The sequence below is a fragment of the Heteronotia binoei genome, chromosome 21 (assembly GCF_032191835.1).
Source record: "Heteronotia binoei isolate CCM8104 ecotype False Entrance Well chromosome 21, APGP_CSIRO_Hbin_v1, whole genome shotgun sequence".
NCBI classification, from domain to species: domain Eukaryota; kingdom Metazoa; phylum Chordata; class Lepidosauria; order Squamata; family Gekkonidae; genus Heteronotia; species Heteronotia binoei.
This window is the reverse complement of record NC_083243.1, coordinates 2,365,082-2,436,236: the sequence shown is the minus strand read 5'-3', so window position 1 is coordinate 2,436,236 and position 71,155 is coordinate 2,365,082. Positions and strand designations below refer to the sequence as shown.

The following is a 71,155-nucleotide window of genomic DNA, read 5'->3' as shown; positions in this document are numbered from 1 at the left end:
GGGCACCTTTAATACCAACAGCCTTTAATTCTGGGTATAAGCTTTGCAAGCACACGAAATGTTGGGGAAGGACAATGGCTCAGTGGTGGAGCATCTGCTTAGTAAGCAGAAGGTCCCAGGTTCAATCCCCGGCATCTCCAACTAAAAAAAGGTCTAGGCAAATAGGCATGAAAAACCTCAGCTTGAGACCCTGGAGAGCCGCTCCCAGTCAGGTGAGGGACGGTGGCTCAGTGGCAGAGCATCTGCTTGGTAAGCAGAAGGTCCCAGGTTCGATCCCCAGCATCTCCAACTAAAGAGGGTCCAGGCAAGTAGGCGTGAAAAACCTCAGCTTGAAACCCTGGAGAGCCACTCCCAGTCAGAAAGCTGGTTTTATTGATAGACAGATACAGTAGCAGGACAAATCTGTGTCAGAACTGGTTCACTTTCGGGGTGACCAATCATTTATACCTTATCTGGATTGGGTCCAGAGGAGGGCAACGAAGATGGTGAGGGGTCTGGAGACCAAGTCCTATGAGGAAAGGTTGAAGGAGCTTGGAGAGGAGGCGGCTGAGAGGTGATAGGATCACCATCTTCAAGTACTTGAAGGGCTGTCATCTCTAGGAGGGTGTGGAATTGTTTTCTGTGGCTCTGGAAGGTAGGACCAGACCCAGTGGGTTGAAATTAAATCAAAAGAGTTTCCGGCTCAACATAGGAAGAACTTCCTGACCTCTAGAGCGGTTCCTCAGTGGAACAGGCTTCCTCCTGTGAATTTAGGGGGAAGTGTGAGTTTCCTGCATTGTGCAGGGAGTTGGACTAGATGACCCTGGAAGTCCCTTCCAACTCTAGGATTCTAGTATTCTATGACTGTTAGAACGGTTCCTCAGTGGAACAGGCTTCCTCCTTGGGAGGTGGTGGGCTCTCCTTCCTTGGAGCTTTTTAAACAGAGGCTAGATGGCCATCTGTCAGCAATGAAGATCCTGTGAATTTAGGGGGAGGTGTTTGTGAGTTTCCTGCATTGTGCAGAGGGTTGGACTAGATGACCCTGGAGGTCCCTTCCAACTCAAGGATTCTATGACTGTTAGAGCGGTTCCTCAGTGGAACAGGCTTCCTCCTTGGGAGGTGGTGGGCTCTCCTTCCTTGGTACTTTTTAAAGAGAGGCTAGATGGCCATCTGACAGCAATGAGGATCCTGTGAATTTAGGGGGAAGTGTGAGTTTCCTGCATTGTGCAGGGCGCTGGACTAGATGACCCTGGGGGTCCCTTTCAACTCTCGGATTCTATGATTCTATGACTGTTAGAGCGGTTCCTCAGTGGAACAGGCTTCCTCTTTGGGAGGTGGTGGGCTCTCTTTCCTTGGAGGTTTTTCAGCAGAGGCTAGATGGCCATCTGACAGCGATGAAGATCCTGTGAATTTAGGGGGAGGTGTTTGTGAGTTTCCTGCATTGTGCAGGGGGTTGGACTAGATGACCCTAGAGGTCCCTTCCAACTCTAGGATTCTGTGAGGACTGCTCTGCTGATTGTTGTCCGCTCTGGAACTACCCTCAGTTAAAGGTGGCTCCTGGTGTAGTCAGGAAGCTGGTTTTATTTGTATAAACAATTTTATTAGTAACATATGGTAGTAGAACTATTTCTACAGCTTATAAAAAACCTTAAGATGAAAGCATCATTCTACCCCACATCTTACTTTCCTCCCACCCCACCCCCCAATAATTGACCCCCGCCAGTGTTATTTTTTATAAAACAGATATTAAAGGTACCTTTAACTATCAAGAAAAAACAACAATTGATTAAGAAAGAAAGAAAAAAACCCTTCAAAAGTTGTATTCTTGTCTTAAAGGTCTTAATCTTCAAAAATTGTCCAGTGTCCTTTTATTTTCCACTCTTTTTCTACATATCTTCTGAATTTCTTCCACTCCCGATTAAAGAGTTCTAAATCGCAGTCTCTTAATTTTCTTGTTAGCTTATCCATTTCACTCCATGACATAACTTTTAAAGTCCAGTCCCATTTTTCTGGTATTTTTTCTTGCTTCCACAACTGCGCATACAATGTCCTACCAGCTGAGAGCAAGTACCATATTAAAGTTCTATCTTCTTTTGGAAAATTCTCCATTTGTAATCCCAGCAGAAATGTCTCTGCTTCTTTTTTAAATTCATATCCTAGGATCTTAGATATCTCTTGTTGAATCATCTGCCAAAACATTTTAGCTCTTTCACAAGTCCACCACATATGGTAGAAAGAGCCTTCATGCTTTTTACATTTCCAACACCTATCTGGCATCTTATTGTTCATCTTTGCTAATTTTTTTGGAGTCATGTACCATCTATACATCATCTTAAAACAGTTCTCTTTAATACTATGACATGTTGCGAGTTTCATAGTTTTTCCACAAATGTTCCCAAGATTCCATCTTTATTTCTTTATTTACATTAATTGCCCATTTTATCATTTGAGATTTCACTACTTCATCTTCTGTAGTCCATTGTAAAAGTAATTTGTACACTTTTGAAATTAATTTCTCATTATCTCCAAGCAGAACTCTTTCCATTTCTGTTTGCTCTTTCCTTATTCCTTCCGCTTTTACATCATTCTCCATCAAACTTTTTATTTGTTGCATTTGAAACTGTGGAGAAACGCCATCTGAGAGTGTTGGGGCTTCATCCAAAAAGGCAGGGATCAGTAAATCCATTCAGCCGGCTTTGTAGCCTTCCCCTCACTCCCCCCCTCCCTTCCAGAGCCAAACCAACAACGCTAGGGGGAAAGTCTCCTAGAGAGGCAGGAAGGGCTGTTGTTCTTGCCATGTGTTAGGCAGGAAGAGAGGGGAGATTTGAGCCAGCGCTCGAGCAAGCATGTGGTGAGCAATGGAGGCTCCTGCCTGGGGGCCCCCAGGCAGGCAGACAAAGTAAGTCATTCTCTTAGGCAGATCAAGTATAGACCAGGGACAATACGATGCGTTTAAAAACCACCTTTATTTTGTTATGCTGTTTGCTGTGCTTTGCTGTGCGGTGCTGTGCTGTGCTAACTTTTTAAAGGCAACGGTTTTTGTTTTGGTGTTTTTCTTTTCCTATATTTTTCTCTTTTAAATAAATGTTTTTTCTGTTTTAAATGCTGGCAGTTCATCTCTGTGCCACATAGATCCCCGACCGCTTAGACCACGCTGTTTTTATAAAGGGGGCCCCGGGGAAGGGGGAAGGCATGCAGGTGGATAAGGTGCCAATCCTCCAGGGGTGCCCCAAAGAAGTGCTGAGGTCTCTGTGAAACCCAAGTGCAGGGTGGCAGAGGACCTGGAGGCCTGGCCTCACAGCTGGAGAGGGGGATTGGGAGTCCTGTTCCTCTCAATCTGAACCCCGGGACTGAGCAGGTGGTGGCAGCGAGCCCAAGGGGCAGGAGGAGAAATAGCTCCCTCCAGGAGTTGGCGACTCCATAGGAGGCTGACGGGACCAGGCCTGAAGGTAGAATCGGGCCGGTTCCGCCACAGAAACCAATCATATTTATAATTCAATTCTTCTGCAGTTTTCATTTCTATTTTCCCACTTTGTATTTTTAGTAGTTGGTTGTATGATAGTTGTTTTTCCTTAAGTGTTTTGGCCGTTAATTTTATCACTTCCGCCGGCACTATCCACAAAGGTCTTCTCTCATCGCCATATTTCTTGTACTTTATCCACACATTTAGTAAGCTACTCCTTATATAATGGTGAGAGAAAAGACCGTCCATCTTCTTTTTCCCATAATACAAGTAGGCATGCCAGCCGAATTTTTTCCCATAGCCTTCTAGCGCTAAAAGTTTTTTATTTAATAACGTTATCCATTCTTTCAACCATACTAAACAAATTGCTTCATGATACAGTTTCAAATCTGGTAATTGAAATCCACCTCTCTCTTTTGCATCTATCAGGACTTTCATTCTAATTCTGGGTTTCTTTCCGGCCCACACAAATTCCGAGATTTTTCTTCTCCATTTATCAAATTGCTTAGCATCTTTCACAATGGGGATGGTTTGGAACAAATACATAACCCTTGGTAAGATATTCATTTTTACTGCAGCTATTCTGCCCAACAATGACAAATTGAGCTTGTTCCACTTTAGCATATCTTCTTCTATTTTGCGCCAGAGTTTTTCATAGTTGTTCCTAAACAGATCAATATTTTTCATTGTTATCTCTACCCCTAGGTATTTTACCTTAGAGGTAACTTCACAACCCGTTAATCTTTGTAGTTCTTGCTGTCTATTTTTCTGCATATTCTTACATAAAATTTTTGATTTTTCTTTATTTATGTAAAGTCCCGCCAACTCCCCAAACTCTTGTATTCTCATTAACAACAACGGTGTAGCTTGTAAGGGATTTTCATTTATAAACATTATATCATCCGCAAATGCTCTATATTTATAGGTATATCCTTTTATTTGTAATCCTTCTAGAACTTTTTCTTCTTGGATCTGCATCAGTAAAATTTCAAGAGTCATTATAAATAACAATGGTGAAAGCGGGCAGCCTTGCCTAGTACCTTTACTGATTTTCATTTCATCTGTAAGATCTGCGTTGATGCACAACCTTGCCCTTTGTTCAGAATATATTGCTCTTATCATCCTTATGAAGCTCTCTCCAAGCTCCATTTTTTTCATCACTGCAGGAAGCTGGTTTTATTGATAGACAGATACAGTAGCAGGAGAAGTCTGTGTCAGAACTGGTTCACTTTTGGGGTGACCCATCGTTTATACCTTATCCAGGACTGTTATGCAGCCCGCCGAAAGTACATTGCAGAAAGCCCGTGTAAAGCAGTACAGATTAGTTCCCGCCAGCGTTCCCCCTCTAAGCTGAATGTGAGTGAGCGCATAATTTTTTTAACCTCTGGCTTGCACATTTTTGTCTTGGCTCAGGAAGGGACGGCCCAAGAGCACACTTAACTGATGCAGCGGCCAAATCGTTCACTCGCCACTTTCATGCCAGTGGCTCGCAAGATAGAATTTTTGCTCACGAGACTCCACAGCTTAGAGGGAGCGCTGCTAACAAGAGACAGCCCTGTTTAGCTTCTGGGATCTGACAAGACCCAGCTAGGCTGGGCTAATCAGGTCTGGGAAAAGAATCAGGTGCTGCCGTACAGCCAGCTTAGGACAACCCCCCTGGTTTGTCACCTGGTTCTGTGTAGCAACCCTGGCCTTTGTTGCTGGTTCCCCCATCCGAGCACTGGGCCATCCCTGCTTAGCAGCCAAGATCTGATGAGGTCAAGCCAGTCTGCGCCACACAGGTCAGGAGACGGTTACGTAGATGCCTCCAACGCCATGCTGGGAATTATAAGGAAGGGAATTGAAAACAAATCAGTCAGTATCATAATGCCCCTGTATGAATCGATGGTGCGGTCTCATTTGGAGTACTGTGTGCAGTTCTGGTTGCCGCACCTCAAAAAGGATATTATAGCATTGGAGAAAGTCCAGAAAAGGGCAGCTAGAATGATTAAAGGGCTGGAGCACTTTCCCTATGAAGAAAGGTTGAAACGCTTGGGGCTCTTTAGCTTGGAGAAACGTCGACTGCGGGGTGACACGATAAGAGGTTTACAAGATAATGCATGGGATGGAGAAAGTAGAGAAAGAAGTACTTTTCTCCCTTTTTCACAATACAAGAACTCGTGGGCATTCGATGAAATTGCTGAGCAGCCAGGTTAAAACGGATAAAAGGAAGTACTTCTTCATCCAAAGGGTGATTAACATGTGGAATTCACTGCCACAGGAGGTGGCGGCCACAAGCATAGCCACCATCAAGAGGGGTTTAGATAAAAATATGGAGCACAGGTCCATCAGTGGCTATTAGCCACAGTGTGTGTGTATATATAAAATTTTTTGCCACTGTGTGACACAGAGTGTTGGACTGGATGAGCCGTTGGCCTGATCCAACATGGCTTCTCTTATGTTCTCCATAGCCATAATCCTGAGTCCTGAGTACATGTCCTGGGATCTGTTTTGTTCAACATCTTTACCAACGATTTGGATGAAGGAATAGAGGGACTGCTTATTAAATTTGCAGAGGATACGAAAGTGGGAGGGGTTGCAAGCACAGAAGGAGACAGAAACAGGATGGCCTTGACAGGCTGGGAAACTGGGCTAAAACCAATAAAATGAATTTTAACAGGGATAAATGTAAAGTTCTGCGTTTAGGTAGGAAAAATCCAATGCATGGGTATAGGATGGGGGAGACTTGTCTTGGCAGTAATACAGGGGTGGCCAACGGTAGCTCTCCAGATGTTTTTTGCCCACAACTCCCATCAGCCCCAGCCAGAATCTCCTCCCACAGGCATGGTTATAGGATGGAGAAGACTTGTCTTAGCAGTAGTATGTGCCAACTCGGGGTCTTAGTGGACCATACGCTGAACATGAGTCAACAGTGTGATGCGTTGGCTAAAAAGGCAAATGCAATTTTGGGCTGTATCAACAGAAGTATAGTGTCCAGATCACGCGATGTGATGGTATCGCTTTACTCTGCTCTGGTAAGACCTCACCTGGAGTATTGTGCTCAGTTTTGGGCACCACATTTTAAGAAGGGTATAGACAAGCTGGAACAGGTCCAGAGGAGGGTGATGAAGATGGTGAGGGGTCTGGAGACCAAGTCCTATGAAGAAAGGTTGGAGGAGCTGGGGATGTTTAGCCTGGAGAGGAGGCGGCTGGGAGGTGATATGATCACCAAGTACTTGAAGGGCTGTCCTATAGAGGATGGTGTGGAATTGTTTTCTGTGGCCCCAGAAGGTAGGATCAGAACCAGTGGGTTGAAATTAAATCAAAAGAGTTTCAGACTCAACATCAGGAAGAACTTCCTGACCATTAGAGCAGTTCCTCAGTGGAACAGGCTTCCTCAGGAGGTGGTGGGCTTTCCTTCTTTGGAGATTTTTCGACAGAGGCTGGATGGCCCTTTGACAGCAATGCAGATCCTGTGAATTTAGGGGGAGGTGTTTATGAGTTTCCTGCATTGTGCAGGGGGTTGGACTAGATGACCCTGGAGGTCCCTTCCAACTCTAGGATTCTATGACTGTTAGAGCGGAACAGTGGAACAGGCTTCCTCCTTGGGAGGTGGTGGGCTCTCCTTCCTTGGGGTTTTTTAAACAGAGGCTAGATGGCCATCTGACAGCAATGAGGATCCTGTGAATTTAGGGGGAGGCGTTTGTGAGTTTCCCGCATTGTGCAGGGGGTTGGACTAGATGACCCTGGAGGTCCCTTCTATGATTCCAAATTTTGAATGTGATGGGGCTCGCCCTCCGTTGCGTGTGCCTCGCTGCGGGATTAAAAGTCTCATCCTTTGTGTACACGTTTTAAAAATCTTTTCCCTTCAACTCCTCTTTTGAAACGACAGCTCTTGTGTCTTCTCCTCCTCCCCAGGAGTCGGCGCTGCCGTCATCGACACCGACCTGTACGTGGTGGGCGGCCACTCGGGCTCCTCCTACCTGAATACCGTTCAGAAGTACGACCCCGTCTCTGACGCCTGGCTGGACACGGCTGGCATGATGCACTGCAGGTGCAACTTCGGCTTGACCGCGCTTTGAAGAGGCTTCGCCGGTAGACGCAACGGGCAGGAAGACGCCGGCCACGCGGAGACCAGGAGCCGCCTTTCTGGGAGTTGGGAGGAAGGGTGGGAAGGCTTCCTTCAAATGCAGAGCGTTGGCATCCCCTCCCCCAAACGCTGGCAACCGTTCTGGTGGTTATTGATTACAAAAAGCATGGTGGGGGGGAGAGGGAATAAGAAAGAGAAAATGGAACGGTGTTTCCAGGAAGGGGGGGGGGGAATCAGGTCACATGTGGTCGTGGATACGAGAAGCCGTGGCGTTGCCTGGCCGAGCTATAGCCACTCCCTCTCTCGGAGAATCGGGGCCTCTGCTTCCTCCTAGGGGACTGTCTTAGCTAACCTTGCTGGAGATGAGGGGGGTCTTTTGAGCCCCTCCCCCAAAGCAGACTGTCTTTCTGATAGGGGTCTGGCCGCGTCTTTGCCTCAAGGGACCCTCCTTGCTTCACGGTTCTTTTTTTTCTTTTTTTTACAAACACCTAACTAAAGGGCTGCCTTTTTCTTCTTCTTCTTCAACTCAAGGTTTGTAAATGATCGACGCCGTCGTCCCGTTTGCCTGCGCTTCCTTTCTGCCTCCCTCCCACCCGTCGTCTTTCCATCTGATAACTTTGCTCAGTGGGTAGGAGGACGGTTTATAATAAAGAGCGGCTGGCGGGGTTTGTTTCCTTCAGGGGAAAAAAACCCCAATTCAGCGTGGCAAGCTCTTCCTTGCCTTTTTGCCCCGTGTTCTTTGGACCCGCCCCGAGGTCCGCCGTAACTGTTCTCACTCGTTTCTCTAGGAAGGCAGCTCAGCTTACAAACCTGGCCCAGAGATCGAGCTTTGTAGAGACGATTCCGCTGTGTCCCTTGGCGCTTTTTAAAAAATTATATACAAGCTTCCCAGCAGGCGTCTGCGGACATCGTCTCAGGACTGCGGTCCTGCCTCTCTGCTCCGCTATAGCAGCAACATCTTCCTCCGGTCTTTCTGGAGAGGCCTGAAGTCTCACCTGTTGAAGGAAACCTGCTTGTGCCGGGGGAAGGCACTGCTGTTAGCTGAGCAGGGTGGGTGGAGGTTGCCCACAAACGCCCTCCCCCCCCCCCAGCTCTGTGCCTGTAGACCCACAAAGAGCTGTAAAGAAAGGGGAAGTGATTTTTGAGGTTTAACATGGTGCTAAAACGGGAGGTTTCTAGAAAGGGCATTAATAATCTGCGGGCGGCCTGATCTGACGGAGGCTGTGGCACCTGTGTGACAGCCCCGGCTTGGCAGCAGGCAGCCTTCTTCGTGTGCCCTGCCAGCCTGAGGGGCGGCTGGCACGATCCTTCCAAGCGGTTGGTTTTCCATCCCTGTGACTCGATAGGTGCCTGTGGGAAGCATCCCATCTTTAAAGCGCTGGGCATTTGTTTCCTGCAAACGAGAGATTCAAGCAGATTTGGATTCGAGCAGATTTTATTTTAAAGGTTGAGGGGCAGGAAGAGCTTCTTTCAAGGGATTCCTGCCTTCTTTAAAAGAGAACAGCCGCCTACAAGCCGTCGCTGCTCATCGCTGGCTGCGTTGCCTCGGGAGCAGAGCCTGCCGAAACAGTGCCGCTTGGCCCCTCTTTGTATCGGTGGGGCTTCCCTGTGCTTGAACGGCCAGCCAGCGTGCCGAGGGAGCCTTCAGGCGTACCATGTCAGCCTAGCAGAGGTTCGTCAGGAGCGAAGGCAGGCCCTGCTGGTTTCTTCTTGTGTGTCCTTGATTTTTGAAGCCATCCCTTCAGCTTCGCGGTGTGTGTTTGCCGACATAAATTTGTTTTGTACTTCTGCAGTGCGCACTTCCCCTTTTATTTATTTATTTTTTAAACTTACGAACATGCAATAATAACAGGAGGGGCTCGAAAGGCTTCTTTCTTCAGAGCGTATAAAGATGAACTTCTTGCGAGCGGACTTCACTTGCTCAGAGTCCCAGTCGCGCGATCAGGAGCCGGAAAAGCTGCCCTTCGTGAACTTGTTCTCTTTGGGCCTCGCTGACGCTCAGGCCGAAGGTGGGAGACGGACGCACGCTGTCTCCTGAGACCCCTGTGTGGGGAGGGGGCAGTTTTTTGCGTCTGCAAACTTTAATACGTGCAGCAAATTCCTGAAACCACACTCCAGACATTCGCGGAAGTGAGCAGTGAACAAGTGAAGGAGGTTCCGCTCAGCAGCTTCTGAATGGCTTGTTGAGTCTTGTCGTGCGGCAATAATAGCAGGGACCTTTATGGAAAGTGCACGGTGGTAAGCGGGAGGGAATCGATTTGCTTCTTTGGGGCTTTGGATGAAGGAGCACTCGTAAGCTGTTGCAGGGAGCGACCGGCATTATCCTGGCCTGCTGTGTAAAGAGAAAACGGCTCTTCTGAGATGGGATGGTTTGGATTTGACTCCTAGCTCATGGGTTGATCATTGCAGTATATCCTGCTGTGCGTCAGGCAGTCCTCTGTTCTGCTGAAGACACTATCCTCGTTTCTCTGTTTGGGAGCCTCAAGCCCCCGTTCACCCAAGTGCTCAGGTGCAGGCAAATCGGACAGCTGGTTTTAATACCTGCAGGCGGCAATAAGCTAACCATTGTCCCAGCAGTCTTACCTTGCAGAGAATGCCTTTTTACATTGAAGATGTCACACTCCTAAAGTTATCATCCAGTTCTAGGAAATCATTTCAAGCAGCTTTTAGGTTTTTTTAAGGGAAAGCACTTTAAAATGTTTTAGCTTCCAGTTGTAAGGCCATTCTCATGCCTGGAAAAATGATTGCACAGATGTCTAAACGGGGCGGGGATAACCGTCATCCGTGTGGGCAAAAAACCGGCACTCTTGGAGCCGGAGGGTTTGATGTGGGAGCTGAAGCAGTGAAACGGGAAGAGGTAAACTTGTTTGAAAGCGTTGCCTCCTAACCCTGGGAGCGTTTTGCAGAAGCGCTCTTTTCTTCCTTCCTTTTGGAATACAAGAGCAAGGCGGACCTGCCAAGTCTCCGGCAGAGGGGCGAGGGAACACAAAATTGGCTTTTGAGCCGCTCATCCTAGCGGTTCAGTTTTTTCCTGGCATTTTTTTTTCTTTTCATCCCACCCACCAGAAGTAGTGTTGTTGGGTGGTTGTGTTTTGGGGGGTTTTTGCATCACCCAATATTGTGCAAAACAGCAAGAACACTCCCATGTTTGCCTTACATTTTTGTTTTTAATTTCATTCAAGAACTGGGTGACAGTTCCTCTCTGCCTTACATGCTGTGCTGTAACCTCTATGGTCTGAGGCAAATAGTTTTCTACAGGATCCTGACCCTTCGCACACTCCCATGGTGCTCCGCCGTGCATGGGAAGGGCGGGGATCTTTGAATTCATCAGACAGCTAGTGCAATTGTTGTGGGTTTGAGGGTTTTTTTTTTTTTTTGGTGTTTGCAATCTCCCTTCCCTGCATTCCTTTGTTTTGGTTTACAAATGCGGCATTTTGAGTCGACTGGGGAACCGCTCAAAAAAGGATTTTTGTTTGTTTGTTTCTTCACCGAATGTGATAACGCTCCGTTTCCATTGTGACAGTATTTCATTTGACTGTGTGATGTTTACTAAATAAAGCTGTGAAAGTGTGAGCTTTTTCCTCTTTGTCTCTGAAAGCTTGGGGCAGCTTTCTCTTTTGGACTCGTCTCCATTCTCCCCCTTTCTTGCTGTGCACTGCTTGTGGAGGGTGTTTCTTTGCCAAGCTTATCGTTTAGCTTCTGGGAACACCGAAGATCCTCACGGCCTTATTATTATTATTTATTACATTTAATGAATCGCCCTATCCTGGCTAGTGCCAGGCTCAGGCCGATGTACGACAGTAAAAAAAAAAAAATATAAAATCCTAGAATCCTAGAGTTGGAAGGACCCTCCAGGGTCATCTAGTCCAACCCCCTGCACAATGCAGGAAACTCACAAACACCCCCCCTAAATTCACAGGCTCCTCATTGCTGTCAGGTGGCCATTTAGCCTCTGTTGAAAAACCTCCAAGGAAGGAGCCCACCACCTCCCAAGGAGGAAGCCTGTTCCACTGAGGAACCGCTCTGGACCCTTTTTTGGAGATGCCAGGGATTGAACCTGGGACCTTCTGCTTCCCAAGCTGATGCTCTACCACTGAGCCACCGTCCCTCCCCCAACAGGATCTTCATTGCTGTCAGATGGCCATCTAGCCTCTGTTGAAAAACCTTCAAGGAAGGAGAGACTACCACCTCCCAAGGAAGCCTGTTTTACTGAGAAATCTAACAGTCATAGAATCATTGAGTTGGAAGGGACCTCCGGGGTCATCTAGTCCAACCCCCTGCACAATGCAGGAAGCTCACAAACACCTCCCTCTAAATTCACAGGATCTTCATTGCTGTCAGATGGCCATCTAGCCTCTGTTGAAAAACGCTTAGGGCTCTTTAGCTTGGAGAAACGTCGACTGAGGGGTGACATGATAGACGTTTACAAGTAGATGGAGAAAGTAGAGAAAGAAGTACTTTTCTCCCTTTCTCACAATACAAGAACTTGTGGGCATTCGATGAAATTGCTGAGAACAGGTTAAAACAGATAAAAGGAAGTACTTCTTCAACCAAAGGGTGATTAACATGTGGAATTCACTGCCACAGGAGGTGGTGGCGGCCACAAGCATGGCCACCTTCAAGAGGGGGTTAGATAAAAATATGGAGCAGAGGTCCATCAGTGGCTATTAGCCACAGTGTGTGTTTGTGTGTGTGTGTGTGTGTGTGTATATATATATATATATATGTATGTATATTTGGCCGCTGTGTGACACAGAACGTTGGACTGGATGGGCCATTGGCCTGATCTAACATGGCTTCTCTTATGTTCTCCAAGTAAAGAGAGCCCACCACCTCCCAAGGAGGAAGCCTGTTCCGCTGAACCTCTCTAACAGTCATAGAATCCTAGAGTTGGAAGGGACCTCCAGGGTCATCTAGTCCAGTTCTCTGCACAATGCAGGAAACTCACAAACACCTCCCCCTAAATTCACAGGATGAACATATGAAGCTGTCTTATACACCTCCCAAGGAAGCCTGTTTTACTGAGAAATCTAACAGTCATAGAATCATTGAGTTGGAAGGGACCTCCAGGGTCATCTAGTCCAACCCCCTGTACAATGCAGGAAACTCACAAACACCCCCCCTAAATTCACAGGCTCCTCATTGCTGTCAGGTGGCCATTTAGCCTCTGTTGAAAAACCTCCAAGGAAGGAGCCCACCACCTCCCAAGGAGGAAGCCTGTTCCACTGAGGAACCGCTCTAACAGTCATAGAATCCTAGAGTTGGAAGGGACCTCCAGGGTCATCTAGTCCAACCACCTGCTCAATGCAGGAAACTCACAAACACCTCCCCCTAAATTCACAGGATCCTCATTGCTGTCAGATGGCCATCTAGCCTCTGTTGAAAAACCTCCAAGGAAGTAGAGCCCACCACCTCCCAAGGAGGAAGCCTTTTCTGCTGAGGAACCGCTCTAACAGTCATAGAATCCTAGAGTTGGAAGGGACCTCCAGGGTCATCTGGCCCAACCCCCTGCACAATGCACGAAACTCACAAACACCCCCTAAATTCACAGGATCTTCATTGCTTTCAGATGGCCACCTAGCCTCTGCTTAAAAACCTCCAAGGAAGGAGAGCCCACCACCTCCCAAGGAGGAAGCCTGTTCCACTGAGAAACCGCTCTAACAGTCATAGAATCCTAGAGTTGGAAGGGACCTCCAGGGTCATCTAGTCCAACCCCCTGCTCAATGCAGGAAACTCACAAACCCCTCCCCCTAAATTCACAGGATCTTCATTGCTTTCAGATGGCCACCTAACCTCTGCTTAAAAACCTCCAAGGAAGGAGAGCCCACCACCTCCCAAGGAGGAAGCCTGTTCCACTGAGGAATCGCTCTAACAGTCATAGAATCCTAGAGTTGGAAGGGACCTCCAGGGTCATCTAGTCCAACCCCCTGCACAATGCAGGAAGCTCACAAACACCTCCCCCTAAATTCACAGGATCTTCATTGCTGTCAGATGGCCATCTAGCCTCTGTTGAAAAACCTCCAAGGAAGGAGAGCCCACCACCTCCCAAGGAGGAAGCCTGTTCCACTGAGGAATTACTCTAACTCATAGAATCCTAGAGTTGGAAGGGATCTCCAGGGTCATCTAGTCCAACCCCCTGCACAATGTAGGAAGCTCACAGACACCTCCCCCTAAATTCACAGGATCTTCATTGCTATCAGATGGCCACCTAGCCTCTGCTTAAAAACCTCCAAGGAAGTAGAGCCCACCACCTCCCAAGGAGGAAGCCTTTTCCACTGAGGAACTGCTCTAACAGTCATAGAATCCTAGAGTTGGAAGGGACCTCCAGGGTCATCTAGTCCAACCCCCTGCACAATGCAGGAAGCTCACAAACACCTCCCCCTAAATTCACAGGATCTTCATTGCTGTCAGATGGCCATCTAGCCTCTGTTGAAAAACGCTTAGGGCTCTTTAGCTTGGAGAAACGTCGACTGAGGGGTGACATGATAGAGGTTTACAAGTAGATGGAGAAAGTAGAGAAAGAAGTACTTTTCTCCCTTTCTCACAATACAAGAACTTGTGGGCATTCGATGAAATTGCTGAGCAGACAGGTTAAAACGGATAAAAGGAAGTACTTCTTCACCCAAAGGGTGATTAACATGTGGAATTCACTGCCACAGGAGGTGGTGGCGGCCACAAGCATGGCCACCTTCAAGAGGGGGTTAGATAAAAATATGGAGCAGAGGTCCATCAGTGGCTATTAGCCACAGTGTGTGTGTGTGTATATATATATATTTGGCCGCTGTGTGACACAGAATGTTGGACTGGATGGGCCATTGGCCTGATCTAACATGGCTTCTCTTATGTTCTCCAAGTAAGGAGAGCCCACCACCTCCCAAGGAGGAAGCCTGTTCCGCTGAACCTCTCTAACAGTCATAGAATCCTAGAGTTGGAAGGGACCTCCAAGGTCATCTAGTCCAGTTCTCTGCACAATGCAGGAAACTCACAAACACCTCCCCCTAAATTCACAGGATGAACATATGAAGCTGTCTTATACTGAATCAGACCCTTGGTCCATCAAAGTCAGTCTTGTCTACTCAGACTGGCAGCGGCTCTCCAGGGTCTCTACTGAGGTTTTTCACACCTATTTGCCTGGACCCTATTTTGGAGATGCCAGGGATTGAACCTGGGACCTTCTGCTTCCCAAGCTGATGCTCTACCACTGAGCCACCGTCCCTCCCCCAACAGGATCTTCATTGCTGTCAGATGGCCATCTAGCCTCTGTTGAAAAACCTCCAAGGAAGGAGTGACTACCACCTCCCAAGGAAGCCTGTTTTACTGAGAAATCTAACAGTCATAGAATCATAGAGTTGGAAGGGACCTCCAGGATCATCTAGTCCAACCCCCTGCACAATGCAGGAAGCTCACAAACACCTCCCTCTAAATTCACAGGATCTTCATTGCTGTCAGATGGCCATCTAGCCTCTGTTGAAAAACGCTTAGGGCTCTTTAGCTTGGAGAAACGTCGACTGAGGGGTGACATGATAGAGGTTTACAAGTAGATGGAGAAAGTAGAGAAAGAAGTACTTTTCTCCCTTTCTCACAATACAAGAACTTGTGGGCATTCGATGAAATTGCTGAGCAGACAGGTTAAAACGGATAAAAGGAAGTACTTCTTCACCCAAAGGGTGATTAACATGTGGAATTCACTGCCACAGGAGGTGGTGGCGGCCACAAGCATGGCCACCTTCAAGAGGGGGTTAGATAAAAATATGGAGCAGAGGTCCATCAGTGGCTATTAGCCACAGTGTGTGTGTGTGTGTGTATATATATATATATTTGGCCGCTGTGTGACACAGAATGTTGGACTGGATGGGCCATTGGCCTGATCTAACATGGCTTCTCTTATGTTCTCCAAGTAAGGAGAGCCCACCACCTCCCAAGGAGGAAACCTGTTCCGCTGAACCTCTCTAACAGTCATAGAATCCTAGAGTTGGAAGGGACCTCCAGGGTCATCTAGTCCAGTTCTCTGCACATGTGGAATTCACTGCCACAGGAGGTGGTGGCGGCCACAAGCATGGCCACCTTCAAGAGGGGGTTAGATAAAAATTGGAGCAGAGGTCCATCAGTGGCTATTAGTCACAGTGTGTGTTTGTGTGTGTGTATATGTATATATATATATATATATATATATATATATATATATATATATATATATATATGTATGTATATTTGGCCGCTGTGAGACACAGAACGTTGGACTGGATGGGCCATTGGCCTGATCTAACATGGCTTCTCTTATGTTCTCCAAGTAAGGAGAGCCCACCACCTCCCAAGGAGGAAGCCTGTTCCGCTGAACCTCTCTAACAGTCATAGAATCCTAGAGTTGGAAGGGACCTCCAGGGTCATCTAGTCCAGTTCTCTGCACAATGCAGGAAACTCACAAACACCTCCCCCTAAATTCACAGGATGAACACATGAAGCTGTCTTATACACCTCCCAAGGAAGCCTGTTTTACTGAGAAATCTAACAGTCATAGAATCATTGAGTTGGAAGGGACCTCAAGGGTCATCTAGTCCAACCCCCTGCACAATGCAGGAAACTCACAAACACCCCCCCCCCCCTAAATTCACAGGCTCCTCATTGCTGTCAGGTGGCCATTTAGCCTCTGTTGAAAAACCTCCAAGGAAGGAGCCCACCACCTCCCAAGGAGGAAGCCTGTTCCACTGAGGAACCGCTCTAACAGTCATAGAATCCTAGAGTTGGAAGGGACCTCCAGGGTCATCTAGTCCAACCACCTGCTCAATGCAGGAAACTCACAAACACCTCCCCCTAAATTCACAGGATCCTCATTGCTGTCAGAGGGCCATCTAGCCTCTGTTGAAAAACCTCCAAGGAAGTAGAGCCCACCACCTCCCAAGGAGGAAGCCTTTTCTGCTGAGGAACCGCTCTAACAGTCATAGAATCCTAGAGTTGGAAGGGACCTCCAGGGTCATCTAGTCCAACCCCCTGCTCAATGCAGGAAACTCACAAACCCCTCCCCCTAAATTCACAGGATCTTCATTGCTTTCAGATGGCCACCTAACCTCTGCTTAAAAACCTCCAAGGAAGGAGAGCCCACCACCTCCCAAGGAGGAAGCCTTTTCTGCTGAGGAACCGCTCTAACAGTCATAGAATCCTAGAGTTGGAAGGGACCTCCAGGGTCATCTAGTCCAACCCCCTGCACAATGCAGGAAGCTCACAAACACCTCCCCCTAAATTCACAGGATCTTCATTGCTGTCAGATGGCCATCTAGCCTCTGTTGAAAAACCTCCAAGGAAGGAGAGCCCACCACCTCCCAAGGAGGAAGCCTGTTCCACTGAGGAATTACTCTAACTCATAGAATCCTAGAGTTGGAAGGGATCTCCAGGGTCATCTAGTCCAACCCCCTGCACAATGTAGGAAGCTCACAGACACCTCCCCCTAAATTCACAGGATCTTCATTGCTTTCAGATGGCCACCTAGCCTCTGCTTAAAAACCTCCAAGGAAGGAGAGCCCACCACCTCCCAAGGAGGAAGCCTGTTCCACTGAGGAACCGCTCTAACAGTCATAGAATCCTAGAGTTGGAAGGGACCTCCAGGGTCATCTAGTCCAACCACCTGCTCAATGCAGGAAACTCACAAACACCTCCCCCTAAATTCACAGGATCCTCATTGCTGTCAGATGGCCATCTAGCCTCTGTTGAAAAACCTCCAAGGAAGTAGAGCCCACCACCTCCCAAGGAGGAAGCCTTTTCTGCTGAGGAACCGCTCTAACAGTCATAGAATCCTAGAGTTGGAAGGGACCTCCAGGGTCATCTGGCCCAACCCCCTGCACAATGCACGAAACTCACAAACACCCCCTAAATTCACAGGATCTTCATTGCTTTCAGATGGCCACCTAGCCTCTGCTTAAAAACCTCCAAGGAAGGAGAGCCCACCACCTCCCAAGGAGGAAGCCTGTTCCACTGAGAAACCGCTCTAACAGTCATAGAATCCTAGAGTTGGAAGGGATCTCCAGGGTCATCTAGTCCAACCCCCTGCTCAATGCAGGAAACTCACAAACCCCTCCCCCTAAATTCACAGGATCTTCATTGCTTTCAGATGGCCACCTAACCTCTGCTTAAAAACCTCCAAGGAAGGAGAGCCCACCACCTCCCAAGGAGGAAGCCTTTTCTGCTGAGGAACCGCTCTAACAGTCATAGAATCCTAGAGTTGGAAGGGACCTCCAGGGTCATCTGGCCCAACCCCCTGCACAATGCACGAAACTCACAAACACCCCCTAAATTCACAGGATCTTCATTGCTTTCAGATGGCCACCTAACCTCTGCTTAAAAACCTCCAAGGAAGGAGAGCCCACCACCTCCCAAGGAGGAAGCCTGTTCCACTGAGGAATCGCTCTAACAGTCATAGAATCCTAGAGTTGGAAGGGACCTCCAGGGTCATCTAGTCCAACCCCCTGCACAATGCAGGAAGCTCACAAACACCTCCCCCTAAATTCACAGGATCTTCATTGCTGTCAGATGGCCATCTAGCCTCTGTTGAAAAACCTCCAAGGAAGGAGAGCCCACCACCTCCCAAGGAGGAAGCCTGTTCCACTGAGGAATTACTCTAACTCATAGAATCCTAGAGTTGGAAGGGATCTCCAGGGTCATCTAGTCCAACCCCCTGCACAATGTAGGAAGCTCACAGACACCTCCCCCTAAATTCACAGGATCTTCATTGCTTTCAGATGGCCACCTAGCCTCTGCTTAAAAACCTCCAAGGAAGGAGAGCCCACCACCTCCCAAGGAGGAAGCCTGTTCCACTGAGGAACCGCTCTAACAGTCATAGAATCCTAGAGTTGGAAGGGACCTCCAGGGTCATCTAGTCCAACCACCTGCTCAATGCAGGAAGCTCACAAACACCTCCCCCTAAATTCACAGGATCTTCATTGCTGTCAGATGGCCATCTAGCCTCTGTTGAAAAACCTCCAAGGAAGGAGAGCCCACCACCTCCCAAGGAGGAAGCCTGTTCCACTGAGGAATTACTCTAACTCATAGAATCCTAGAGTTGGAAGGGATCTCCAGGGTCATCTAGTCCAACCCCCTGCACAATGTAGGAAGCTCACAGACACCTCCCCCTAAATTCACAGGATCTTCATTGCTATCAGATGGCCACCTAGCCTCTGCTTAAAAACCTCCAAGGAAGTAGAGCCCACCACCTCCCAAGGAGGAAGCCTTTTCCACTGAGGAACTGCTCTAACAGTCATAGAATCCTAGAGTTGGAAGGGACCTCCAGGGTCATCTAGTCCAACCCCCTGCACAATGCAGGAAGCTCACAAACACCTCCCCCTAAATTCACAGGATCTTCATTGCTGTCAGATGGCCATCTAGCCTCTGTTGAAAAACGCTTAGGGCTCTTTAGCTTGGAGAAACGTCGACTGAGGGGTGACATGATAGAGGTTTACAAGTAGATGGAGAAAGTAGAGAAAGAAGTACTTTTCTCCCTTTCTCACAATACAAGAACTTGTGGGCATTCGATGAAATTGCTGAGCAGACAGGTTAAAACGGATAAAAGGAAGTACTTCTTCACCCAAAGGGTGATTAACATGTGGAATTCACTGCCACAGGAGGTGGTGGCGGCCACAAGCATGGCCACCTTCAAGAGGGGGTTAGATAAAAATATGGAGCAGAGGTCCATCAGTGGCTATTAGCCACAGTGTGTGTGTGTGTATATATATATATTTGGCCGCTGTGTGACACAGAATGTTGGACTGGATGGGCCATTGGCCTGATCTAACATGGCTTCTCTTATGTTCTCCAAGTAAGGAGAGCCCACCACCTCCCAAGGAGGAAGCCTGTTCCGCTGAACCTCTCTAACAGTCATAGAATCCTAGAGTTGGAAGGGACCTCCAAGGTCATCTAGTCCAGTTCTCTGCACAATGCAGGAAACTCACAAACACCTCCCCCTAAATTCACAGGATGAACATATGAAGCTGTCTTATACTGAATCAGACCCTTGGTCCATCAAAGTCAGTCTTGTCTACTCAGACTGGCAGCGGCTCTCCAGGGTCTCAAGCTGAGGTTTTTCACACCTATTTGCCTGGACCCTATTTTGGAGATGCCAGGGATTGAACCTGGGACCTTCTGCTTCCCAAGCTGATGCTCTACCACTGAGCCACCGTCCCTCCCCCAACAGGATCTTCATTGCTGTCAGATGGCCATCTAGCCTCTGTTGAAAAACCTCCAAGGAAGGAGTGACTACCACCTCCCAAGGAAGCCTGTTTTACTGAGAAATCTAACAGTCATAGAATCATAGAGTTGGAAGGGACCTCCAGGATCATCTAGTCCAACCCCCTGCACAATGCAGGAAGCTCACAAACACCTCCCTCTAAATTCACAGGATCTTCATTGCTGTCAGATGGCCATCTAGCCTCTGTTGAAAAACGCTTAGGGCTCTTTAGCTTGGAGAAACGTCGACTGAGGGGTGACATGATAGAGGTTTACAAGTAGATGGAGAAAGTAGAGAAAGAAGTACTTTTCTCCCTTTCTCACAATACAAGAACTTGTGGGCATTCGATGAAATTGCTGAGCAGACAGGTTAAAACGGATAAAAGGAAGTACTTCTTCACCCAAAGGGTGATTAACATGTGGAATTCACTGCCACAGGAGGTGGTGGCGGCCACAAGCATGGCCACCTTCAAGAGGGGGTTAGATAAAAATATGGAGCAGAGGTCCATCAGTGGCTATTAGCCACAGTGTGTGTGTGTGTGTGTATATATATATATATTTGGCCGCTGTGTGACACAGAATGTTGGACTGGATGGGCCATTGGCCTGATCTAACATGGCTTCTCTTATGTTCTCCAAGTAAGGAGAGCCCACCACCTCCCAAGGAGGAAACCTGTTCCGCTGAACCTCTCTAAGAGTCATAGAATCCTAGAGTTGGAAGGGACCTCCAGGGTCATCTAGTCCAGTTCTCTGCACATGTGGAATTCACTGCCACAGGAGGTGGTGGCGGCCACAAGCATGGCCACCTTCAAGAGGGGGTTAGATAAAAATTGGAGCAGAGGTCCATCAGTGGCTATTAGTCACAGTGTGTGTTTGTGTGTGTGTATATGTATATATATATATATATATATATATATATATATATATATATATATATATATATATATATATATATGTATGTATATTTGGCCGCTGTGAGACACAGAACGTTGGACTGGATGGGCCATTGGCCTGATCTAACATGGCTTCTCTTATGTTCTCCAAGTAAGGAGAGCCCACCACCTCCCAAGGAGGAAGCCTGTTCCGCTGAACCTCTCTAACAGTCATAGAATCCTAGAGTTGGAAGGGACCTCCAGGGTCATCTAGTCCAGTTCTCTGCACAATGCAGGAAACTCACAAACACCTCCCCCTAAATTCACAGGATGAACACATGAAGCTGTCTTATACACCTCCCAAGGAAGCCTGTTTTACTGAGAAATCTAACAGTCATAGAATCATTGAGTTGGAAGGGACCTCAAGGGTCATCTAGTCCAACCCCCTGCACAATGCAGGAAACTCACAAACACCCCCCCCCCCCCTAAATTCACAGGCTCCTCATTGCTGTCAGGTGGCCATTTAGCCTCTGTTGAAAAACCTCCAAGGAAGGAGCCCACCACCTCCCAAGGAGGAAGCCTGTTCCACTGAGGAACCGCTCTAACAGTCATAGAATCCTAGAGTTGGAAGGGACCTCCAGGGTCATCTAGTCCAACCACCTGCTCAATGCAGGAAACTCACAAACCCCTCCCCCTAAATTCACAGGATCTTCATTGCTTTCAGATGGCCACCTAACCTCTGCTTAAAAACCTCCAAGGAAGGAGAGCCCACCACCTCCCAAGGAGGAAGCCTGTTCCACTGAGGAATCGCTCTAACAGTCATAGAATCCTAGAGTTGGAAGGGACCTCCAGGGTCATCTAGTCCAACCCCCTGCACAATGCAGGAAGCTCACAAACACCTCCCCCTAAATTCACAGGATCTTCATTGCTGTCAGATGGCCATCTAGCCTCTGTTGAAAAACCTCCAAGGAAGGAGAGCCCACCACCTCCCAAGGAGGAAGCCTGTTCCACTGAGGAATTACTCTAACTCATAGAATCCTAGAGTTGGAAGGGATCTCCAGGGTCATCTAGTCCAACCCCCTGCACAATGTAGGAAGCTCACAGACACCTCCCCCTAAATTCACAGGATCTTCATTGCTTTCAGATGGCCACCTAGCCTCTGCTTAAAAACCTCCAAGGAAGGAGAGCCCACCACCTCCCAAGGAGGAAGCCTGTTCCACTGAGGAACCGCTCTAACAGTCATAGAATCCTAGAGTTGGAAGGGACCTCCAGGGTCATCTAGTCCAACCACCTGCTCAATGCAGGAAACTCACAAACACCTCCCCCTAAATTCACAGGATCCTCATTGCTGTCAGATGGCCATCTAGCCTCTGTTGAAAAACCTCCAAGGAAGTAGAGCCCACCACCTCCCAAGGAGGAAGCCTTTTCTGCTGAGGAACCGCTCTAACAGTCATAGAATCCTAGAGTTGGAAGGGACCTCCAGGGTCATCTGGCCCAACCCCCTGCACAATGCACGAAACTCACAAACACCCCCTAAATTCACAGGATCTTCATTGCTTTCAGATGGCCACCTAGCCTCTGCTTAAAAACCTCCAAGGAAGGAGAGCCCACCACCTCCCAAGGAGGAAGCCTGTTCCACTGAGAAACCGCTCTAACAGTCATAGAATCCTAGAGTTGGAAGGGATCTCCAGGGTCATCTAGTCCAACCCCCTGCTCAATGCAGGAAACTCACAAACCCCTCCCCCTAAATTCACAGGATCTTCATTGCTTTCAGATGGCCACCTAACCTCTGCTTAAAAACCTCCAAGGAAGGAGAGCCCACCACCTCCCAAGGAGGAAGCCTGTTCCACTGAGGAATCGCTCTAACAGTCATAGAATCCTAGAGTTGGAAGGGACCTCCAGGGTCATCTAGTCCAACCCCCTGCACAATGCAGGAAGCTCACAAACACCTCCCCCTAAATTCACAGGATCTTCATTGCTGTCAGATGGCCATCTAGCCTCTGTTGAAAAACCTCCAAGGAAGGAGAGCCCACCACCTCCCAAGGAGGAAGCCTGTTCCACTGAGGAATTACTCTAACTCATAGAATCCTAGAGTTGGAAGGGATCTCCAGGGTCATCTAGTCCAACCCCCTGCACAATGTAGGAAGCTCACAGACACCTCCCCCTAAATTCACAGGATCTTCATTGCTTTCAGATGGCCACCTAGCCTCTGCTTAAAAACCTCCAAGGAAGGAGAGCCCACCACCTCCCAAGGAGGAAGCCTGTTCCACTGAGGAACCGCTCTAACAGTCATAGAATCCTAGAGTTGGAAGGGACCTCCAGGGTCATCTAGTCCAACCACCTGCTCAATGCAGGAAACTCACAAACACCTCCCCCTAAATTCACAGGATCCTCATTGCTGTCAGATGGCCATCTAGCCTCTGTTGAAAAACCTCCAAGGAAGTAGAGCCCACCACCTCCCAAGGAGGAAGCCTTTTCTGCTGAGGAACCGCTCTAACAGTCATAGAATCCTAGAGTTGGAAGGGACCTACAGGGTCATCTAGTCCAACCCCCTGCACAATGCAGGAAGCTCACAAACACCTCCCCCTAAATTCACAGGATCTTCATTGCTGTCAGATGGCCATCTAGCCTCTGTTGAAAAACGCTTAGGGTTCTTTAGCTTGGAGAAACGTCGACTGAGGGGTGACATGATAGAGGTTTACAAGTAGATGGAGAAAGTAGAGAAAGAAGTACTTTTCTCCCTTTCTCACAATACAAGAACTTGTGGGCATTCGATGAAATTGCTGAGAACAGGTTAAAACGGATAAAAGGAAGTACTTCTTCACCCAAAGGGTGATTAACATGTGGAATTCACTGCCACAGGAGGTGGCGGCGGCCACAAGCATGGCCACCTTCAAGAGGGGGTTAGATAAAAATATGGAGCAGAGGTCCATCAGTGGCTATTAGCCACAGTGTGTGTGTGTGTATATATATATATTTGGCCGCTGTGTGACACAGAATGTTGGACTGGATGGGCCATTGGCCTGATCTAACATGGCTTCTCTTATGTTCTTATGTTCTCCAAGTAAGGAGAGCCCACCACCTCCCAAGGAGGAAACCTGTTCTGCTGAACCTCTCTAACGGTCATAGAATCCTAGAGTTGGAAGGGACCTCCAGGGTCATCTAGTCCAGTTCTCTGCACAATGCAGGAAACTCACAAACACCTCCCCCTAAATTCACAGGATGAACATATGAAGCTGTCTTATACTGAATCAGACCCTTGGTCCATCAAAGTCAGTCTTGTCTACTCAAACTGGCAGCGGCTCTCCAGGGTCTCAAGCTGAGGTTTTTCACACCTATTTGCCTGGACCCTTTTTTGGAGATGCCAGGGATTGAACCTGGGACCTTCTGCTTCCCAAGCTGATGCTCTACCACTGAGCCACCGTCCCTCCCCCAACAGGATCTTCATTGCTGTCAGATGGCCATCTAGCCTCTGTTGAAAAACCTTCAAGGAAGGAGAGACTACCACCTCCCAAGGAAGCCTGTTTTACTGAGAAATCTAATAGTCATAGAATCATTGAGTTGGAAGGGACCTCCGGGGTCATCTAGTCCAACCCCCTGCACAATGCAGAAAGCTCACAAACACCTCCCTCTAAATTCACAGGATCTTCATTGCTGTCAGATGGCCATCTAGCCTCTGTTGAAAAACGCTTAGGGCTCTTTAGCTTGGAGAAACGTCGACTGAGGGGTGACATGATAGAGGTTTACAAGTAGATGGAGAAAGTAGAGAAAGAAATACTTTTCTCCCTTTCTCACAATACAAGAACTTGTGGGCATTCGATGAAATTGCTGAGAACAGGTTAAAACGGATAAAAGGAAGTACTTCTTCAACCAAAGGGTGATTAACATGTGGAATTCACTGCCACAGGAGGTGGTGGCGGCCACAAGCATGGCCACCTTCAAGAGGGGGTTAGATAAAAATATGGAGCAGAGGTCCATCAGTGGCTATTAGCCACAGTGTGTGTTTGTGTGTGTGTGTGTGTGTATATATATATATATATATATATGTATGTATATTTGGCCGCTGTGTGACACAGAACGTTGGACTGGATGGGCCATTGGCCTGATCTAACATGGCTTCTCTTATGTTCTCCAAGTAAGGAGAGCCCACCACCTCCCAAGGAGGAAGCCTGTTCCGCTGAACCTCTCTAACAGTCATAGAATCCTAGAGTTGGAAGGGACCTCCAGGGTCATCTAGTCCAACCCCCTGCACAATGCAGGAAACTCACAAACACCCCCCCCCCCTAAATTCACAGGCTCCTCATTGCTGTCAGGTGGCCATATAGCCTCTGTTGAAAAACCTCCAAGGAAGGAGCCCACCACCTCCCAAGGAGGAAGCCTGTTCCACTGAGGAACCGCTCTAACAGTCATAGAATCTTAGAGTTGGAAGGGACCTCCAGCGTCATCTAGTCCAACCCCCTGCACAATGCAGGAAACTCACAAACACCTCCCCCTAAATTCACAGGATCTTCATTGCTGTCAGATGGCCATCTAGCCTCTGTTTAAAAACCTCCAAGGAAGGACAGCCCACCACCTCCCAAGGAGGAAGCCTGTTCCACTGAGGAACCGCTCTAACAGTCATAGAATACTAGAGTTGGAAGGGACCTCCAGGGTCATCTGGCCCAACCCCCTGCACAATGCACGAAACTCACAAACACCCCCTAAATTCACAGGATCTTCATTGCTTTCAGATGGCCACCTAGCCTCTGCTTAAAAACCTCCAAGGAAGGAGAGCCCACCACCTCCCAAGGAGGAAGCCTGTTCCACTGAGAAACCGCTCTAACAGTCATAGAATCCTAGAGTTGGAAGGGACCTCCAGGGTCATCTAGTCCAACCCCCTGCTCAATGCAGGAAACTCACAAACCCCTCCCCCTAAATGCAGAGGATCTTCATTGCTTTCAGATGGCCACCTAACCTCTGCTTAAAAACCTCCAAGGAAGGAGAGCCCACCACCTCCCAAGGAGGAAGCCTTTTCTGCTGAGGAACCGCTCTAACAGTCATAGAATCCTAGAGTTGGAAGGGACCTACAGGGTCATCTAGTCCAACCCCCTGCACAATGCAGGAAGCTCACAAACACCTCCCCCTAAATTCACAGGATCTTCATTGCTGTCAGATGGCCATCTAGCCTCTGTTGAAAAACGCTTAGGGTTCTTTAGCTTGGAGAAACGTCGACTGAGGGGTGACATGATAGAGGTTTACAAGTAGATGGAGAAAGTAGAGAAAGAAGTACTTTTCTCCCTTTCTCACAATACAAGAACTTGTGGGCATTCGATGAAATTGCTGAGAACAGGTTAAAACGGATAAAAGGAAGTACTTCTTCACCCAAAGGGTGATTAACATGTGGAATTCACTGCCACAGGAGGTGGCGGCGGCCACAAGCATGGCCACCTTCAAGAGGGGGTTAGATAAAAATATGGAGCAGAGGTCCATCAGTGGCTATTAGCCACAGTGTGTGTGTGTGTATATATATATATTTGGCCGCTGTGTGACACAGAATGTTGGACTGGATGGGCCATTGGCCTGATCTAACATGGCTTCTCTTATGTTCTTATGTTCTCCAAGTAAGGAGAGCCCACCACCTCCCAAGGAGGAAACCTGTTCTGCTGAACCTCTCTAACGGTCATAGAATCCTAGAGTTGGAAGGGACCTCCAGGGTCATCTAGTCCAGTTCTCTGCACAATGCAGGAAACTCACAAACACCTCCCCCTAAATTCACAGGATGAACATATGAAGCTGTCTTATACTGAATCAGACCCTTGGTCCATCAAAGTCAGTCTTGTCTACTCAAACTGGCAGCGGCTCTCCAGGGTCTCAAGCTGAGGTTTTTCACACCTATTTGCCTGGACCCTTTTTTGGAGATGCCAGGGATTGAACCTGGGACCTTCTGCTTCCCAAGCTGATGCTCTACCACTGAGCCACCGTCCCTCCCCCAACAGGATCTTCATTGCTGTCAGATGGCCATCTAGCCTCTGTTGAAAAACCTTCAAGGAAGGAGAGACTACCACCTCCCAAGGAAGCCTGTTTTACTGAGAAATCTAACAGTCATAGAATCATTGAGTTGGAAGGGACCTCCGGGGTCATCTAGTCCAACCCCCTGCACAATGCAGAAAGCTCACAAACACCTCCCTCTAAATTCACAGGATCTTCATTGCTGTCAGATGGCCATCTAGCCTCTGTTGAAAAACGCTTAGGGCTCTTTAGCTTGGAGAAACGTCGACTGAGGGGTGACATGATAGAGGTTTACAAGTAGATGGAGAAAGTAGAGAAAGAAATACTTTTCTCCCTTTCTCACAATACAAGAACTTGTGGGCATTCGATGAAATTGCTGAGAACAGGTTAAAACGGATAAAAGGAAGTACTTCTTCAACCAAAGGGTGATTAACATGTGGAATTCACTGCCACAGGAGGTGGTGGCGGCCACAAGCATGGCCACCTTCAAGAGGGGGTTAGATAAAAATATGGAGCAGAGGTCCATCAGTGGCTATTAGCCACAGTGTGTGTTTGTGTGTGTGTGTGTGTATATATATATATATATATATGTATGTATATTTGGCCGCTGTGTGACACAGAACGTTGGACTGGATGGGCCATTGGCCTGATCTAACATGGCTTCTCTTATGTTCTCCAAGTAAGGAGAGCCCACCACCTCCCAAGGAGGAAGCCTGTTCCGCTGAACCTCTCTAACAGTCATAGAATCCTAGAGTTGGAAGGGACCTCCAGGGTCATCTAGTCCAGTTCTCTGCACAATGCAGGAAACTCACAAACACCTCCCCCTAAATTCACAGAATGAACATATGAAGCTGTCTTATACACCTCCCAAGGAAGCCTGTTTTACTGAGAAATCTAACAGTCATAGAATCATTGAGTTGGAAGGGACCTCCAGGGTCATCTAGTCCAACCCCCTGCACAATGCAGGAAACTCACAAACACCCCCCCCCCTAAATTCACAGGCTCCTCATTGCTGTCAGGTGGCCATATAGCCTCTGTTGAAAAACCTCCAAGGAAGGAGCCCACCACCTCCCAAGGAGGAAGCCTGTTCCACTGAGGAACCGCTCTAACAGTCATAGAATCTTAGAGTTGGAAGGGACCTCCAGCGTCATCTAGTCCAACCCCCTGCACAATGCAGGAAACTCACAAACACCTCCCCCTAAATTCACAGGATCTTCATTGCTGTCAGATGGCCATCTAGCCTCTGTTTAAAAACCTCCAAGGAAGGACAGCCCACCACCTCCCAAGGAGGAAGCCTGTTCCACTGAGGAACCGCTCTAACAGTCATAGAATACTAGAGTTGGAAGGGACCTCCAGGGTCATCTGGCCCAACCCCCTGCACAATGCACGAAACTCACAAACACCCCCTAAATTCACAGGATCTTCATTGCTTTCAGATGGCCACCTAGCCTCTGCTTAAAAACCTCCAAGGAAGGAGAGCCCACCACCTCCCAAGGAGGAAGCCTGTTCCACTGAGAAACCGCTCTAACAGTCATAGAATCCTAGAGTTGGAAGGGACCTCCAGGGTCATCTAGTCCAACCCCCTGCTCAATGCAGGAAACTCACAAACCCCTCCCCCTAAATTCACAGGATCTTCATTGCTTTCAGATGGCCACCTAACCTCTGCTTAAAAACCTCCAAGGAAGGAGAGCCCACCACCTCCCAAGGAGGAAGCCTGTTCCACTGAGGAATCGCTCTAACAGTCATAGAATTCTAGAGTTGGAAGGGACCTCCAGGGTCATCTAGTCCAACCCCCTGCACAATGCAGGAATCTCACAAACCCCTCCCCCTAAATTCACAGGATCCCCATTGCTGTCAGGTGGCCATCTAGCCTCTGTTTCAAAACCTCCAAGGAAGGAGAGCCCACCACGTCCCAAGGAGGAAGCCTGTTCCACTGAGGAATCGCTCTAACAGACATAGAATTCTAGAGTTGGAAGGGACCTCCAGGGTCATCTAGTCCAACCCCCTGCACAATGCAGGAAGCTCACAAACACCTCCCCCTAAATTCACAGGATCTTCATTGCTGTCAGATGGCCATCTAGCCTCTGTTGAAAAACCTCCAAGGAAGGAGAGCCCACCACCTCCCAAGGAGGAAGCCTGTTCCACTGAGGAATTACTCTAACTCATAGAATCCTAGAGTTGGAAGGGATCTCCAGGGTCATCTAGTCCAACCCACTGCACAATGTAGGAAGCTCACAGACACCTCCCCCTAAATTCACAGGATCTTCATTGCTATCAGATGGCCACCTAGCCTCTGCTTAAAAACCTCCAAGGAAGTAGAGCCCACCACCTCCCAAGGAGGAAGCCTTTTCCACTGAGGAACTGCTCTAACAGTCATAGAATCCTAGAGTTGGAAGGGACCTCCAGGGTCATCTAGTCCAACCCCCTGCACAATGCAGGAAGCTCACAAACACCTCCCTCTAAATTCACAGGATCTTCATTGCTGTCAGATGGCCATCTAGCCTCTGTTGAAAAACGCTTAGGGCTCTTTAGCTTGGAGAAACGTCAACTGAGGGGTGACATGATAGAGGTTTACAAGTAGATGGAGAAAGTAGAGAAAGAAGTACTTTTCTCCCTTTCTCACAATACAAGAACTTGTGGGCATTCGATGAAATTGCTGAGCAGACAGGTTAAAACGGATAAAAGGAAGTACTTCTTCACCCAAAGGGTGATTAACATGTGGAATTCACTGCCACAGGAGGTGGTGGCGGCCACAAGCATGGCCACCTTCAAGAGGGGGTTAGATAAAAATATGGAGCAGAGGTCCATCAGTGGCTATTAGCCACAGTGTGTGTGTGTGTGTATATATATATATATATTTGGCCGCTGTGTGACACAGAATGTTGGACTGGATGGGCCATTGGCCTGATCTAACATGGCTTCTCTTATGTTCTCCAAGTAAGGAGAGCCCACCACCTCCCAAGGAGGAAACCTGTTCCGCTGAACCTCTCTAACAGTCATAGAATCCTAGAGTTGGAAGGGACCTCCAGGGTCATCTAGTCCAGTTCTCTGCACAATGCAGGAAACTCACACACACCTCCCCCTAAATTCACAGGATGAACATATGAAGCTGTCTTATACTGAATCAGACCCTTGGTCCATCAAAGTCAGTCTTGTCTACTCAAACTGGCAGCGGCTCTCCAGGGTCTCAAGCTGAGGTTTTTCACACCTATTTGCCTGGACCCTTTTTTGGAGATGCCAGGGATTGAACCTGGGACCTTCTGCTTCCCAAGCTGATGCTCTACCACTGAGCCACCGTCCCTCCCCCAACAGGATCTTCATTGCTGTCAGATGGCCATCTAGCCTCTGTTGAAAAACCTTCAAGGAAGGAGAGACTACCACCTCCCAAGGAAGCCTGTTTTACTGAGAAATCTAACAGTCATAGAATCATTGAGTTGGAAGGGACCTCCGGGGTCATCTAGTCCAACCCCCTGCACAATGCAGGAAGCTCACAAACACCTCCCTCTAAATTCACAGGATCTTCATTGCTGTCAGATGGCCATCTAGCCTCTGTTGAAAAACGCTTAGGGCTCTTTAGCTTGGAGAAACGTCGACTGAGGGGTGACATGATAGAGGTTTACAAGTAGATGGAGAAAGTAGAGAAAGAAGTACTTTTCTCCCTTTCTCACAATACAAGAACTTGTGGGCATTCGATGAAATTGCTGAGAACAGGTTAAAACGGATAAAAGGAAGTACTTCTTCAACCAAAGGGTGATTAACATGTGGAATTCACTGCCACAGGAGGTGGTGGCGGCCACAAGCATGGCCACCTTCAAGAGGGGGTTAGATAAAAATATGGAGCAGAGGTCCATCAGTGGCTATTAGCCACAGTGTGTGTTTGTGTGTGTGTTTGTGTGTGTGTGTGTATATATATATATATATATATATATATATATATATATATATGTATGTATATTTGGCCGCTGTGTGACACAGAACGTTGGACTGGATGGGCCATTGGCCTGATCTAACATGGCTTCTCTTATGTTCTCCAAGTAAGGAGAGCCCACCACCTCCCAAGGAGGAAGCCTGTTCCGCTGAACCTCTCTAACAGTCATAGAATCCTAGAGTTGGAAGGGACCTCCAGGGTCATCTAGTCCAGTTCTCTGCACAATGCAGGAAACTCACAAACACCTCCCCCTAAATTCACAGGATGAACATATGAAGCTGTCTTATACACCTCCCAAGGAAGCCTGTTTTACTGAGAAATCTAGCAGTCATAGAATCCTAGAGTTGGAAGGGACCTCCAGGGTCATCTAGTCCAACCCCCTGCACAATGCAGGAAACTCACAAGTACCTCCCCCTAAATTCACAGGATCTCCATCACTGTCAGATGGCCATCTGGCCTCTGTTTAAAAACCTCCAAGGAAGGAGAGCCCACCACCTCCCAAGGAAGCCTGTTCCAGTGAGAAATCGCTCTAACGGTCAGGAAGTTCTTTTCAATTACTCGCTCGGATCTAGCCACAGTAATCCATGCAACGGTCACCTCCAAACTAGACTACTGTAACTCGCTCTATGCTGGCCTACTCTTGAGTCTGATCTGGAAGCTCCTACGGGTTCAGAATGCAGCAGCATGAGTCCTGACAAGAACGCCATGGATGGCACATATTCTACCTGCGCTGTGCCAGCTACACTGGTTGTCAGTTGAGTACCAGGTCAGATTCAAGGTTTTGGTTATGACCTTCAAGGCCTTGAGTGGTCTGGGACCGATGTATCTACGCGACCGCCTCCTCCACTATATCCCTGGAAGGGCATTGCGCTCCAGTAGTCGAAATCTGCTGGTGGTCTCTGGCCCGAAAGAGGTCTAGCTGTCCTCAACAACAGGGCTTTTTCAGTCCTGGCCCCAACTTGATGGAACGCTCTGCCAGAAGACATCAGGGCCCTGCGTGATCTTTTACAGATCTTTTACAGAGATGTCCCGCCAAGCCTTTGCATGAGGACAGCGACGGTTGCCGTGCTGGCACCTTTTCCTCTCCACCCCCTCTTGGGGGGCATCCCCCACCACTGAAGAAGAAGAAGAAGATATTGCATTTATATCCCGCCCTCCACTCCGAAGAGTCTCAGAGCGGCTCACAATCTCCTTTCCCTTCCTCCCCCACAACAGACACCCTGTGAGGTGGGTGGAGCTGAGAGGGCTCCCACAGCAGCTGCCCTTTCAAGGACAACCTCTGCCAGAGCTATGGCTGACCCAAGGCCATGCCAGCAGGTGCAAGTGGAGGAGTGGGGGAATCAAACCCGGTTCTCCCAGATAAGAGTCCGCACACTTAACCACTACACCAAACTGGCTCTCTGAATAAGAGCACTTTAAAGACGCCATCAGGGTTTGTAATTGTTTACTGTAATTGATTTTAGATATATATCCCCCCCAAGAGGGGTGGAGAGGAAAAGGTGCCAGCATGGCAGCCGTTGCCGTCCTCATGCAAACATCTCTGCCTTACAGGCCCTGCGAACCTGTGAAAGATCCCACAGGGCCCTGGTGTCTTCTGGCATCACCTTGGGGTGGGGAACCACTTCCCACAGAGCGATGCTTGCGGATTGGGATCCCCCTTAACCAGCATCCCATTACCGCTAGGCAGGGGGATGTTTCTAGGAAACTTGGGCGGCAAGGGAAGTTCTGCCACTTCAGAGCTATGGCCAGTAAGGGGGCGGAGGGGCATGGGCTGGTGTCCCCTATAGCATCTGCAGCACCCCTACCAAATATTCCCTTTCAGTGAGGTTGCTGTATATCAGGAATGTCAAACATGTGGCCCAGGGGCCAAATCAGGCCCCTGAGCAAACTGGCTAATATCTGCTTCCTTCTCTCTTTCTCTTGCTTCCTTCTGCATCACAGCTTGCTTTGCAAGGCTTCCTCAATCACACAGGAGCTACAGAGCAAAGTCTCTGTTTTCTCCATTGGCTGAGTCTCCTACCTTGGGGAGGAAGGAGGGGAGGGAGAGCTTGCTTCGCCAGGCTCTCTCAATCACACAGCAGAGCTATTGAGCCTGTGGCGGAACCGGCCCGATTCTGCCTTCAGGCCCGGTCCCGTCAGCTCCCTACGGAGTCGCCAACTCCTGGAGGGAGCTATGTCTCCTCCTGCCCCTTGGGCTCGCTGCCACCACCTGCTCAGTCCCGGGGTTCAGATTGAGAGGAACAGGACTCCCAATCCCCCTTTCCTGCCGTGAGGCTAGGCCTCCAGGTCCTCTGCCACCCTGCACTTGGGTTTCACAGAGACCTCAGCACTTCTTTGGGGCACCCCTGGAGGATTGGCACCTTATCCAACTGCATGCCTTCCCCCTTCCCCGGGGCCCCCTTTATAAAAACAGCGTGGTCTAAAGCGGTCTGGGGATCTAGGTGGTACAGAGATTGATTGCCAGCATTTAAAAACAGAAAAAAAAACATTTATTTAAAAAGAGAAAAAGATAGGAAAAGAAAAACAAACCAAAAACAGTTGCCTTTAAAAAGTTAGCACCGCACAGCAAAGCACAGCAAACAGCATAACAAAATAAAGGTGGTTTTTAAACGCATCGTATTGTCCCTGGTCTATACTTGATCTGCCTAAGAAAATGACTTACTTTGTCTGCCTGCCTGGGGGCCCCCAGGCAGGAGCCTCCATTGCTCACCACATGCTTGCTCGAGCGCTCGCTCAAATCTCGCCTCTCTTCCTGCCTAACACATGGCAAGAACAACAGCCCTTCCTGCCTCTCTAGGAGACTTTCCCCCTAGCGTTGTTGATTTGGCTCTGGAAGGGAGGGGGGAGTGAGGGGAAGGCTACACAGCCTGCTGAATGGATTTACTGATCCCTGCCTTTTTGGATGAAGCACCAACACTCTCAGATGGCGTTTCTCCACAGAGCCACTTCGGTGGGAAGGGCGGGATATAAGTCGAAATATAAATAAATAAATAAATAAATAATGTTTCTTCCTACTGTTTGCAGAGGCTCCTCCCCCTCCTGGTCCCCTGGGGAAGGAAGGAACAAGCCAGAGCTTCCTTTGCCCATTTCTCTGGATTGCACAGGAGAGATACAAAGAAAGCACCTTTAAGATCAACGAGTTCTAATGTCTTAAGTTTTTTTTTTAAAAAAAGTCTTGAATTGCATTTGCCTGTGTCCTTTATAAAGTTTATATCTCTGCTACCTAATCTTAAATAGGTACACACATGGCCCAGCCCAACAAGGTCTCATTTATGTCGGATCCATCCAGTGGTGGGATTCAGCCGGTTTGCACCGGTTCTATAGAACCGGTTGTTGGCCGGGCGCCGGCTGTTAATTCTTATTACTTCAGTCCGGCCGGGCCAAGAAGGCCTCACTCCTCATCCTCTCAGGGTGTTCTTCTCTCATCCGGCCGGCCTCTTCGCTCGTTGGCTGTCGGCCTCCCCCAGGCTGGGCGGCGAACCGCGGCCTTCCTGGGTCCCTTCCCCGCCCCCCTCTGGATGGACCCGCGCGAGGTTCTGTGAGAGGAAAAAGAGGGGGGAAAGAAGGAAAAAACGAGGCGGGCGGGCGTGCTGCGTGGCTCGCCCCGGATAAGACAAAAGAGACCCGGGCGGGCGACCAATCCTCGCCAGGAGAGGGGAAGAGAAAGGGAGGGAGTGAAGAGAGAGAGGAGCAGGGAATGGGAATGCACCTGTGCGCGCACTCGGCCCAACGGCGCGCGCCCGCCTGCCCACCTGAGAAACACAGAAGGGAGAGTTAAGAGTTTGTGTGTGTGTGAGAGAGAGAGAGCGCTTCCCTTCCCACCAACGGCAAGCGCCGCCTGGTTTGAGAGGCAGCCAAAGGGAAGGGAGGGGGGAAGCAGCCCTCGATCCCGCCTCTGCCTCACGCTACCTACACGCGCCCCGCCTCTGGAATCTGCGCATGCGCCATGGCCACTCAGTTTGGCGTGAGGGGAGAGGGAGAAAGAAATTGGCGGGCTTCTCTGCCTCGGTTTTTGGTTCAGCGACAGCGAGGGCTGGCCGGGGGAGGTGTTAGCAACGTTAATATTTTTGTCTTTTTCCTTCCTGTAGTTTTTGTGTGTGTGCACAGACACACGCATTCCCATAGTATATCATTTCCATAATTCCGAGTTACCACTTTTGTTAAAAAAAAAGGATCTCTAGAGGACAAAAGTTTTTAAATTAAAAAAAAAAAAAATCTGCCCAGGCAGGCATACTCTCTAACTCTTTCTTATCTCTTTCATCTGTCTATCTTCTCTACCTACCAGCTATCTCTATCCACAAAGATGCATTTATTTACTTCACCTTTTCAAGCGAATGATCTTCAAGGTGGCTTTCAAGGCTTCCTCCACCCCCCCTTTTTTTAGCAAAAGGAATGGGGATTTTTAAAATGTTATTTCTAGTCCATCTTTCTCACTAGGGCTCTAGGATAGCCGTTCAAGAATAATGAGCCAAAAAAAAAAATGCTTCTTTTCCTAGACCCAAGCCCTGTCCTGGGCTTGGGGACACACAGTAGGAAATGAAGCAGTGCAATCTCAGGCATATGTTCCAGATCAGCTGTGTTGGTCCAACAGGGAGGGGGAAAGCATGTTTAAAAGCCACATGATATAATTTTATTATGTGCAACCAGCATGGCACAAAACTGTGCACACTTATGCTCTCAAGAGCTCTTCGTCAGACTGGCATGTTGTTACCAAAACGGGAGATGGGAGGGAAAAAGTTAACTTCAGGCTGTGATCTTAATGTTATTAACCTGCTCCTATTGGAACAGTCATTTCACTTTAGGAAGTGCTGGGAAACAGATGGCATCAGGTGGCTTTGATCTTGTATAAAGAAGCCCCTAAGAATAACAGCAGCTTCCATTGTAAAGAGATAGGGAAACTTAATCAAATACCACTCTGAGGCTGAGATCACAGGACACTAAATAACACACTTTCAATGCCCTTTGAAGCTGGGATATGACTGTGTGAACTGGAAACATCCAGTTGGAAAGTGCATTGAGAGTGAATTGAAAGTGCATTATTTAGTGTGTGTGATTGCAGCCTGACATGAAACAGAACAGTTAATAAGGCTGGAGTGGCTCTCCATAGAAGTGCAGTGTTCACAGCATCCCTTCTGGAACTGAAAATCCTGCTATCAAGCAGCAAAGGGCTGGGGCCAGTGTTCCCTCTAAGCTGAGTTAGCTCACAAATTTTTAGCCTCCCGCTCACACATTTTTGTCTTAGCTCAGGAAGGATGGCCCCACAGCAAACTAATTTGTGCAGTAGCTCACAGTTTTAATGCCAGTATCTCAAAGTAGAATTTTTGCTCACAACTTTTATTTGATGTATATCAATTTGTACATGCACATAATGAGCTAGACAGATGAGCTCAGTGTCTTAATACCAGGCAGCTTCCTATACTCCAGTGCTCAACTTTCCTCAGTGAGAAATAGAAAAAAAATCACGCTGGGGTAGCTTGGTTGTCTTCATAGACTGTCAAGAAGCATAACTGTCTTGTTGTTAAAGTTAAACATTTTTTTAAAAAAAATAAAAGCACAACTATCATCCCCAGAAAGGTGCACCCTTGGATACTGCCCAGTGGTGGGATTCAAATAAATTAACAACAGCTTAGTTGTCTTTACCTCTTTTACTGTTCTTATTGCAGTATTTAATGCGTGAATTATTAAACTACCTTTCAGTATATCTTTTGGTATAGTTAAAATGGTCATTAGGACATAGAACCTGTTGTTAATTTATTTGAATCCCACCACTGGATCCATCCCTCATAACAAATGGGTTCAACACTGTCGGAGTCCAGCCCCAACAATATAATGGTGTGAAGAAGAAAGGTAGACAGGAGACAGATTTAAAGATTGCAAAGCATGCTCGAGTACAGCTGCACAGGGAATGAATGATCCCTCAGCCTCTCCCTTAACCAATAAGGCGTCGAGTACAATCTGCTCGACAACAAGGAGCACATGCATTCTGTACTTCCAGTTACATAGTATCCATTATACCAACTGCCAAACCTTTCACACAACTTCCCACACAACACCCGATAATAGTCTATGGACAATCACTGTCCTTCAATCCAGCGTGGTCTCCGTTATTCCCTATGGGCAATCATGCCTTCTCTACTGGCAATGATGAGCAATCGCTGTCCTTACGGCAAGCTTTCTCTCCATTATTCCCTATGGGTAAGTGTGGTCTCCATTCCCTATGGGCATGCATTCATTCTCTATTGGCAATCGTATTTTTCTACGGGCAATCGCTGTGCTTACGTAAGCATGGACATCATTATTCCCTATGAGCAAGCATGGTGTCTATTGTTCCCTACGGGAACGATTGCATTCACTATTAGCAATCATGTATAGTCTATGAGGAATCGCTGTCCCTAGTTTTGGTATGTCCCGCGTATTATAATGGTGGTTTTATTTCGTTTCCAGGGAGCAGGCTTGTGGACTAGGTGAGCCGCTGGGTTGCTTCAGCAGCGGCAGGCTCTGACGTTGTCTTGGGCCTCGGTTGGGGTCTTCTGTGGACGAAGATGGGAGCGGGCGGCTGCTACTGGCTGGCTTGCAACTGTGCTGGGGTTGCCAATCCCCAGGTGGGGGCAAGGGATCCCCCAGTTTGGAGGCCCTCAGCCCGCTTCAGGGTCATCAGAAAGCGGGGGGGGGGGGGATGTCTGCACTCCATTATTCCCTATGGAGACCAATTTCCGTAGGGTATAATGGAGAATTGATCTGCGGGTATCTGGGGAGGTTGTTTTTTGAGGTAGAGGCACCAGATTTGCAACATATCCAGTGCCTCTCCCCACAATACCCTCCAAGTTTCAAAAAGATTGGACGAGGGGATCCAATTCTATGAGCCCCCAAAGAAGGTTCCCCTATCCTTCATTTTCTCCAGTGGAGGGAAGGCATTGAAAAGGTGTGCAGTCCCTTTAAATGTGATGGTAGGAACCCCCTTTGGAGTTCAATGATGCTTGTTACACTCTTGCTCCTGGCTCCACTCCCAAAGTCCCCAGATATTTCTTGAATTGGAGTTGGCAGCCCTGAACTGGCCTGCAGCGGAGCGCCCCAATTGCAGCCTCCTCTCCGTTCACAATTAATGCTTGATCCCGCTGCTCCTGACGAATTTCTGCCTGCTGCGCCCCTCCCTCCGCAGAAGCCCCAGCAACACTCCAACCCGCGCGCTTCAGCGCAAGCGCAAGGCTCCCCGCTCGCGCGGACAGAGGCGAAGGCGCAATTGGCTGCCGCCTATGAGCCGTCCTCCAATCCCTGGCCGAGCCGTTTCTCCCGGCATGCGCAGCGCCGCTGTCCCTCCGGGCATGCGCAGAGGCGGCGGGGAAGGCGGAAGTGGGCAAAGATGGCGGCCGCCGGGGTGCGCGGGGCGGCGGCGGCGCTGGGGCTGCTGCTCGTGGTTGCGACGGTGGCCGGGCGGAGCCAAGTGCGGGTGCTGAGCGACGGGACGTGGCGGGAGCTGCTGGAGGGAGAATGGATGGTGGAGTTGTGAGTCGCCCTCTGCGCATGCTCAGGGGCACGGGGGGGGGCTCTGCCTCGGGGCCGCTCCCGGCCGAGGAGACCAAGCTGGCTCGTGGGGGTGCCAACCTCCAGGGGGGGCCTGGGGATCTCCCGGAATCAAACCTGATTCTGAGCTGCCTAGATCAGCATGTCTCCCTTTTGCAAGCAGCCGCTGTGCCATGCACTCTGGCGCCGTGTTGTGCTGAGCTCCATGAATTGTGCACGCAGGAGGGGGTGGAATTGTTTTCTGTGGCCCAGAATGGTCAGACCAGAGCCAGTGGGTTGAAATTAAATCAGAAGAGTTTCCAGCTCAACATTATAAAGAACTTCCTGACCCTTAGAGCGATTCCTCAGTGGAACAGGCTTTCTCAGGAGGTGGTGGGCTCTCCTTCCTTGGAGGTTTTGAAACAGAGGCTAGATGGCCATCTGAGAGCAATGAAGATCCTGTGAATTTAAGGGGAGGCGTTTGCGAGTTTCCTGCATTGTGTGGGGGTTGGACTAGATGACCTTGGAGGTCCCTTCCAACTCTAGGATTCCTGACACTTAGAGCAGTTCCTCAGTGGAACAGGCTTCCTCAGGAGGTGGTGGGCTCTCCTTCCTTGGAGGTTTTTAAACAGAGGCTGGATGGCCATCTGACAGCAATGAGGATCCTGTGAATTTAGGGGGAGGCGTTTGCGAGTTTCCTGCATTCCATACATTATAGATTGTATGCTGTTGGACTGATGCACTGTTTTAATGTTTTAACTTTCTAATTATGTATATTCTTATTATATTTAAAATTTGAATTTTATGTTAGAATCCTTGTGTTGTAAGCCGCCCTGAGCCCGCTTCGGTGGGGTAGGGCGGGATATAAATAAAATAAAATAAAAATAAATAAAAATTGTGCAGGGGGTTGGACTAGAGGACCCTGGAGGTCCCTTCCAACTCTAGGATTCTATCATTCTAAGAGCGGTTCCTCCAGGCTTCCTCCTGGGGAGGTGGTGGGCTCTCCTTCCTTGGAGCTTTTTTAACAGAGGCTAGATGGCCAACTGACAGCAATGAGGATCCTGTGAATTAGGGGGAGGTGTTTGTGAGTTTCCTGCATTGTGCAGGGGGTTGGACTACAGGACCCTGGAGGTCCCTTCCAACCCTATGATTCTACTCAGACTTGGCAGTGGCTTTCCAGGCTCCCAGGTTGAGGTCTGTTACATGATGTAATGCTTGGTCCTTCCTGACCATATTGGGGATTGAAGTAGGGATCTTCTGCTAACAAAGCAGAGGCTGATTTCTTGCCCCTAGTTGCCCTCAAGGCAAGAGACAGCCTGGCATTTGTTGTAGCCTGCAGGAAGGTGCTCTGTCCTGTGGCTGCCCTTTCTGGCCTGGCAGGTGGTGCCTGCTTTCCAGGCAGGGAAAGGCTGCTTGTAACACCAGTTGCCTCAAACATGTGGAACTTTACAGAAGCAAAGCAACAACTCAGCCACCGCTGCTCCCCCACTGACACCCTTCCAAAGCTGAAACCTGAAGTCTTGATGTTTGTAAGGAAGAGGGCATAGAAAGAACATTGTGCTTTCTCCAGGTGAGGCAGCTTGTTTAGGACTGTTCACAACAGGGCCTGAAACATCTTGCTTGGAGGCTTTAAAAAATGCAGTCAAAGTTAGCGTGGCTTTAGGGAGAGGGACGGAGGCTCGGTGGTACAGCATCTGCTTCGTAAGCAGAAGGTCCCAGATTCAATCCCAGCATCTCCAACTAAAAAGGGTCCAGGCAAATAGGTGTGAGAAATCTCACCTTGAGACCCTGGGGAGCCGGTTCCAGTCTGAGTAGTCAATACTGACTTTGATGGACCCGGAGGGGCCTGATTCAGTAGAGGGCAGCTTCATATGTTCAATTTGTTTCTCTTTAGGGGAGGGACAGTGGCTCAGTGGTAGAGCATCTGTTGGGTAAGCAGAAGGTTCAATCCCCGGCATCTCCAACTAAAAAGGGTCCAGGCAAGTAGGCGTGAAAAACCTCAGCTTAAGACCCTGGAGAGCTGCTGCCAGTCTGAGTAGACAATACTGACTTGGATGGAGCCAGAGTCTGATTCAGTATAAGGCAGCTTCATATGTTCAAGGTTCATACGTTGAAGCGTTTTTGTGAAGGGAGAAAACCGTATCGTGAGTATCCTGTGTTGTTTTCTTGGGGTTCTGTTTGGGTTAAAACCAAGTTCTGCTTTCCATGTGGCCGTCGCTGATGTCAGCTTCTTTCTCTAGCTATGCTCCTTGGTGTCCTGCTTGCCAGAATTTACAGCCCGAATGGGAAAGCTTCGCTGAATGGGGAGAGGACCTTGAAGTTAACGTCGCAAAAGTGGATGTGACGGAGCAGCCAGGTAGATCGTTCAATGGCAAAAAGCGTGGACAGCTTTTAACATGTTGTGCAAGAGTTGGGGAATCTCTGTCCTGTGGCCTGCAGCTCTGACATTTGCCCTGGGCAAGAAGGCACACAATTCCAGACTTGGCCGGCTGCTCTGGGAATATTTCAGGGTGTCGTCAGTGAAAAAATTGGCAGTGGACTGTGACTGTCTCTGGCAGAGAACTGATTTGCCGTTGTTGTCCTTTCAAGCCACAGGGCACAGATTAGGTATGTTCTTGGTTTACAGTGGCCACCGTGAGAGGCAGGGGCTTCACCGGCAGTGTGCGTGGGTGAGGTACATGATGCACAATCCTCTGCAGTGTGCAGAAGTTCCATAAACAGAAAGTCAGTGCGGGAAGGGGGGGGCTGTGTGTAAGCTGCCACAGGAGGTGGCGGCGGCTACAAGCATAGCCAGCTTTAAGAGGGGATTGGATAAAAATATGGAGCAGAAGTCCATCAGTGGCTGTTAGCCACAGTGTGTGTGTGTATATTTGTATGTATGTGTATATACACACACATATATTGGCCACTGTGTGACACAGAGTGTTGGACTGGATGGACCATTGGCCTGATCCAACATGGCTTCTCTTATGTTCTTATGTCTGGGGCAGTGATGTTCTGTATTCTTGGTGCTTGCGGGGGCACAGTGGGAGGGCTTCTAGTGTCCTGGCCCCACTGATGGACCTCCTGATGGCACCTGGGTTTTTTGGCCGCTGTGTGACACAGAGTGTTGGACTGGAGGGGCCACTGGCCTGATCCAACAGGGATTCACTTATGTTCTTATGTGACACAGAGTGTTGGACTGGATGGGCCATTGGCCTGATCCAACAGGGCTTCTCTTATGTTCTTACGTGACACAGAGTGTTGGACTGGAGGGGCCATTGGCCTGATCCAACATGGCTTCTCTTATGTTCTTATGCGACACAGAGTGTTGGACTGGAGGGGCCATTGGCCTGATCCAACAGGGCTTCTCTTATGTTCTTATGTGACACAGAGTGTTGGACTGGATGGGCCATTGGCCTGATCCAACAGGGCTTCTCTTATGTTCATACGTGACACAGAGTGTTGGACTGGAGGGGCCATTGGCCTGATCCAACATGGCTTCTCTTATGTTCTTAAGTGACACAGAGTGTTGGACTGGATGGGCCATTGGCCTGATCCAACATGGCTTCTCTTATGTGACACAGAGTGTTGGACTGGATGGGCCACTGGCCTGATCCAGTGTGGCTTCTCTTATGTTCTTATGAGACACAGAGTGTTGGACAGGAGGGACCAGTGGCCTGATCCAGTGTGGCTTCTCTTATGTTCTTATGAGACACAGAGTGTTGGACTGGAGGGGCCATTGGCCTGATCCAGTGTGGCTTCTCTTATGTTCTTATGTGACACAGAGTGTTGGACTGGAGGGGCCATTGGCTTGATCCAGTGTGGCTTCCCTTATGTTCTTATGTGACACAGAGTGTTGGACTGGATGGGCCATTGGCCTGATCCAACATGGCTTCTCTTATGTTCTTATGTGACACAGAGTGTTGGACTGGAGGGGCCACTGGCCTGATCCAACAGGGCTTCTCTTATGTTCTTATGAGACACAGAGTGTTGGACTGGAGGGGCCACTGGCCTGATCCAACATGGCTTCTCTTATGTTCTTATGAGACACAGAGTGTTGGACTGGAGGGGCCACTGGCCTGATCCAACAGGGCTTCTCTTATGTTCTTATGTGACACAGAGTGTTGGACTGGAGGGGCCACTGGCCTGATCCAACAGGGCTTCTCTTATGTTCTTAACTGGGATGCTCCAGGCTCAGATCACATCTGTGCTGTGAATTTACTGGGCAGTTGCTTTGGCAAGGCACGCTCCCCATCAGCACTGTAGGGCTGATAATTCTGGGCGCCTTTCCAAGGCCATGGGAGTATCCTTGAGGTAATATAAAGCGTGTGGAATAATGCAGGGCCGTGTGCCAGCTCCTTCTATTTAAGCGTAGCCAGCCATTTGCCAGGTTTAGTTTATGCAGCAAAGCGAAGAGACAAATTACTTAGTTTCATGTTTTATGAACCTTAAGCTGGTAGAAGCGCTTGTTGCCTTTCCTCTCCTCTGTCCGAAAAGTCTCGCCTCCTGTTTTTCGGACGTGTCTGTTGTGACAAAGGTCCTGGATCAAGGATGAAGCAGTCAGGTGACTAGTGGGTGGTTCAGCAGCACTGGGCAAGAGGTTCATGTGCTTAGAAACTGAACAAAGTTTCAGTCCAGTGGCACTTATAAGACCAGACCAACAATGATGAATTCTAGTCCAAGCTATATTCTGATGGAAATTTGTGTGAATGTGTCTAAAAATTGCTTGCATAGCAAATAGGTAGCGTTTGGAGAGCAAGGCCTGCTAATAATCTTAGTATTTTCCAGTGTTCCCTCTCAGCTGTGGAGTCTTGGGAGCGAAAATTCTACTTTGTGAGCTGCTGGCGTTAAAGTTGTGAGCTCCTGCATCAGTTAGTTTGCTGTGGGGCCATTTTTCCCGGGCTAAAACAAAAATGTGTGAGCCAGAGCCTAGCTCGCATTAACACAGCTTAGGGGAAACACTGTGTTGTTCACATAGGATAAGACTGTGTGGTCCATCTCAGGTCTCAATGAGAAACGTGAATTTACCAATAGTTTGGTTTTGTGAGCATTGCAAATGCAAAGAGGTGGGTGGGCAATCTGACCTCCTGCAGAGGGCGGCCTGTGCTGTGGTCGGGTTCGAGGGGGAGAAAAGCCTCTGTAAACCCAAAGCTCCCATCTGTGGTCCTGGGAGATTATCTGAAGTCACATCTGCTTTTTCAGACGGACTTTGCTTCTCTGTCTTTGTTCAGGGCTGAGCGGGCGGTTTATCATAACAGCGCTCCCCACCATCTACCAGTAAGTACTTCATGCTATAAGTGGAGGGGGAGGGGGGGTCTTCTGATTGGGACTGGGGAAATCCCCGGGTCCTGGTTGCTCAGGTGGAACTTCTGTTGCTTAGCGGTAAGCCTTGTTGGTTATTTTCCATCCCTGCCAACTCAGATTTAAAACTGGCTTCTCAGAAAGTTGTGTGTGCGTATCAGAGTGGTAAAGCTGCAGTACTGCAGTCCAGCTCTCTGCTCATGACCTGAGTTCAATCCCGGGGGAAGCTGGGTTCAGGTAGCCAGCTCAAGGTTGACTCAGCCTTCCATCCTTCCGAGGTCGGTAAAAGGAGTACCCAGCTTGCTGGGGAAGGGGAGGGAAGTGTAGATTACTGGGGAAGGCAGTGGCAAACCACCTCATAACAAAAAGTCTGTCATGAAAACATTGTGATGGGACGTCACCCCAGCGTTGGAAACAACTGGTGCTTGCACAGGGGACTGCCTTTACCTTTTTATATATATGTGACCAGCATGTGGAAACTGAATCCAGTTCTTTCTGCTGCAGTTGAGGGGGAGAGGGGCTTGGGGGTTGGACAATAACTGTGGAGTCAGGAGAGCTGATGTTTAATTGTTCTTTCTGTTTGCTGTAAAGCACACAAACAAAACATCTGGGGATCTTTAACTGCTTGAGATTGACAGGTAGAGTACCAGGGGTCAAAAACGACTGACGGGTGGCTCTTCTTTTGAGCAGCTGCAAAGATGGAGAGTTCAGGCGGTACCAGGGTCCGCGGACTAAAACAGACTTCATCAACTTCATCAGTGACCAAGAATGGAAGTCGATTGAGCCTGTTTCTTCTTGGCTTGGCCCGTCTTCATTCCTGTAAGTGCCAACAAAGGCCTCAAGTCTTCACCGATAGGCTTATTTAAAGGTCGAGCAATATACCTAAGCTAGAGTCCTTGAGGTGAATCCCCTCATTTTCTAGAGGGAGGAAGCTCATGTTTTTAATCCCCCATCCGCAAACCCTCAAGGGGTCAGTTTGGGGCCAGCTCCCTACCATTATAGGGTATGCTGTGTGCAATGTTCCCTCTAAGCTGCAGAGTCTTGTGAGCAAAAATTCTACTTTGCATTAAAGTTCTGAGCTCCTGCATCAATTAGTGTGCTCTGGGGCCATCCTTCCTGAGCCAAGACAAAAATGTGTGAGCTGGAGGCTGAAAATCTGTGAGCTAGCTCACGCTAACTCAGCTTAGAGGGAACATTGGCTGCGTGTGATGTATAGCAGCCACAGTATTTTGAAAACCTTAATAGTCTGGGCCATGCTTGGTGTCCTGAAGCGATCCGGAGATTCAAAACTCAACCTGCTATTTGGGGGTGTGAATGTCCGTGTCCTAGAATCATAGTTGAAAGGGACCTCCAGGGTCATCTAGTCCAACCCCCTGCATAATGCAGGAAACCCACAAATACCTCCCCCTAAATTCACAGGATCCTCATTGCTGTCAGATGGCCATCTAGCCTCTGTTTCAAAACCTCCAAGGAAGGAGAGCCCACCACCTCCCAAAGAATCCTGGAGTTGGAAGGGACCTCCAGGGTCATCTAGTCCAACCCCCTGCACAATGCAGGAAATCCACAAAAACCTCCCCCTAAATTCACAGTATCTTCATTGCTGTCAGATGGCCCTCTAGCCTCTGTTGAACAACCTCCAAGGAAGGAGAGCCCACCACTTCTCCTGTTCCACTGAGGAATTGCTCTAATTTAACTACCTGCAGATTGATTGGGTCAATATGTGTTCTGGTCGAGAGAAAGAGACTGAGTTTCTAGACGCTCTCAATAACTGTTCTATGGAGCAGATGGTCTCAGAACCTACCAGGGGCGGGGCGATCCTGGATTTGGTCCTAAGTAATGCCCAAGACTTGGTGAGAGATGTAAAAGTGATCGCCCCGCTTGGGAGCAGTGACCATAACGTTATTGATTTCACCATTTGTATAAATAGGGAGTTGCCCCAAAAGACCGCCGCAACCACGTTTAACTTTAAAAGGGGTAAATTCTCGGATATGAGGAGGCAGGTGAAGAGGAAACTGAAAGGAAAGGTAAATACAGTCAAAACCCTTGGGGAAGCTTGGAGGTTATTTAAAACTACAATCCTAGAAGCTCAGATAAACTATATACCACAGGTATGCCCTTTGGGGGTATCACTTTGGCGATACCCCTCGAACGAAGAGAATCAGAATTGCTGCGGAGAACATCCGCAGGCAACTCTGAACCCAAGATGACGGATCCCGGAAGTCTAAACTATTTTATTCATCGTGTTAAAATAAAACGTTCCATAAGCAATTTATTTTCCTTTTTTCAACATTTTCAATTTTTCGGGGGGGGGGGGGAGGCTTCGGAAAAAAACTGGGTTTTTTTCCGAATTTTTCCAGTTTTTTTCTGGGCCTTCCCATCTCTAATCAGGAGGTCCACCAGTGGGGCCAGAACTCCAGAAGCCCTCCCACTGTGGCCCCCCAAGCACCAAGAATACAGAGCATCACTGTCCCAGACAGTGTCCCATTCCTTATAATAATAATAATAATAAATTTTATTTATACCCCACCGAGGCAGGCTCATGGACATGGCAAAAGCCATGTTAAAACAATAAAACAAGATAATACAATTAACAATTAAATATTTAAATAATCTAAAAACAATCTAAAAAATATAATCTTATAGTGCTACTATCTCAGTTATAACAATGATGGCGTGATGTTTATTCCAAGTTCCATCTTGGAAGGCTAGCCAGAAGAGGGCGGTTTTGCATGCCCTACGGAATTCCTTCTGTACCTCATGGCTAATAAGCATTCAGTGACCTCTGCCCCGTATGTTTCTCCAGTCCTCTCTTGAAGCTGTCTATGCTTATAGCCTCCACCACTTCCTGCGGCAGTGAATTCCTCGTGTTAATTGTTCTAAATGCATAAACAAACTGATTCTGTTATCTGCGCAAAGCATAACACCAGTAGTAGGTCAACAAAAAGAGGAAGCAAATGCGTAGATAAGATAAGGTAGCTCACCATGCAAAACGCCCAGCGTTTTACTGGCTTATGGGCAGCGCAGTCATGTCTTACTCACGCCGTAAAGAACAGCAGAAATGACAAGAACCAGTTACGACAGGCAGACTAAGCAGATGCAAAAAAGAATTGTTTCCTGTTTTGTCCTTGTTTGCCCGTCGCATTAGCTCAGACTTGCGGAAGAGGCGTATAGTAATACAAACGGCATAATCGAGTTGGTGTTATGCATTGTTGGCTTTATGCATATATTGCATCATACTGTTCTCCCCCAGAGCCCCGTGGCGCAGAGCGGTAAAGCTGCAGTACTGCAGTCGGAGCCCTCTGCTCACGACCTGAGTTGGATCCCGGCGGAAGCTGGTCCAGGTAGCCGGCCCAAGGTTGACTCAGCCTTCCCTCCTTCCGAGGTCGGTAAAATGAGTTCCCAGCTTGCTGGGGGGAAAGTGTAAAAGACTGGGGAAGGCAATGGCAAACCACCCCGTCAAAAGTCTGCCGTGAAAACGTTGTGAAAGCAACGTCACCCCAGAGTCGGAAACGACTGGTGCTTGCACAGGGGACTACCTTTACTGCAGTCTTAAGCTATGCTCATGACCTGAGTTCGATCCCTGGTGGAAAGCTGGGTTCAGGTAACCGTCTCCAGGTTGACTCCGCCTTCCATCCTTCCAAGGTCGGTCAAATGAGTATCCAGCTTGCTGGGGGGAAAGCGTAGCTGACTGGGGAAGGCAATGGCAAACCACCCCGTCAAAAGTCTGCCGTGAAAACGTTGTGAAAACAACGTCACCCCAGAGTCAGAAACAGCTGGTGCTCGCACAGGGGACCTTTCCTTTTCCTTTTTATTCTCCCCCTCCCCTCTTTTTTTTTTTCTTGTTCTCAACCTTTCTGGTCTAGCCTGCCTTTCAGACCCTTTCAGGGTTCCTGGGTGTGCGCAGGGGCGGCCATCTGACACCCTAGCTCCCCCCTCCTGGCCGCCCTTGTGGGCAAAGCTGGGAGGCAGCAAGGGCGTGTGCAGCGGCATAGAGAGGCTGCGCGTTGCCAGCTCTGCTCCGCCTTCCAGAAGCGATGTGACGGCAGCCAGGTGGCCTCTGGGTTTTCGCCACTGTGTGACAGGCAGCCTTTCTCTCTCTCTAGGCAGCTGTCTAGGGCGTGGGTCAGGGGGCACTGGATTGATATCACCCAATTGGGTGTCGTGGTGAAGTGTGCGGACTCTTACCTGGGAGAACCCGATTTGAATCCCCACTCGTCCACTTACACCTCCTGGAATGGCCTTGGGTCAGCCATAGCTCTGGCAGAGTTGTCCTTGAAAGGGCAGCTGCTGCGAGAGCCCTCTCAGCCCCACCCACCTCACAGGGTGTCTGTTGCGTCGGGGGGGGGGGGAGAAGATAAAGGAGGTTGCAAGCCGCTCTGAGTCTCTGATTCAGAGAGAAGGGTGGGGTATAAATCTACAATTCTTCTTCTTTCTGTGCTGTCATACGCATTCTCCCCCCCTCCAGCTTTGCACGTGGGAGCAGTGGGGGGTGGGGTGCCATGGATCCCTCTTCCCGCCTCCTTTCCTCCTGAGTGATATCAGTCCAGAGCCCCCTGACCCACGCCCTAGGCAGCTGCCTATGGCTACCTAGTCGATGGGCCACCTGTGTGTGTGCATGAGCGAGAGAGAAAGGCTGTCTGTCACACAGTGGCCAAAACCCAGGGGCCATCAGGAGGTCCACCCGTGGGGCCAGAACTCCAGAAGCACCCCCACTGTTGCCCCCCAAGTACCATGAATTCAGAGTGTTCCATTCCTTCTATACCTCGCGGCTTGCCAGTTTAGTGTCGGGGTTAAGGGTGCGGACTCTTATCTGGGAGAGCCGGGTTTGATTCCCCACTCCTCCGCTTGCAGCTGCTGGAATGGCCTTGGGTCAGCGGTAGCTCTCTTATCTGGGAGAACCGGGTTTGATTCCCCACTCCTCCACTTGCACCTGCTGGAATGGCCTTGGGTCAGCCAGAGCTCTCTTATCTGGGAGAACCGGGTTTGATTCCCCACTCCTCCACTTGCACCTGCCGGAATGGCCTTGGGTCAGCCAGAGCTCTCTTATCTGGGAGAACTGGGTTTGATTCCCCACTCCTCCACTTGCACCTGCTGGAATGGCCTTGGGTCAGCCATAGCTCTCTTATCTGGGAGAACCAGGTTGGATTCCCCACTCCACTTGCAGCTGCTGGAATGGCCTTGAGTCTGCTAGAGCTATCTTAGGAATTGTCCTTGAAAGGGCAGCTTCTGGGAAAGCCCTCTCAGCTCCACCGACCTCCCAGGGTGTCTGTTGTGGGGGGTGGGAGGTAAAAGCCGATTGTGACCGCTCTGAGATTCGGAGTGGAGGGCAGGATATAAATCCAATATCTTCATCTTCTTCTATTTGGGGTTTTTGTTGATGCCGGATTCAAGTCAGGGGGTTTTCTGCTACGGTTTCCTCTCTGTTACAGGATGAGCAGCATGTCGGCGCTCTTCCAGCTGTCCATGTGGATCCGGGTACGTGCCGCGTCTCACCCTCCTCCCCATGTCTCCGCAGACCTTCCTGGAGTGACTGCTCTCCTCTGCTTGGGGGTTCCGGGGCTCCCCATGCAGAAGGTCCCCGCTTCACTCCCCACCGGCAGCATCTCCGGTTAAAAGCCCCTGGGAGGGAGCAGGAGCTGGTGGGGAAGACCTCAGCCTGAGATCCTGGAGAGAGCCGCTGCCGGTCAGAGTAGATGGCCCTGGCTGTCTCGGGGGTGTCTGATTCAGCAGAAGGCGGCTTCACACCCGCGTGCTTTCCTGTCTTGTAGCACTGCCACAACTACTTCACGGAAAACCTCGGCATTCCAGCCTGGGGATCCTACGCCATCTTTGCCTTGGCCACTTTGTTCTCAGCGCTGGTGCTGGGGCTGGTGAGTCACCCCGCGTGTGGGCAGAGGGAAGGCGGCAGGAGGAAGGGCTTCGCTTCTGTGCTCTGCTGCAAGGAAGGCCGGCTCTGCTTTCTCTCCTCAGGTCATGGTGTTTCTGGCTGACTGTCTCTGCCCCTCCAAAAGGACCAGACCACCTCCGTACCCCTGTCACAGTAAGCACACGTGTCCCTCTCGGGTTTTTATAGTGCAGAAGTGGGAACAAAGTCAGCCTCTGAACTTGGGAAGCATGTTCAAAATACTACCAAGAATTGACATCAGATTCTTCGTTTCTTTCTCTTGTTTCTTTTTTATTTTATTTCTTTTCGTTTTTTCCTTTTCTTTCTTTCTTTTCTTTCTTTCTCTTTCTTTCTTCTCTTTCTCTTTCTTTCTTTCTTTCTTTCTTTCTTGCTTTCTTTCTTTCTTCTTCTTTCTTTGCTTTCTTTCTTCTTCTCTTTCTTGCTTTCTCTTGCTTCTCTCTTGCTTTCTTGCTTTCTCTCTTGCTTTCTCTCTTGCTTTCTTTCTCTCTCTCTTTCTCTCTCTTTTTTCTCTCTCTCTTTCTCTCTCTCTTTCTCTCTCTCTCTCTCTTTCTCTCTCTCTCCCTCCCTCCTTCCTTCCTTCCTTGGAGGTTTTGAAACAGAGGCTAGATGGCCATCTGACAGCAATGAAGATCCTGTGAATTTAGGGGGAGGTGTTTGTGAGTTTCCTGCATTGTGCAGGGGGTTGGACTAGATGACCCTGGAGGTCCCTTCCAACACTATGATTCCTCCCTCCCTCTCTCTCTTTCTGTCTCTCTCACTATTTCTTTTGGGGGGGAGGAATCTGCATTCACATTTCTGGTGTGTTCCTATCCAGTAGTCATATCCAGTTCCATCATCAGAAGTTCTTCCATCTACCCCACCTTAGGGCTACTTAAGCCTTCAGTCATCTTGTAGAACTCCTTGTCGCTTATCATCCGCATGGCTCGAAACATCTGCTTCCCCATACATCTCGTGTTATAAATTTTGTAGAAGTTGAGCATCCATGGTTTGGATTCTCTCTGCGCCGTTACCTCAACGGATAGCAGCAGCCTCTGTCTTTCAGGGCCCCTTCGGCAGTATTGACTTTGGCCCACTGTGCAGGTTTGTTGGAATGACATGGGTAAAGAGGTCTGTAGCAGTCTTAAGCCCCTTTGCTTGGGAAAAGGGCAGAGGATTGGGGGGGGGGGGGTTGGGAGCACCTTCCCTATATCTAGACATTTCAGTTTAGAGAAGAGGCAACTAAAGACGGACATGATAAGAGGTTTATAAAATTATGCACAGGGTAGAGAGAACAAAGTAGGAGTCAAGTGCACCTCTAAGACTAACAAAGTTTTATTCGGAACGTAAGCTTTCATATGCATGCATACTGCTTCAGACAAGGGGATAGGGTACAGTGAGCTGAAATACATGTAGCTGGTGGGTTAAGAGTGTAAACCAGGGTGGGGAACCTCCCTTCTGCCATGGGCCAGTTGGATATTTATAACATCATTCGCTGGGCCATACAAAATGATCAACTTAAAAAAACAGTGCTCCGCCGAGGGAGAATGATTCAGACCGGCAAAATTAATGTAAATAATTGTTTTGCTATTTGAAGTCATGTGGGGAGAGCCTAATCTGGCGCGCGCGCACACACACACACACACGGCCGCCACCCTAGGCAAATGCATAGGTCCAGGACTTTTTTGGTAGAAAAAGCCCAGCAGGAACTCATTAGCATATTAGACCACATCCCCTAATATTAGCCTATTAGGTCGCACACTCATTAACATATTAGGCCACACCCTCTGGGATAATCAAGTGCAAATTGAACCGGTGGTAGCTGGCATTCCCCAAGTGATCTCGAGGGCCATAAACGGCCCTCGGGCCGGACATTCCCCACCCCTGGTGTAAACGGATACAAAGGAACAAATGAAAAATAGTGTAATAAATTGGAATGCAGTTTGGTCTGGATGACAATGAAGCTGACAGGCAGTAGCTTTAGGAAGGAAAAAACGAAATGCCGCTTTACACAGAGAGTGATTAAAACGAGGCGCTGCCCACAGGAATAAAGAGTGTTAAAGGGGGGATTAGATAGATACATGGAGGATAGTTCTGTTAATGTCTACTAGCCCTGGGAGCTGAGGGGAACCTCCACATTCAGAGGCACTAATCCTCTGGATCCCAGAGCCAGGAGGCCACATCAGGGGAAGGCCTCAGACTCTCTGCCCTGTGGTTGGCCCTCCAGAGGAACTGGCTGGCCACTGTGTGAGACAGGAGGCTGGACTAGATGGACCCTCACTGGTCTCATCCAGCAGGGCTCTTCTGATGTTCTTCTCAGGGGAAGGCCTTGGCCTCTCTGCCCTGTGGTTGGCCCTGCAGAGGAACTGGTTGACTGCCGTGTGAGACAGGAGGCTGGACTAGATGGACCCTCACTGGTCCGACCCAGCAGGGCTCTTCTGAGGTTCTTATGAAGATCTCGGCCTCTCTGCCCTGTTGTTGGCCCTCCAGAGGAACTGGTTGACTGCCGTGTGAGACAGGAGGCTGGGCTAGATGAACCCTCACTGGTCCGACCCAGCAGGGCTCTTCCGAGGTTCTTATGAAGATCTCAGCCTCTATGCCCTGTTGTTGGCCCTCCAGAAGAACTGGTTGACTGCTGTGTGAGACAGGAGGCTGGACTAGATGGACCCTCACTGGTCCGACCCAGCAGGGCTCTTCTGATATTTTTATGAAGGCCTCAGTCTCTCTGCCCTGCTGTTGGCCCTCTAGAGGAGCTGGCCGGCCACTGTGGGAGGATGCTGGACTAGATGGACCCTCCCTGGTCTGATCCAGCAGGGCTCTTCTGATGTTCTTATGAAGGCCTCGGCCTCTCTGTCCTGTTGTTGGCCCTCCAGAGGAACTGGTTGGCCCCTGTGTGAGACAGGAGGCTGGACTAGATGGACCAGTGGTCTGACCCAGCAGGACTCTTCCGATGTTCTTCTGAAGGCCTTGGCCTCTCTGTCCTGTTGTTGGGCCCTCCAGAGGAACTGGCTGCCCACTGTGTGAGACAGGAGGCTGGACTGGATGGACCGTCACTGGTCTGATCCAGCAGTGCTCTTCTGAGGTCCTTAAGGGGTTGGTGTTCAGCTGAGAAATCCTGTCTGCATCTTGACTTTTATTTCGGCTGGCAAAACGGCCCACTCCTTAACCAAGAGAGAGTACAATAAAACCTCGTCTGGGGCGGGAGGGTTGGCAGATTTGCCTGAGAACACCCGTGGGGGTTGATGCTGTTCCGATAGATCCAGATGTGTCCCAGTCCCAAAACACCCGGGCCTTGGGGGCTTAGATCAGGTTGGCTTCCCAGCAGTGAAGGCTGTCTGTCTTCCTTTTCTTTCAGGAAAGTTGCCGGAGTCTGTGGAGCCGTGGAAGCAGTTTGGAGAAGAGCCCAGCGACGGAGACGTTTCCGTGGCTGAGCCGGGGCAGCAAGAGCCCCCCACCCCGCTGCCCGACACACTGCGGCAGCGAGCCGTGCCCCCCGCCGCTGGAGCGGAGAAGTTGTAGCGACCCCCCCCCCCTTCGCCTTCCCACGTTGCTCTTCAGCGGCTGGTCAGACGTACCGGCGAGGGGGGGTTGTCCTCCCTCCCGAAGAGAACTGAGAGACGCAACAGTTTGGGGGAACACCCTTCCGCGTGATACGCCTCCTAGGGGCGCTTGAAACGGTTGTGTTGGATTCCCCTGGCTCGTCCAGGAGGGGGAGTTTGGAAGCGGGGCTTTGTCACTACGTTGCGCAGAGATCCGTGTCTTGGCAGGTGGGACGGTGGGCAGAGCCGGTGGCCGCAGCCTGGACTTCTCTGTTTAAGTGCAACAACGGAAAATAACCTCCCCTTCTGCCGCTCAAGGGGGGGGGGCGGAATCCCGCAGTCCTCCCTCCTCCCGCATTCACTGGTGCTACCCGGAGGCCTCTTAGATGTGGTTTCACCTGTAATATTCTAAAAATGCTTTGTCCAAAGCAGCCAAAAGGGGTTTCTGAAATAAGCACTGAGGGTTTTTTTGGGGGGGGGGAGGCGCCCCAGCATTGAGCGGCTCTTGAAGGCTGGGCCCCTTGGACAGCAGCCACCCCCCTCTCAAAATGTGACAAACTAGTTTTAGAGCCGAGAAGAGTTTCAGGAGCAGGTGGGGTGTGTGTGTGTGGAGGTTCCTGTCCAAAGGAACGTGCCGTAGCCGCATTCCCCTCCAGGCTTGTGTGAGCCTTCCAAAGCGGCTGCAGTGTTCGTTCCTGCGGCTTCTTTGTGTCACCTGCCTTTGAGCACTGGGTCGCTCCCTTCTTAGTGTTCAGTGTTGGCTCGTCGCTCCCCATTTCCGACCCCGCAAAGGGTGGGGAGAAACGGAGTCCCAAACTCCACTTGATCCTGTGCCGTTTGGCTCCCCTGGGTTGGCAGGGGATCAGACAGTGATTCTGCAGGCTGGCCGGACGTGGCCGGGGTGGGAAGCCTGCAGCTCGGTCACCTTTGCACCCCCGTGTGTGTGTGTGTTTTTGTTTCTATTTACAATTTCTGGAAAATGAAGGACGGCCACCTCAGTGCTGCATGCAGGGAACTGCAGGCACGTGGCTAGCCTCTCTTCCCGGGTGCCTTTTTCTACCGGAAGTGTTGAAGGATAACTTATTTTCGGGGTGCTCCTTTGCATATTAGGCCACGCCTCCCCCCGATGTAGCCAATCCTCCAGGGGTTTGCAAGGCTCTTTTTTTGTAAGCTTTTGGAGGATTGGCCACATCGGGGGGCATGGCCTACTATGCAAAGGAGCTCCTGCTAGAATTCCACCCCTGCTTATTCTTACTCTCTGTGCTTCCTAACAGCTTGGCTTCTGTAGCAGCAACCTCCCGCCTGGCTTTGAAGCCCCACAGCGGAAGACTTTGTGTATTTTTATCTGTCTGCCTGCCTTTCTCTCCTTGGCTCAGCGGACGGCTGCTGGTTTCCTGTACTCCGGCATAGCCTTCTCTTGTGAAGAGCTTCCGGGCTGGTGGTGGGCATGTCCCAGTCTTAGTCTTTGGTCTTCGGGACCAACCGAGGGAGCAGTTTGGGTGTGGTTTTGATCTGTATCCGTGCATTGAACGTTGCTGTAGAAAGGAAGGAAGCTCTAGGTTTTGTGTAGGGGGCTCTAAGGCAGTTTTTTGACCCCCGCAGTGGAATTGACCTGCCTGAGGAACCCTTGATGGGTGAGGCCCTCTTCGAAATAGATGCTAGGAAATTGCGTCTTAGCTAAATTGTCCGTGATCTGGCGAGAACCCCGAAGACCTTGGAACGCCGTTCTTCCATCGCTGTTTGTGACATTCCGATACGACCACAGACTTGGGAGATTCTCGTTTGCGAGTTGTTGGCCTCTGGGTGGACTTTGGGGCCCAGCGCTCTCATTCCCCTCCCCTCTCTCGAGCTGGGCATCCCAGCTTCTTTTGCCACTTGCCTTCTCTGCCCTGCAGGGGAGATGTTCCTGAATAGGTCTGGAAAGCTGTTTGCACCATGCTAAAAACGAGTCTCCTTGCACGGGAAAAGGCAGGGGTGGGATTCTAGCAGGAAGCTCCTTTGCCTATTCGGCCACACCCCCCCCTAATGTAGCCAATCCTCCGAGAGCTTACAAAAAAGAGCCTCATCAGCTCTTGGAGGATTGGCTACATCCGGGGGTGTGTGGCCTAATATGCAAAGGAGCTCCTGCTAGAATCCCACCCCGGGGGACAGCATGTGGCAGAGGCTAAAGCTGGCTCCATGGAGCTGAATCGGAGCCCTTGGAACGCCTCTAGTTCAAAGCAGAACAACCTTTGCCCTGCCCTGCGACTGGAGCGTCTTCAAGGACGGATCCGGGGCCCTTCTGCCTCCGACGCAGCCGCCCTTTTGATTTCTCACGTTCTCTGCAGTTGCACCTTAGGCCGGACCAAGCACTCTGCTCTTTGCGCTGTTGTGCGCAGTTTTATGGTGGCTGCACAGGTAAGGCTCCTGGGGAGGAGCTGAGGACAAATGTGACCTTGGTGTTGCTATGAAAAAGATAAGACTGTGCCAACAAGTAAGGAGACAAAAGGAGCAAGGTGCAGGGTTGAGAGTTGTATTAGTTCTTCTAGATCCTAATGCGTTTCACTAAATTGGGTGACTTAATTCAAGGTGGGAGTGAGATAAATTTTTATATAAGATCCCTTGACAAAGCATTTAGCAAAATGCTAGGGATCCAAAAGATCTAATAAAAGTCTCAACCTTGTTCCTGTTTTCTCCCTCATTTTTGCTCACAAGAACCTGCAACTTAGAGGGAACATTGATTGCCACATATGCAAAACATCCAAAACTGGAAACCACCTGCGAACTAACCATTTCAGCCTTCCTTTACATTGCCGTGTTTTCCTGTGATCCATGGCTATTCCTACAGATCAACCTCTTCATACTATACTATGACCAAGTTCAAACAGGGGCATTTTTATCAGATCTCCCCAAATACATTTTTTCTCTTGAGGACTAAGTATTTTGGCAGACTGCGGCCTATTTGTAAAATGCCCAATTAGATACAATATAAAACCATAAACAGGAGGGGCACTGTTAGGTTGGCAAGTCAGCTAAGCAAACTGGAAAAAACCTAAACTGCAAAAAATAAACAGGACCCACCTGAAGCAGGTGATTCAATCCCAAAAATACCATGTTTTTACCTGAAAGTTCTGCTTTCTGAAACCCCAACTAGTACAGATTTAGAAGTTCAATTGGGTTCACTGTTAATGCACAGGACTGGGTAACTAGGGGGGGGGGGCTGCTGCCTGTACGTGCTGTGCTCCCTATAGCTACGCTCAGTGTAGCTGCTTTGCTGTTCATGGATGGTCTCTTCATATGTAATATGTAAATAATGAACCGTGTTGGCGGACCCAGCACGCTCACGAAGGGCCCATTCCAAGCACGCTCACGAAGGACCCAGCACGCTCACAAAGGGGGGGGGGGGCTGCTGCACATATGTGGTCTGCTCCCTATAGGTACTTTCCTCTATGTAGCTGCTTTCCTTATCATAGCTGCTCTCCTCGATGTAAGAGCTCTCCTCATATCTAGTCTGTGAATAGCTGAAATACCACCTAATTCAGGAGATTCTTTTTGTCTCCAATGCCTGGCATAAACAATTCTAGCTGCTGTTAAAACATATATTGTCAAATATTCATCCTCCTGCGGGACTTCCTTCCTTACTAAGGACAATAGCATAATTGCGGGTTTAAACTGCCAGTTTATATTTAGCATTACTTTCAGCATCTCATAAACTTTAACCCAAAATTTCTTTGCCAATTTGCAAGTCCACCATAGGTGGAAGAATGAACCAATCTTTGTCCCGCATTTCCAACAGTTTGGCGGAGTGGACACATTAATCTTATTTAATTGGACAGGGGTGATGTGCCATCTATGAAATAACTTTAAAAAGTTTTCTCTAAAATTATACGGCTTAATGATTTTATAGTTCAATTTCCAAAAACGAGACCATGTTTCCAGATCAATATTTTCCATCAAGTTCTTAGACCACTTCAGCATCACGTCTTTAACGACTTCATCCTCCAATTTCATCTGCATTATATAATTATATGTTTTCTTAATAACTTTATCCACCTTATTTACTAAAATTTTATCAAAGTCAAAGTTGGGGTTGGTAAACCCTATCAGTTTATCCTTATTAAATTTGGCCAATACTAGGGTCATGGTCCACCAGTCTAGCTTTATACCTTTCACCTCCAATTCTTCTTTCCCATATATTCTATCCTTTCCATCCAGTAGATCCTGGTATCTGACTAACTTTGAGTGATCCCTTAGCTGTGGTTGAATTGCGGCTTCGCTAGGCGATATCCATCTCGGGACTTTATTATATATTTTCTTTTTGAGTTTCTGCCAAACATTATAAATCCCCTTACGAACCAAGTGGTTGACAAAGTATTTCTGTGCTCTGTCTGCATACCATAAGTTGAAGTGCCACCCATTTTGGAGGTCGAAACCTTCCAAGGTTAATATTCTTTTGTTTTCAAGGCCTATCCAATCTTGCAAGCAGACCACACCACATGCCAAATGATAGTTTTCCCAATCTGGTAGACCTAAACCTCCGTTTTCCTTTGAGTCCATTAAAATTTTCCATTTAATTCTTGGTTTCTTATCTAACCAGATAAAGGATCTAATCAGTTTCTCTAACTTAACCATAAAAATTTTTCTGGCTGCGAAGTACACCATTTGAAATAAAAATAACACCTTAGGTAGGATATACATTTTAGTCAGAGCAATTCTGCCCATGAAAGATAGCTGCAAGTTACGCCATTTCTTTAGCTTAGCTTCAAGTTCTTTTAAGAGTGGCTCATAATTGAGCTCATAGATGTTACTGCATTTATTACTTAGCACTATCCCCAAATATCTTACCTTAGTTTCCCTCTGAAAACCTGATCTTTTTTCAATAACCTGTGTATCCTGCGTGGAGATGTTTTTGGTTACGATCTTAGATTTTTTATAATTTACCTTTAGACCTGCGACTTGCCCATATTCATTTAACTCTTTCAAAACTTCCTCAATTGTATCTACTGGATCTTGTATAATTAAAACTACGTCATCGGCATATGCCAACACTTTGTATTTTTGATCTCTAACCTCTAAACCTTTAATTTTGATGTTGTTTCTTATGGACTCCAGTAAAATTTCTAATGATAACACAAAAAGTAACGGGGAAAGCGGGCAGCCCCGTCTGGTGCCTTTTCTTAACTGTATTTCATCTGATAAGTCTCCGTTCACAATTACTTTGGCTTTTTGATCTTTATAGATGGCTTTCACGTTTTGAATAAAATTAACTCCAAAATTCATCGTTTGTAACTGACAAAACATAAAATTCCAGTCCAAATTATCAAAAGCCTTCTCAGCGTCCAAAAAAAAAATGCCAATTTTTTCTTCCTACTAATTTCATAATACTCTAAAACATTTAATATTGTTCTTAAATTGGAGCTCATGTGTCGTTTTGGCAAAAACCCAGTTTGATCTGTATGTATTAGCTTAATTAATACCTTTTTTAATCTGTTGGCCAAAATAGCTGAGTAGATTTTATAGTCAACATTAAGTAATGAGATTGGCCTGTAGTTCCTGACCTCATCTAACCCTTGAGATGTTTTCGTGATGAGTGTTATGTTTGCCGACTTCCAGGAATCCAGAATATCTGCTTTAAACCAAACTTCTTCAAGAACATTTTTAAAATGACTAATTAAGGTCTCTTTGAACGTGATATAATATTCCGCTGGAATACCGTCTGGACCCGCTGCTTTGTTTTTCTTCAGATTGCTCCAGACTTCTTCAATTTCATACATCGTTATCGGACCATTCAGTCCTTCTCTCTGTTCTTCAGTTAGTTATGGCAGTGATTTTTTCATCATGTATTCTTCCTGTTGTATTTTGTCCAGCTCTCTTGGTTCATACAGTTGCGTGTAGTAGTCCTTTATTATCGCTTTCATTCCTTTTTGAGTATGATTATAATTTCCCTTACTGTCTTTTAAAATTTTAATCGTTTTATTATCTCGCTCTTTCCTAATTTTATGTGCGAGCCACCTTCCTGGTTTGTTGGCGTTTTCAAAAAAATATTGTTTGGTGAAACGTATCTTTTTCTCCATCTCTTCCAGAAAAAAAAACATGAATCTTATGCTGAAGAGTTTTTATCTCATCCTTTATTTCCTGTATCTTAGAGTTTTCTTTCATCTGTTTTTCTTTATCTTTTATTACTTCCATCATTTCACTAAGCTTTTTGCTTTCTTCGCGTTTCTTTTGTGCGTTGAAATTTATTACCAAACCTCTAAAGAAAGCTTTGCTTGTTTCCCACACCGTCTTAATTGATGTTTCTTTCCGTATATTCCAACGAAAATTTTTTTTCATTTCTTCAATATATTTCACAAATTTCTTATTGTCTGTTAATCTGGGGTTCATTCTCCAGCCTTGTCTTTTCCTTTCTCCCTTGATATAAATCATAAGTGGGCTGTGGTCTACCACTGTTCTGGGGTGGATTTCAGCCTCTTCTACCACTCTCATCAATGGGGCTGAAACCCAGCACATGTCAATCCGGGACCAAGAGCAATGTCTGTTTGGAAAAAAAGTAAAATCTTTCTTATTTGGGTTTAGGGTGCGCCAGACATCCACTAACACATGTTCATCTGCTATCCGGAAAAACGCGTCTGGGAGAGTTTTACATGTAAAAGAACCTTGCTTTGTTCCATCCTTGCCATAGCTTTTGTCTAACTTTGAACAGGTCACGGCATTAAAATCTCCGATTATGCACATATTATCCAACTTTTGATTGTTAACCATCCGTTGTAGTTCCTTGTAAAAATTTTGCTGTTTGGTATTAGGTGCGTATATATTTATAAGCAAGAAATTTTGTTGACCTTTAGAGATTTGAATACCTTGGTATCTTGCATCATCCGCTTCAAAGACAAGTTGCGCCTGAATGTCTTCTTTAACGTACGTCACCAAGCCTCTTTTTTTCTTATTTTTCTCAGAGGAAATTATTGCCATACCAAGCCTTTTATTTTGAAGCAGCGCTACATCTTTTTGTTTTATGTGAGTTTCTTGAAGGCATATGATATCTGCCTTGAATTTATTGAGTTGTAAGAAAACTCGTTTTCTTTTCTGTGGGGAATTAAGTCCATTTACATTTAATGATAGTATCTTTAATTGAGTGGCCATAATTAAATTTACCAATCCTTAGTTTCTGTTTGTTGTTTTCTCTTTTTTTTTTGTTGTCTAGTCGCCCTCGCTACTAAGCCGGCTTCAAGTCCGACTTCCCCTTCCTCATGTTCACTCGAGTCCCTATCCAGCCCCTCAGGCTCTGTTGGTTCACCTTCTGGGTCATCAAATTTCTTTCGCTCTGATTTTTTTGAGCCGTTCATCATCTGTTAAGAACTCTTCCAGCTTAAAAGTAGAGTCTATTCTGTATCTGGTATTTGCAAAGGTGAAAATCAATCCCTCAGGGGTAAGCCATCTATATACAATTCCCTTTTCCTGCAGAATTGCCGTTAACTTCTTATACTCTTTTCTTTTACTTCTTATCGACCAAGGAATCTCACGCATAATTTTTATCTTTGTCCCTTTTATTATAAGTGGTTGTTCTCGTGTTGCCATCCAGACCCTTTCCTTAATCCTTTTCCTCACAAATTTAAGGTGAATTTCCCTTGGTAAGTTGTTCTTTCTAGCATAGAGTGAATTAACTCTATAGACATGATCAAATTCTGCTTCTATCTCTCCTTTTTTCATATTAAGTGTATCTGTTAAAGCCTCTGCTAGAATAGTATATAAATTCTCATTTTTTTCCTCTGGAATGTTCATAAATCTCAATATGTACTCAGCTCTATCCATTTCTAATCTCGCTAGCTTTCTGTCTTGATCCACTTGATTTACCTCCAACTCTTCAACCCTAGAGTCAGTTAACTTCTGATTATTTTCTATTGATTTTGTAATTTTAAGCAGCTCCACGATTTCCTTTTTAGTTTGCCCCCCAAGGTCGGAATAAAGAGTCAGACACAATGCATTGGAATAAAACTGGGCCACTTTATTAACTAACAGCATAAACAGCAAGGGTACCCCACCAGCGGCCTGGCCAGGGCTAGGGGTCACCGCGACCGCTCCCCTGCCATTAACGGGCGAGAGACCCAGCCCCCCAGCCAGAGCTGAGCGACTCAGCTCCCTCCAGGCAGGCCCAGCAGGGAGGCACGCACCAGAGGGCCCCAAACCCAGACGCACGTCTCGCCAGAAAGGCACCCTCTAGCCGAGCCTCCTGGACAGTCTGCAATCTCCAAACCCGGGTCTTCAAACCCCAGGTTGTTTATGCCAGACTCCAAATTCCCCAAAAGGGGGCTGCTTCGCAGTCCTCCCCTAGCCGCATAGTGTCCTAAACCCCCAAAACCTGCCACTACTAAGGCCAAGTCTCTACTTAGGGCTTAGCACCCACCGGGAGGCCCAAAGCCACCCGCAACCCTTGCTGCAAATCTCTCAGGAAAAGCATATTACCCTTTTCCAAGAGATGGACCCCATCCCCTCTGTAGAGGCCAGGACATCTTACCAAAATATCCGGATGGGGCAAAAAGTGGCCCAAACCCCTTTCCAGCAGCTTTTTAATTTCCTTGTTGGCCTTATATCTAGCCCTTTCTATAACTGCGGGGTCCAAAGCACAACGCCATACCAGGCGGGGCAGCATGGCTGATCACACTATGATGGTCCCCGGCCATCGCTTCCGAATGTGCTGGAAATCATCACGGGCCTGCCATACCAAGGCCTTGCCCTTCAACAACCCCAGATCATTACCTCCCAGGTAAATAATTAAGATCTGAGGAGGAGGACCCGCTCTATAATTGAATCGAAATGGCAGCAAGCCCGGCCACTTCAGGCCCCGGTGCCCCCGCCATTCAATAATGGCATGCTGGCTGAGTCCCAGCTGAGAGCCAACCGCAGTTCTCCGTGCCTGAAGAGCGGCCCAAAACACGTGTCTATGGCCGCAGATGAGAACTCGGCTCCGGCTCCTCTGGCCAGGAACAGCAGCATCTAAAGAGAAAAAACAGTTAACACAAACAGAACCAATAACATTCCAACAACCAAAAGGTTGTACATAGGCCTTATAGGCCAATGAACGCCACCGACCCAGCCTCAGAATAGAAGTAGCAGGATCCCCATGAACACCGCTGTAGGGGCCGCCCCAGTCCTAAAGGAGTGGGTCCCAAAACTGCAACCCTGACAACCCCAGCTCACAAAAAGCCCGGGCCGTCACCGCCCAAGACTGGTGTCTCGTCACAGCTTGCTCACCCTAAGAGCCCCCCAAAAAGGCTAACAAGGATGCAGCATGGAACAAACATGCTTCAAAATGCGAGGCACACACCATGTCCCAGACCCTCATCCAACCATGTAAAATCGAAGGAGACACGGGACTCCACGTATCAACCCTGGGACTGGCCTCTCTAGACCACCCCTCCCACATCTTTCGCAGACAAAAGTCCGCCGTGTTTTCCCTGTAACCCTAGTGCCTTGCTGGCAAAGCCAACGCAGACAGGCGCCCCCTAATGGATCGCACTGCCAACCCCTTACCTCTCAGCAAAACACAGTAATGGAGTAATACCTCCACCGGAAGGGGCCACACCCTGCGGCACCCTACCACAGCCCTAAAGTCTTCAAACTGCCGCACAGCCCGTTTGTAAGACTTCCGCGTGCTAGGCGCAATAGCTAGACCTATCGCTCTGCAGGCTTCGGCTCTCCAATCAGCCATAGCTCCTGGGGCATTGGCACTTGTCTGCCTCTGGGGCCAGCTGATGAAATCTCTCCATCTGTTTACGAGATAGAGTGTCAGCCACCCCATTACTTACCCCAGGAACAAGTTTGGCTAAAACAGAATATTAAGCTGCAAACAACGCAGAGTGAAGGCCCTCACCAATCTCATAACCTACCCAGATTTGGATGAAAGGGAATTAATGACGTGGACCACTGCCATATTATCACACCAAAAATGAACGGTGTGATTGGCCATATCCTTCCCCCACAGCCAAACTGCAACTAAGATGGGAAAAAACTCGAGAAACGTGAGATCCCAGTTCACCCCTACCCTTGCCCACAAATCAGGCCAGCTAACCGTGCACCAATGTCCAAGGAAATAAACCCCAGAACCTAAGGAACCAGCAGCCTCAGACATGACTTGGAGCTAAGCCTCAATTCCTCCCCCCAAAAGGAGACTCCATTAAAAGACTCCAAAAATTCCTGCCAAACCCTTGAATCATCCCTCATGCTGCACGTAACCCTAGTCCTATGCTGAGGCAAGCGTAATCCTGCCATAGCATCACAAAGCCTCCTAAGAAAAGCCCTACCAGGAACGACCACTTTAATCCTTCCCTCAGCCAGCCCCTTGGCCATCTTATCCCTCACAACCTATTCCAAACCCCAAACAAACTTAAAGGTTACCTGACATAAACGGAACTCGAGGACCCTGGAAAAGCATAGCTCAAAGTCTGTGGAGTTAGGTACCATCTTGAAATTAATTTATATTGTAATAATTTGAAGCTTGAACATCTGGACTTACATACTGGTGACGACCATATTGCATTCCATTGTTCCTCCGACCACTGCGCCCCGCAATCCTTGACCCATGCATTCTGTTGGGAAGTAGTTTGCAACCAAGTTTTTTGATTCAACAACCAATACAACTTAGACATTATACCCCTCATACATAAGCTTTCTTTATAAATTAATTTCTCAAAGGCGTTAAGTTGACTAGTAGTTTGCATTACAGGAATTACTTTGTTCAAGGCATGATATAATTGGTAGTATTCGTACCACGGAATTTCAATTTTGAATTTAGTCTCCAGTTGGCTACGTGTAAGTATTTTCCCCTTTGAGCTTACATCTGAGATTCTAAGAATTTTTTCACGTCTCCAAATGCTAAAGTTTGCTTTAGATTCACCTGGGGGGAACCAAGGTTGCCCCAAAAAGGCCATAATTGGTGTTGAAGGTTGGATTACTGAAGCTCTGTATTTGTCCCAGATCTCTAAGGTATACTGTAGAAAGGGATTATTTATTTTAATTTTCTTTCTGTCTGTCGCACTAACCCAGACAAATTCGTTGAGATAAATAGGAGAAATACTCGCTGCCTCAACTTGCAGCCAGGGTAGGGAGCAATCCTTATTGGTGTAGAATAAAATGTTTCGCAGTTGGGCCGCTAAGTAGTATTTTTCAAGGATTGGTGCTCCTAAACCCCCTTTGGCGTTTGGTTTGGCCAGCAGGTAATACGAAATCCTTGGCTTTTTATTTTGCCATAGAAAGGATGTTATACATTTTTGCCATGCTTTCATGTCTGCTCTCAGGATGGGAACCGGGAGGTTCTGAAATAAAAAGAAATTTGGGCAAAATAAAGGTTTTTAACAAGTCTACCTTTTCCAGCAAGTTAAACTGGAACTTCATCCAAGTGTTCAGGTGCGTTTTAGTTGTTTTGAATAATTGCTTGTAGGTGGGAGTGAGATAAATTTTTATATAAGATCCCTTGACAAAGCATTTAGCAACAAACTGAAATAAGCAAACTTAGGTAATAGGTCTCTTAAGTCAGCTATTACAAAAAACAAAAAGATGAATCTTCCCTCATTCAGTCCTTTTCAGTATTCTACACAGTTCTACACAGTTCTTGGTCCGTGTCCTTGCGTCCTTGTTTCTGCGTAACAGAAGCTGGGCTGCCTAATTAAGTCTTAAAGCGCCTACATCGGAGAGCACTGAAGTGTTGCTCTTTCCAGTCTGTGCCTTCAAACCGAAATTAATCTTCTGAGCCACCGTCCTGTGCCGTCCCGTCTCAGTTCTCCAGCTCCGCCCTGAATCCACAAGCAGCCCACAGTCAAAGGAAACAAAAATCTTCACGTCTTGAAATAAATACAAGAGGCATCCACCAACAACACATCCAACACGTAGTAATAAATGAGAGCATTCGCCCGTTCGTCCGTTCGCCCGACCTCACTTCAAGCCGATGCCAGGCACTTCCGCCTCAACCCCCACCAACGGAGGAGGGGGGAAGAGGGCTACTATCTCAATAATAATGATGTAAATAGAAAAATAAGTCAGACCATCGACCAAAGTGTCCAAAAGGAGAGTAGAAATAAAGAATATTCGTGCCTTTCACCGCCTTCCACGCACCACCCTGGTGGACCGGTGGCTGGAGCTATGTCGTCCAGGGACGCCTTCTGCCTTCGGGAAACAGGGTGGGAGGGAGGCTTGCTTGGGGGAAGCCGACAGGCTCACCCCTTCCCCTCGCCCCTTCTAAGTACTGCAGCTCTTCCACAGAGCAAGTACGGACCTGGCGGTCCCCCGAAAAGGCTGAAAATCGGCAAGTTTCGGACCGGTGGTCTGAAACGCTGCTGCTCCGCTCCGCCGCAAACCGGCAGTCTTAGTTTGATCTTGCAGGTGAAAAAGATTCAGGTTATCTAAGAGATCTAACAGCTGTTAGTTGAGTGGGCTAGGGTTTGTTTTTTTTTTTTACAATTTTGGTATGGTCAATAATTTATTTAGCTTTGGTTGGTTTGTGTTTACTCTTTGGTATGCTAGTATGCTAGAATGGGGGGGGTGTTTAGAAATAGGTGGAAAGAACTAAGAAGGGGGAAAAAAAGAAAAAGCTTAACTTAAGAATTTAAAGCCATAAATCCATTAGAATTAAAGAGAAATTAATTTACATGACGCTTACAGCTTAGGTCTGTAAGTTCATAAAGATTAGAAGTTTAGTAGCCAATAAGAGTGAATTTAATTAAGGATTTCAGAATTGCCCTCACTTTTGGTATATTAGTTTTCCTTCTTGTAACTAACGCACAAGACTAATTGTGATTAAGTCTAGGGTTGTCATGATGTCGCAACAAGGGAAGTCTAAATTCTCTCCGGGTCAATCAAGAGCTGTTGGTGCCTCATTTCCACAGGATTCGATCAAAGAAATACAGCTGAATTTCGTAGAGGCACTTAACCAAATGCAGGTTACTCTATCTAAACAGATAGAAGGATTAGCTGACAAACTGGAAGGTCTAGATAATAAATTTAATGACACCAAAAAGGATCTATTGGAAGTGGTTAAAATAACTAAATCAATAGAATATAAATTAAAACTGACAGAAAGCAAAGTTGGGGATTTAGAGCTAAAACAGGGCGAATTTAACAATAAATTGGCACAAATTGAAATGGGACAGGCTGAATGCGTTCTCAGATTCCTCAATATACCTGAAGAGAAGAATGAATGTTTATTAAAACTAATGGCGGAAGCATTAACAGATATTGTAGGAATGGAGAATGAGGAAATAGAGAAGGAAATTGACAGCGTTTACAGGATTACTACTTTATACGCCAAAAAGAATGACCTCCCTCAGGAGGTGCCTGTGAAGTTCGCTCGAAGGCTCATTAAAGAAAGGGTATGGAGGGAAGTTAAAGAAACGCAGCTAATGATAAAAGGAGTCAAAATTAAAATCATGAAAGAAGTGCCCTGGTTAATAAGGAGCAGGAGAAGAGAATACTCAAAGTTAGCAGAGAAACTGCAAGAGAAAGGTATTATGTACAGGTGGTTAATCCCTGAAGGAATGCTATTTACATATGCCAACACTAGATACAGGATAGATTCTGTCTTTAAATTAGAGGATTTTATCAGGAACCACACAAGAAATTGGCAAAGAAAGGCGAGATCAAAAAACTCTAAAGATACGGAGGACACGGCAGTACAGAATGAGTTTGCTCAATTAACAGACCCTCCATACTCAAACGAACGGGAAGAGGGAGAAGTAGCCCAAGAAGAAGAAAGCTTACATAGAGAAACGAGGCTACAGAAGAAGAAAAAACCTCAGTTGATAGAGTGATAGAAAGTTTAAAATAAATTATGACAAATAAATTGAAGATTATCTCATTAAATATTAATGGCTTAAATTCTCCCCAGAAAAGGAAACGAGCCTTCCTTCAGTTTAAAAAATTTAAGGCAGATGTTATCTGCTTACAAGAAACTCATATAAATAAGAAGGATGAGCATTTATTAGCCAATAAAGGACTAGGGAAAGCTATAATTACTTCAGAGGAGGGGGGGGGGAAGAGGATTAGTAACGTATATTAGAGGTGACATCCAAGCTGAGCTAATTTTTGAAGCTAAAGATGCACGTTTTCAGGGCATAGAAATCGTGAAAGAGCAACAAAAATTTCTTTTGGTTAATGTCTATGCCCCCAATGACCTGCAGGGTGCATTCTATAAAGATCTATGCTATAAGGTGAGCAATTGTAAATATGAAAATTTCTGTATTACGGGTGACTTTAATGCAGTGAGCGACCCACAATTGGATAGAAGTTCTACGATTAGCAATAAAAAGAAGAACAAAGTGTCGGGAAGTAATATTTTACCTAAGACTTTCCTTAAAATGGTAGATGATCTTGTTTTGGTAGATATTTGGCGTACCTTAAATCCGAATAGACGGCATTATACTTTTTTTTCAAATAGGCACAACTCATGGTCAAGGATCGACATGATGTGGATATCAGTAGGTATGGTGAAATTACTGCAGGAGGTAGAAATCCTCCCTTCAACTATAGCGGACCATTGTCCCATACTTTATGAGATGGGGAGTAGTAGAAGGAAATCTGGATGGAGAATGTATTCTGACTTGTTCAAAAATAAGAAGTTTCTAGAATGTATAAAAGAAGAGTTGACCTTATTTTTTCAAGTGAATACACAGGATGAGATGTCATATACGACCGTTTAGGAAACAAGTAAGGCCTATTTTAGAGGGTTGGTTATTAGCTTTATAGCGAACAAAAGACGGGAAGACTCAAGAGCCCTGGCAGAACTAACGGAACTAATTAAACAAAAAGAATCTCAGTTAAAGGCTAATCCCCTACAAAAGGATATTAAAGATGAAATTAGGAAATTACAACATAATCTTCACTTAATAGTGCTAGAGGAAATGGATAGGAAAATTGCGTATTCTAAACAACAGTATTTCGAGAACGCAAATAAACCAGGAAAGTGGTTAGCATACAAAATTAGGAAAAAAAAGGAAAAAAAGACAATAAAGGTATTAAAAAGACAAAGCATTTAGCAAAATGCTAGGGATCCAAAAGATCTAATAAAAGTCTCAACCTTGTTCCTGTTTTCTCCCTCATTTTTGCTCACAAGAACCTGCAACTTAGAGGGAACATTGATTACCACATATGCAAAACATCCAAAACTGGAAACCACCTGCGAACTAACCATTTCAGCCTTCCTTTACATTGCCGTGTTTTCCTGTGATCCATGGCTATTCCTACAGATCAACCTCTTCATACTATATTATGACCAAGTTCAAACAGGGGCATTTTTATCAGATCTCCCCAAATACATTTTTCTCTGAGGAAAAAACCTAAACTATGCAAAAAATAAACAGGACCCACCTGAAGCAGGTGATTCAATCCCCAAAATACCATGTTTTTACCATGTTAATGCACAGGACTGGGTAACTAGGGGGGGGGGGCTGCTGCCTGTACGTGCTGTGCTCACAATAGCTACGCTCAGTGTAGCTGCTTTGTTGTTCATGTATGGTCTCTTCATATGTAATATCTTGTTCAAAGTAATAACTTTAAAAAGTTTTCTCTAAAATTATACGGCTTAATGATTTTATAGTTCAATTTCCAAAAACGAGACCATGTTTCCAGATCAATATTTTCCATCAAGTTCTTAGACCACTTCAGCATCACGTCTTTAACGACTTCATCCTCCAATTTCATCTGCATTATATAATTATATGTTTTCTTAATAACTTGGTATTTTGGCAGACTGCGGCCGATTTGTAAAATGCCCAATTAGATGTTTTCTTAATAACTTGGTATTTCATCTGCATTATATAATTATATGTTTTCTTAATAACTTGGTATTTTGGCAGACTGCGGCCTATTTGTAAAATGCCCAATTAGATACAATATAAAACCATAAACAGGAGGGGCACTGTTAGGTTGGCAAGTCAGCTAAGCAAACTGGAAAAAACCTAAACTATGCAAAAAATAAACAGGACCCACCTGAAGCAGGTGATTCAATCCCCAAAATACCATGTTTTTACCTGAAAGTTCTGCTTTCTGAAACCCCAACTAGTACAGATTTAGAAGTTCAATTGGGTTCACTGTTAATGCACAGGACTGGGTAACTAGGGGGGGGGGGGCTGCTGCCTGTACGTGCTGTGCTCCCTATAGCTACGCTCAGTGTAGCTGCTTTGCTGTTCATGGATGGTCTCTTCATATGTAATATGTAAATAATGAACCGTGTTGGCGGACCCAGCACGCTCACGAAGGGCCCATTCCAAGCACGCTCACGAAGGACCCAGCACGCTCACAAAGGGGGGGGGGCTGCTGCACATATGTGGTCTGCTCCCTATAGGTACTTTCCTCTATGTAGCTGCTTTCCTTATCATAGCTGCTCTCCTCGATGTAAGAGCTCTCCTCATATCTAGTCTGTGAATAGCTGAAATACCACCTAATTCAGGAGATTCTTTTTGTCTCCAATGCCTGGCATAAACAATTCTAGCTGCTGTTAAAACATATATTGTCAAATATTCATCCTCCTGCGGGACTTCCTTCCTTACTAAGGACAATAGCATAATTGCGGGTTTAAACTGCCAGTTTATATTTAGCATTACTTTCAGCATCTTTTATGCTGCTGCATTTCCAGCATTTATTAGGACAATTGGTATAGATTTTTGCCAATCTAGCTGGAGTCAGGTACCAGCGGTAAGCCATTTTGTAAAGGTTTTCTTTAAAGATCGTTGATTTAGTTAATTGGATATTTTGCTGCCAGATTTGCTCCCATTCCTCCAATTCGATATTGAACCCAAAATCCTTAAGCCAATTAATCCAACACTCTTTAACCACATCGTCCTGCATTTTTTCCTTTAGATGCCAGCTGTAGACCTTAGAAATAAGTTTGCCTTCGTCTAATAAGATCATATCTAACTCATTAGGTTTACTGTAAAGCCCCACTGATTTATCAGCCTGAAATTTTGAGTTGACTTGCATTTTAGTCCACCAATCAAGTTTGAGCTTTTCATCCTCTAATTTAAGTTTGTGGGTGTTATCCAATAATGCTCCATAATTATAGTTTAAATTCCAATTGTAGACGTTAGGATGTACGGAGGCTTCGACTGGAGATACCCAATAAGGTATACTCATATAGTATATTTTTTTGACTTCACTCCATACTTTGAAAATAGGCTGTCATTTTGACGCACAATTTATATCCATACAGAATTCAGAAAGAGGTCACAAATTGCATGTGTCCCAGCTTCCCAAATTATTTTTAATATTAATGTGAAATTTCCCTTCTGGTGTTAACTTGCCACTCTTCCATAAGTTTAACCTCCTCCCATGAAACAGAACACAGGCTGCAAGACGGGAAGCACAAACATACCAGCTGGAGGTTGCCCGAAAACATCTGCATATGCCAGCTGTCCAAAAGTTGTTTGAGTATGAGCATCAGTAGGCTGTCCAGAACTTTGCGCCCCACAGGCCTGGGTGGTCCGTATGTTCATGTGAATCTGGTGCCCTGTGCTAGCAGGATCGCCCTGCTGAGCTGCTTCTTGGCTGTAGGTAGTATTGTCCTTGGATGTCATTTTCTGTCCCAAAGAGAAGCCGCCAGCGTTATTCTATGCGTGCGAAAAAACCCAGATCATTACCTCCCAGGTAAATAATTAAGATCTGAGGAGGCAGACTGCGGCCGATTTGTAAAATGCCCAATTAGATGTTTTCTTAATAACTTGGTATTTCATCTGCATTATATAATTATATGTTTTCTTAATAACTTGGTATTTTGGCAGACTGCGGCCGATTTGTAAAATGCCCAGTTAGATACAATATAAAACCATAAACAGGAGGGGCACTGTTAGGTTGGCAAGTCAGCTAAGCAAACTGGAAAAAACCTAAACTATGCAAAAAATAAACAGGACCCACCTGAAGCAGGTGATTCAATCCCCAAAATACCATGTTTTTACCTGAAAGTTCTGCTTTCTGAAACCCCAACTAGTACAGATTTAGAAGTTCAACTGGGTTCACTGTTAATGCACAGGACTGGGTAACTAGGGGGGGGGGGGCTGCTGCCTGTACGTGCTGTGCTCCCAATAGCTACGCTCAGTGTAGCTGCTTTGTTGTTCATGTATGGTCTCTTCATATGTAATATCTTGTTCAAAGTAATAACTTTAAAAAGTTTTCTCTAAAATTATACGGCTTAATGATTTTATAGTTCAATTTCCAAAAACGAGACCATGTTTCCAGATCAATATTTTCCATCAAGTTCTTAGACCACTTCAGCATCACGTCTTTAACGACTTCATCCTCCAATTTCATCTGCATTATATAATTATATGTTTTCTTAATAACTTGGTATTTTGGCAGACTGCGGCCGATTTGTAAAATGCCCAATTAGATGTTTTCTTAATAACTTGGTATTTCATCTGCATTATATAATTATATGTTTTCTTAATAACTTGGTATTTTGGCAGACTGCGGCCGATTTGTAAAATGCCC

The 71,155-nt window shown here is 47.4% G+C and overlaps 2 protein-coding genes across 2 annotated transcripts in view; both read left to right on the top strand.

Moving 5' to 3' along the window:
- Positions 1–7,588, top strand: part of KLHL28 (kelch like family member 28) — a 19,466-nt gene extending 11,878 nt beyond the window's left edge. Inside the window, exon 4 of the mRNA XM_060262484.1 lies at positions 7,340–7,588. Within this exon, the coding sequence (XP_060118467.1) occupies positions 7,340–7,503 (164 nt within the window). The 3' untranslated portion in view covers positions 7,504–7,588. The remainder of the gene's footprint in view (positions 1–7,339) is intronic.
- Positions 7,589–37,831: 30,243 nt separating this feature from the next.
- On the top strand, positions 37,832–52,691 carry TMX1 (thioredoxin related transmembrane protein 1). Its single transcript, XM_060261268.1, has 8 exons — positions 37,832–38,011; positions 40,249–40,364; positions 43,222–43,267; positions 43,982–44,110; positions 48,721–48,766; positions 49,060–49,161; positions 49,262–49,382; positions 52,528–52,691. Exons 1-8 carry the CDS (start codon positions 37,869–37,871, stop codon positions 52,689–52,691), a joined length of 867 nt encoding a protein of 288 aa, XP_060117251.1. The 5' UTR covers positions 37,832–37,868.
- Positions 52,692–71,155: the final 18,464 nt, after the last annotated feature.

Coding starts and splice junctions, on each gene's coding strand:
- TMX1 (XM_060261268.1), top strand. CDS start 37,869: ATGGCGGCCGCCGGGGTGCGCGGGGCGGCGGCGGCGCTGGGGCTGCTG. Junction 44,111..48,720: donor CTTGGCCCGTCTTCATTCCT/GTAAGTGCCAAC, acceptor TCTCTGTTACAG/GATGAGCAGCATGTCGGCGC. Junction 49,162..49,261: donor CAGCGCTGGTGCTGGGGCTG/GTGAGTCACCCC, acceptor TTCTCTCCTCAG/GTCATGGTGTTTCTGGCTGA.